This window comes from Leopardus geoffroyi, chromosome A1 (assembly GCF_018350155.1).
Source record: "Leopardus geoffroyi isolate Oge1 chromosome A1, O.geoffroyi_Oge1_pat1.0, whole genome shotgun sequence".
NCBI lineage: Eukaryota > Metazoa > Chordata > Mammalia > Carnivora > Felidae > Leopardus > Leopardus geoffroyi.
The window spans coordinates 233,464,918-233,531,778 of record NC_059326.1 but is presented as its reverse complement, the minus strand read 5'-3'; the positions used below and the strand labels follow the sequence as shown (position 1 = coordinate 233,531,778).

Sequence of the window (66,861 nt, the reverse complement as noted above, 5' to 3'; positions counted from 1 at the left end):
GCTTTATTAAGGTATAATTAACAAATAAAATTGTATGTATTGAAAATATAGGGGCCCCTGGGTGGCTCAGTTGGTTGAGCATGTGGCTCTTGATTTCAGTTTAGGATCCTCTCCCTCCCTCTCTCTCTCTCTCTCTCTCTCTCTCTCAAATAAGAGAATAAGTTGTGCAATCTGATGATCTGATATACATATATTTTGTGAAGTGATTACCGCAATCAGGTTAACACATCACCTCATATGATTACCATCTGTGTGTGTGTGTGTGTGTGTGTGTGTGTGTGTGTGAAATGAGAACACTTAAGATTTACTCTCAGCAAATTTCAAGTATACAATACTGTACTACTAACTGTAGTCACCACGCAGTACATTAGATTCCCCAGAACTGACTCATCTCATAACTGAAGACTTGACTCCTTGACCAATGTCTCCCCATTTCCTTACCCTCCAGCCCCTGGCAACCACAGGCTACTCTCCATTTTAGGACTTTGGCCTTTTGGGTTTTTTTTTTACATTCCACATTTAAGTGAGATTATATAGTATTCGTGTTTCTCTGTCAGGCTTATCTCAGCATAATGTTCTCTATGTTCATCCATGTTGTCACACATGGCAGGATTTCTTTCCTCCTCGTGGATGAATAATATTCCATTGTATACACTGGTAAAGATCAACTGAGGCATAGTGAAGATTCTAAGATTTCATTTGAACAAAAACCAATTCGAATCGGGCAGCACCAAAACAAGTTGTTAGGAGTGCTCCACAGACAGGATCTAGGAGAAAGACTTTTCTAGAAAAGAAAGGAAAGCAAAGTGAGGAAATTATTTGGTTGGCTATAGCTTAAGTGGTTGTATTTTTTGGGATAGCCTAGTTGACTGTGATTGGTTGTCCTTAGATTTTCATTTCTTTTTTTTTAAGTTTTAGGTTTTGTTTTTTTTTTTAATTTTTTTTTTCAACGTTTATTTTTTATTTTTGGGACAGAGAGAGAGACAGAGCATGAACGGGGGAGGAGCAGAGAGAGAGGGAGACACAGAATCGGAAACAGGCTCCAGGCTCCGAGCCATCAGCCCAGAGCCTGACGCGGGGCTCGAACTCACGGACCGCGAGATCGTGACCTGGCTGAAGTCGGACGCTTAACCGACTGCGCCACCCAGGCGCCCCTTAAGTTTTAGGTTTTTTAAAAATATTTTTAATGTTTAGTTTTGAGAGAGAGAGAGAGAGAGACAGTGTGAGTAGGGGAGGGGAATAGAGAGAGGGAGACACAGAATCTGAAGCAGGCTCCAGGCTCCGAGCTGTCAGCACAAAGCCCGATATGGGGCTCGAACTCACGGACCACGAGATCATGACCTAAGCCGAAGTCAGATGCTTAACCAACCGAGTTATCCAGTCGCCCATGTTTTTTTAAGTTTTATTTATTTGTTTTGAGAGAGAGAGAGAAGGAGAGAGAATCCCAAGCAGGTTCTGCACTGTCAGCACAGAGTGAGACTCAGGGCTCGATCTCATGAACCGTGAGATCACAACTTGAGCCCAAATCAAGAGTCGACGCTGAACTGCCTGAGCCCCCCAGGTGCCCTTGATTTTCATTTCTTAACTCTCACACATTACAAGCCCTGTTGCCAGAGTGCTAATTGCTTTTATTAACAAACCCTTGACAACCACTGATCTCTCTTTTTTTTTTAATTTTTCTTTTAACGTTTATTCATTTTTGAGAGACAGAGAGAGACAGAGCATGAGCAGGGAAAGGGCAGAGCAATGGGGAGACACAGAATCCGACGCGGGGCTCGAACTCACTAATGGTGAGATCATGGCCATGATCATAACTGACTAAGCCACGCAGGCACCCCCCACTGATCTCTTTTTAATACCTATAATTTTTGCCTTTTCCAGACTGTGTGATATGATTAGAATTATACAACAGGTAACTTTTTGGCTAAGTCTTCTTTAATTTGGCAAACTGTCTTTAAGATTCATCCATGTAGTTGTGTGAATTAATATCTGGTTCCTTTTTATCACTAAGTAGTATACTGCTGTATGAATATATGACTGTTTATTCATTCGCCTATTGAGGGAAATCTGTGAAAACATAAGATTTCGATTCACTTGGTTAAACACATAGGAGTGGGATTTCCGGGTCAAAGACTAAGTTTTTATTTCATTTTTCTTTTCTTAAAATTCTAAGAAACTGCCAGACTGTCTTCCGAGGTAGCTGTCTCATTTTGCATTCCCACCAGCTGTGAGTGAAAGTTCCTGCATTTATTTTGGGAGGAAATGTGTAGGAGTTCAGCATTGTTAGAGCCTGCCCTGGGTACCGGCCTCAGAATTATATAGTGCTGCATGTAAACAAGAAATTCAAAATTTCAAATGGCAGCATAGGCATTATAAACACAAGGAAACAGAACTTGAGTTACTTCATTTCTGTTGTTCCGGACGGCCACTGGAAGTTTTCCTTCTCGGTGACTTCTGTAATATCTGGAAAACAATAATTTATTCCTTTCCTTATAAATAATATAGGCGAGAAGTGCTCTAAACTAGGGGTATAACCAAGAAACATCTCCCCCTGCTGAAGATGTTCATCACAAAGCTCTGCATGGAGCCAAAACCAATGTTGAAAAGTCTACCTCAGCCTTTGAAGTGCGTTTACAATCTGAACCTCAACGCGGCCACCGGAGATGCTCCTAAGATTTTGTTTTCTGCTGTAACGTGATGTTTGTTCCTGAGCCACTTTTTTTTTCGGATGTGAGATTTTAAATCAAGTAAATCAGAGAGAAAATATTTACAAACATCCAGATTCAACCGTAAAAATCGTATAGTAAAACTCAGGCTTTAAAATTGTTCCTTGAAGATCAGCACACAGACCTTGTAGAGAACACCATTAACTATGCTAATAATATGTAAGTAAATGGAAATTCACACAGAAAGAAAATAATCAAATTTCAAGGCAGAAGGTCAGGGCAGAGGACAAAGGATGCTGGCCTTTTCTTGCCAGAAGGAACGGCAGGACTTGTTTGAATATTTTTGTTAATTTCACCGAGAACTGGACACTTCTAAAGGGGCGTCTGGGGGACTCAGACGGTTAAGCATCCAACTTCGGCTCAGGTCAGGATCTTACAGTTCGTGGATTCGAGCCCCACGTTGGGTTCTGTGCTGACAGCTCAGAGCCTGGAGCCTGCTTTGGATTCTGTGTCTCCCTCTCTCTCTCTGTCCCTCCCCCGGCTCATGCGCTCTCTCTCTCTCTCTCTCTCTCTCTCAAAAATACACATTAAAAAATATTTTTAAAAAGCCCCTAAAACCCACTCTTTTTCTCAAAAATAAGCACTAAATTTTTTTTAATTAAAAAATAATAAAACAATAGAATAAACATTCTCAATGTTCATTAATATTCAGCCATTTTCTGAGATTCCTTTGAATGTTTTCCCTTAGTAGAAATTTATGGTGAATTTTCCGGTGCAGCTATCTTAGGAACAATACTTCAACTGCAGAGACATTTGAAACAAAGTTATCAACAGTATTTCAGTTTCTGGAATTTATTGTGATGTGATTTTTATAAATCTCTGACAATGTTACCCTGGTAGGTAAGACCTTCTTAACATTCACATATCTGTTCTCTCATGTGCAAACAATTTTTCAAAATTAAAATTTAGGAAGTGCTTTTTCGATTAACTATGGGTGAAGAGACATGACAGATCTTGTTCTATGTCCATTGAACATGAAAACGCAAGAAGTTAAGTATCGAAAACAGACATTGCAATATAATTCATTAAGATGTTAGACCAATACATAGCTATAAGTTTCCCTGGTTTTTTCAAAACGTGTATTAGTGTATCTTTTATTATAATGTTTATTATACTTTGTATTTCTAACTGACGTGATTATATATACCTATATCGAGTTCAGTAAAAAAGACATTTTGGGGCTCCTGGGTGGCTCAGTCGGTTGAGCATCCGACTTTGGCTCAGGTCATGATCTCACGGTTTGTGGGTTCAAGCCCCTTGTCGGGCACTGTGCTGACAGCTCCGAGCCTGGAGCCTGCTTGGGATTCTGCGTCTCCCTCTCTCTCTGTCCCTCCCCTGCTCACGTGCTCTCTCTCTCTCAAAAATAAATAAACATTAAAAAAAAAAAAAAGATTAAAAAGACATTTTCACTGCATTTCTCCCCTGCCATTATTATTATTATGTGTTTCATTAACATGATTACTACTTCTGTTCTGTAGAGGAGGAGATGGTGTTAAACCATGATCTGCTCGAGGTGTGAAATGTATTAGGTAGGTCACTGCTGGCCCAGAAACAGGACGCAGCATGGGGTCATACTATAAATAACACAGCGTCGTGAGGGAAAACCTTTCTATCTTGTGGGAGGAAGATTTGCGATTAAAAAAAAATGCAAGAAAAGGCAAAACATACAAATTTTGCCATTTCCTGAACATGCTTTCTTTTCGTTACTATGTGAAAATGCAAAACATCTACCCCATGGCTGTTGTTTCCTTTGTTTCTGCCATTTACCAAAAGTGCCCTTTTCTCATCGTTCCACGTCTGACACTCCCGAAGAATGACAGAGGGCGAGTGTGGGGTTGCTGACGTGGTTATTTCAAGTCTGCTGTCATACAGGAGTCCGAAAATGAAGGGGAATTTGGTCAGGAAGGTTTCATTCCCTCTGACTTGCTACGCGGCCACGTAGGGGCTGCCAGGTCTGATGGAACCGTCTGCCAGCCGCAAAAACCCAGGGAGGAAATGGGACTGCTCACGGTCATGCATGTGTTTTCCTGACACCTGGCCATGGCGTGGCCAGTGTGAGGGGCGCCTGCTTGGGGGACCATAAAATATGAAGGTCGTAGGGGCGCCTGGGTGGCGCAGTCGGTTAAGCGTCCGACTTCAGCCAGGTCACGATCTCGCGGTCCGTGAGTTCGAGCCCCGCGTCAGGCTCTGGGCTGATGGCTCAGAGCCTGGAGCCTGTTTCCGATTCTGTGTCTCCCTCTCTCTCTGCCCCTCCCCCGTTCATGCTCTGTCTCTCTCTGTCCCAAAAATAAATAAACGTTAAGAAAAAAATTAAAAAAAAAAAAAAATATGAAGGTCGCTGGCGACCAGTGTGATCGCCACTCGGGTCTTCCACCCAATTATCGCGAAGCAGACAGCCCCGTATCTTTCCTTAAGTCGCCTCAAATAGAAGAGAAAATGTGTCATGTCCCTTCTGTATTAAACTGCACTCTGATTTCTGAACATTCACCTTCTGTAACTTCAATTTTCAGATAGATGTAACCAAAGCTGATTTCTGTTGTGCGTATTAGACTACAGGCCAAGAGCAAATGCAATCCTCATTTTCCAGTAGCGTATGACGAACAAGGCTTTACAAGGCCAAGCGATTTCATGTGTCTTCATGGCTTCCAGTCCCACTTACCACTCAGACCACCCACACTTTTGGTATGGGTTTTCCGAAAAAGCCAAAAACCAGCCCACACCACCCACCAGAAAAACCCAGGACGCTCGTCCACTCCGGCCGTGCAAGATGAGACTTACTTGCGTAGCGTTTCTTTGGGGGTTCCTTATAAAGTGAACGATGTATGCGAAACGACACTTGTAATTTTTATTCTCTGTAAAGAATCCTGACAGCAGTTTGAGCTGGAGCCTGTAGGGAAGCAAGACACGTGAAGCCTCGTGATACGGTCACCTCTCGGGCTGCCTTCGCACGTTCGCATGACCAGGAACTCTGACCGGCAGGCTTTGGGTGAAAGCCTGTGTCACGTTGCCTACGTCTGGGGAACATTTTTAAGTCTGTATCAATATTGGCGACTGGATGGGAGTTTTAACCTGAATGAATTGGAGTTGATGATGGTCCCATCATCCGAGTTTCCACACGTAAAGTGTCAGAGCGAAATAGGCGTTTAAAATGGTGTAAGTACGAGGGCGCCTGGGTGGCTCAGCCAGTCATCCAACTCTTGATTTCAGCTCAGGTCATGATCTCCTGGCTCATGGGTTCGAGCCCCACGTCGGACTCTGTGCGACAGTGTGGGGCCGGCTTGGGATTCTGTCTCTCCCTCTTTCTCTGCCCCTCCCCCGGGCGAGCGCCCCCACCCCCAACCCCACTCTTTCTCTCAAAATAAATAAACTTTAAAAAAATTTAAAATGGTGTTAGTATCTTTTAGCAGCACCGTTGCTACTCTTATGCGATTACTGTCACTTTTACAATCGTTCCTGGAGGAACATTTTGTGGATGGGTGTGCTCTGAATTTGAGAGGAGCATTGGTATACGGCAAGGTCGTTGCGATATGTTTTTAGTTCCCCTGGCAAGTGCCCAGCCCACCGCAGGGTTCCGGAACAGACATCTGTCTCCATGGTCCTTGATTCAATTGCAGTTAACTCAGCACCTTCCACCAGCTTTAATTCACTTTCCGAAGGTTAACAGGTAAAGGAACAGGTTCAGAAAAGGTCTAAATCATGTTTCTATATTTCCGGATGGACGATTTTAACAAAGAGCATGACTCCGTTGTGTATCAGAGAGGTTAAATTCTGCCTTTATTTCAGAACATCCCTGTAGATTGTTGGGAATTTTTTTTCTTCCGTATTTTCAAGGGGAAGTCGGGAGTAGTAGTTTCTTTGTGAAGAAGTTTCCAAGGAAAATATGTGAACTCTCTATCACAGGACCCACCACAGCTCAGGGACTTCGCCACATAGACAGATTGTTTTCTCCAGCGCACCCTTGTTTTTTTGTTTTTAATTTTTTTTTCAACGTTTATTTATTTTTTTGGGGACAGAGAGAGACAGAGCATGAATGGGGGAGGGGCAGAGAGAGAGGGAGACACAGAATCGGAAACAGGCTCCAGGCTCTGAACCATCAGCCCAGAGCCCGACGCGGGGCTCGAACTCACGGACCGCGAGATCGTGACCTGGCTGAAGTCGGACGCTTAACCGACTGCGCCACCCAGGCGCCCCCAGCGCACCCTTGTTTAATAGCAACTACAGATAAATACGCTGGGCGTGCGGCAGGGGATGCCTCGCCTACATGTGCCTAATTAATGGTCAAAGGGATGGACTGGTGAGTGTCAACTTGAAGCTGGACTAGAAAAATCCAGAGGATGACATGACTCGACCCGTGATAATAGAATACAATAACGCCACACATCCGACTGTTTGGGAACACGCTGCTATTTAAGCAGCCATGTGAGCCCCTCAGTGATGCATGGATGTACTTGAATAACTTGGGGCCCAGTATCCAGCACTTGTTATAATTCTCTGGGACAAAGTCATTGAATATGAACTCTAAAAGATCAAGGGGACAATGGAGGGAGGTGCCTCTGGCCCACTGTCTTTCTAAGAATATCAGATCTGCAGTTCTATTTGCCGGCTAAGTGAAATATTGGTAACCCAAACTCAAAATAGTCCCCCATCTAGCAGCAAATGCCCTGGCTTCTTAGAGGCACTCCAACAGCGCCTAAGTGCGGCTCGATTCCTCTTGCCGACGCACCAAAGGTGACCTGAGCTGCAGCCCCCAGGCTCTTGGGCCCATATTAGAACGCCCTGTGTCCCAGTTCTCCTTGCTGACAAACACCTGGCTTGGTGTGGGGCTGTGTATGCTTTTGGCGAAAGAGGATGAACCAGAACACAGAACGGTTAGCTACAAATCTTTTATCGGAATTCCAGAGCTCGATATCACACCCTAGAAACGCTCTGTCTTGGGAAAGAAGGGGTGACTTCTTACAGAGCCCTAATAAGTGGGTCAGCCTAAGTTTAGCTAGTTAATGGAAGAGTCAAAGACGGTTCTCAAAAGAAAAAGGAATTTCTTTTTTTTTCCTTTGGAAACCTAATCAGCCTTGGTTTGGCCAATTTGTGTTCAGCAAGAAGGGGCGGGATGTGAGAGTCATAGGGCCAAGATAGGAAGGCTAATGAATATAAAAACAGCTCGCGTGGCTGCTTAGTGGCGTATTCATGGCGTCTCAGGGATGAGCGGGGACCTTCCCACCCGAGGGCCAGAGCAGCAGCCGAGCATTTGGACGAGTCTGCTGACAGCGATGGAGGCACAGGGCCGGAGCCCAGGGAGGTGAGGTTGCTTTCAGGGATATTGACATTCCTTAGTCACCCTCCCGGCTCGGTTTATAACATGGACCCTAATCGAATGATGTCCGCCCACGGGTTCCTTTCCAGCCTCGGGGGAAGAATCCTTCCACCCTCTGTGCTGAGGCTGTGGGAAAGAACGGGCTCTGTGACCTTTCCCAGCCCCTCGGCATCACTTGCCTGGGAAAGCTGGGTGGTTGGAAGGAAGAGTCTCTTGAGGCTGGAGGCATCTGGCAGAGACAGCCGAGGAGGAGCAGATCGGCTGTAGGAGAAGGGGAATTATGGGGATCTTCAGCTACAAAGTTGGGAACTGTGTATTTTCAGTTTAACGTACATATTTATTCATCTATCCACTGGTCTGTGGATCAACCACCCGCCCACACACGCCCACACAACCCCCATCCATCCAACATCTATGCATTCATCATCCATCTATCATCCACCCATCTACCCACTCATCTATCTATCATCTATCCATCTATCACCCATCCACTCATCCATCCAACAAATACCATTGAGCAACACTTACAAACCTGCTCCTTGTGAGGTGATCCTCAAGGAATGCACAGTCTTGAGTGGGAGACAATGATATGAATCGATAAGTAATTTAATAACAACTTGATAAATACTGGATAGCTCACAGTATAGTATATTACTAAGTACTAGAAGTGTTGAAAATACGTGCCCCTGCCTATTTGCTCTGTCATTTCTACCATCGCTACTCAGATCTCATTTTGAGCACTGAGAAATTGCTTCTACCTGCTGAAAAATGTGCTATGTTCACGGGTTTCTGTTCCTTTGAAAACACCATACCTGGTGTTTGCAATGACTCTTCCTCCACCCCAGTTGGTCTATTTGGCCAACTCCTCTCTGTCCCTCAGGACCCAGTTCAGGGTCCGCCTGACTGGAGTAGCTGCCGTAATTTCAGCTCAATGGGTCCTTGGCTGATGTGGTCACGACATCTTGTCACCAACCCAACAGTCAGTGACCGTCCTGGGTTGACATTATTCCCAGGATGCCTCCTCACTGAACTCTAGGTTCCATTCTGCCTTGGACCATATCACTGTGCCCACATATTCCCTGTGAATGGTGCACAGTGGGCTATCCAGAAATGCTGACAAAATGGAAGGAAGGAAGGAAGGAAGGAAGGAAGGAAGGAAGGAAGGAAAGAAGAAGGGAAGGAAGGAAGGAAGGAAGGTCAAGTAACCACGGGCTTGTTTTCTCATCATTCCGTGAACGATCACTGACAGCTGTTTTGTGGGTGCCAGGCCTGTGCTAAGAGGTGGGGACACCACAGCAAGCGGGTCCATCACAGAAGTCCTTGCTGTCCCGGAGCCTTCGCTCGATAGAGCCAAAGACAACACGCGCAGCCTCAGACAGTGCTAAGTGGCCATGCGACATCGATGACAGACTCTGACCACGGGAGCATCAGGTGGAAGCGAGTCAGGTGCCAGAACCACATCCAGAGTTGCAGCAGTGGGGACACAGAGAGGCTGGAGCGCTGACTACGACAGACGATGCACACGGCGTCCTGTCCGGGAGGACAGAGGGTCTCTCCACTGGTGTCTGCGGCACCAGTGGGCGGCAAGGCCAGCGTCCAGATAAATTGAAATAATTGCAATAAGACGGACAGAGAAGCGAGTGAAATGAAACCCAAAGCATAGCAGCTTTGCCAGGGGAACAAGCCTAAAGCTGATGAGGCATTTGAAGCTCGACAGTTTACCTGCGTACTGGAAACAGCCATTTCCTTAGCTTTCCGGATTTAGCCCCAAGGGCCATGCAATTGAAAATGATAGCAGGGGAGCACAGCGTTTACTTTGAACCTCACATGTGGGAATGATTTAGGAACTGGATTGTGTTACAAATGTCACATGAACCTCTAGGGCTCCCTCATACGGCTCACATTTCAAAGAGCTGTGTGCTCTCCACAGCCCCGGGAAGCCGCTTTGCCTGGATTACCAAGCGGCGAGCGCAGACTGGGGAGAGGATCTATTAGGTTAGATCACTTACAAATTGGTGTAAGTATTCGTTGAGAAACGGGCTGGGATACAGGTTGTTTGAAATGCCACAGGGGCGATTGTGTGAGATCTGTCAGTGTTGCGTGATCCTAGAAAGACTGTGAACGCACACAATTTTATCTGCAGACACCGTGGGATTTAGATGCCAAGGAACCCCGGATTACGGGGCTGGTTCCGGGGTGGACTCTCCTACCGTCTCAATAAGTCAATAAATCCCTGGGAGCCCCCGGTCCTCCTCTGTACATGCAGGCAGCCAAGGTCTCGGACACCTGGGCTCTCCCTCCTGTAATAAATGCTATGGTTTTCCTGCTCCTCAGCACGTGGGTTATTCGAGTTTGAGCTAATATTATAGACAGAGGGGGAAAGCTGCCAGCAAATCTTCTACTGAGATAGAATAGCTACGTGGGATTGTCTTGGAAAATTAGAAAATTCTAGGCAGATGCTCGTATTCTAACTGCGGACATAACTTTTGTCAAATATTTGATTGGTTCCTCCTTCTTTTCTTAGGTACGTTACTAGACAATAAAAAGCCTGATAGACATTAGAAAGAGAAAATGTCGAATTCTGCAAGTTTATGCGAATTCTTGTGTTAGTCTCCTGGGGACAGTGCCACAGACCAGGGCCTTAAACAGCAGGAATGCATCATGTGACAGCTCTAGGGCCTGCAAATCGGAGATCAAGAAGCTGGCAGAGTTGATTTCTTCTCAGGCCTCTCTCCTTGGCTTAGTGGTCTGTCTTTTCCTTGTGGGTTCACATAGGAACTCTCTGTGTGTGTCTGTGTCCTAATGCCCCCTCTTAGAAGGGCACCAGTAATATCGCATTAGGGCCCACCCCAATGACCTGATTGTAACTTCATTCTCTCTTCAAAGGTCCTGTCTCCAAAAACAGTCACGTTCTGGGCCACTGTGTTAGGACTTCAGCACAGGAATATCGGGGGGACATAACTCAGCCCGTGATGGTTATTGTATCACAGATCTTTTACTTAGGAAACAAATTACCTTTTTTTTTTTTTTACAGTGTTATTGAAAGATAACAGACACCCAAAAAATGCACATACTTAATGTGCACAATTTGATGATCTTTGACGTCTTTTTGAAACTATCAAAAAAAATCAAGATAATGAACTCCAAAAGTTTTCTTGCGTCCCTTTGAAATACATGCCTCACTTCATACCAGTAGCCCCGTCTCAAAAAGCCACTGAGCTGCTTGGTGTCATTACACGTCACTTTGCATTTTCTAGAACTTTCTATGAATGGAATCATACGTTACATACTGTCTTGTTTTCTAGCTTATTTGGGTCATAATTATTTTGCAATTTATTCATATTGTTGTGTGCAATCAGTAGTTTAATGCTTTTTGTTGTTGAGTTGTGTCGCATTGAATGGCTACATCACAGTTTGTTTATCCATTTACCTGTTGGTAGCCATTTGGATCTTTCCAGCTATTTCCCATTGTTTCCAAAGTATTTCCAGTTGGCTTTCTGAATAAAGCTGCTATGACATTGGCGTACAGGAATTGTGTGGACATAGGCTTTTCTACTCTTCAGCAAATGCCCAGGTATGAAATAACTGGGTCGTGTGAGGATGTGTGTTTAACTTTTTAAGAATCTGCCAAACTGTTTTCCGACGAGGTTAGAGCGTTCCTATGCTGCACATCCTCACTGGCACTTGGTATGGTTAATCTTTATATTTTTATTAAAAAAAATTTTTTTAACTTTAATTATTTTTGAGAGAGACAGTGTGTGAGCAGGGGAGGGGCAGAGAGAGAGGGAGACACAGAATCCGAAGCGGGCTCCAGGCTCCGAGCTGTCGGCACAGAGCCCGACACGGGGCTCGAACTCACAGAGTGTGAGATCATGACCTGAGGTGAAATCAAGAGTCAGAGGCTTAACTGACCGAACCACGCAGGGGTCCCTCCCTTCCCCCCACCCCCCACCCCCCGTTCTTTGAAGTCTTTGTTTTCACAACCTCTAGGTTTACGACAAAACTGGGAAGGAGGCACAGAGATTTCCCTCACCCCGGCCCTCGGCACGCAGAGCCTCCCCCACTATCTATATCCCTCACCAGAATGGTTCCCTTTTCTTAGCCTGAGATGAACTTTCACGGGCACATCATCACCCAGCGTTTACATTAAGATTCACTCTTGGATTTGGACAAATGCGTAACGACATATACCCATTATTATAATAAGATACTGAGTATTTTCACTGCTCTACAAATCCTCAGTGCTATGCCCGTCTCCCTCCCTACACTGCCCACCGGCCCCCTACAGCCACTGATATTTGTACTGTCTCCATAGTTCTGTCTTTTCCAGAATGTCATTAGTTGGAATCATACAATACGTAGCCTTTTCAGATTGGCCTCTTTCACTTAGTAATATGCACTTAAGTTTCTTCCATGTTTTAATGGCTTGTTAGCTCATTTCTTTTTAGCGCTGAAAAATATTCTATCGTCTGGATGGACCACAGTTTACTTATCTAATCACCTACTGAAGGACATTCTGGATGCTTCAAGTTTGGGCGATAATGAATAAAGCTGCTATGGGGCGCCTGGGTGGCTCAGTTAAGCATCCGACTTCGGCTCAGGTCAGGATCTCGCGGTCTGTGAGTTCGAGCCCCTCGTCGGGCTCTGTGCCGACAGCTCAGAGCCGGGAACCTGCTTTGGATTCTGTGTCTCCCTCTCTCTCTGCCCCTCCCCTGCTCACACTCTGTCTCTGTCTCTCTCTCAGAAATAAAATAAAACATTGAAAGCAATGTTTAAACAGGAATAAAACTGCTATAAACGTGAGTACAGGTTTTTGCGTGGATGTGTTTGCAACTCCTTTGGATAAATACCAAGGAGTGTGATCGCTACATTGCATGGTAAGAGTATGTTTAGCTTTGTGAGAAACCACTAGACTGTCTTTCAAAGTAATTGTACCATTTTGTGTTTCCCAGCAACGAATGAGAGTTCCCATTGCCCCACATCCTTGCCAGCATTTGGTGTTAGCGTTCTGGATCTGGGTGATGGGAATAGGTGTGCAATGGTATTGCATTGCTGTTTTAGTTTGCATTTCCCTGACGACGCCTTGTGGCACACCTTCTCATATGCTCCTTTGCCATCTGGGTATCTTTGGTGACGTGTCCATTAAAGTCTTTGGCCTATTTGTTAATCAGGTTGTTTGTTCTCTTGTTGCGTTTTAGGAGTTCTTTGTATATTTTGGATAACAGTTCTTTATCGGATAGGTCTTTCTCCTACCCCGTGGTTTGTCTTTTAATTCTCTTGACACTGTGTTTTGCGGGGCTGGTGTTGTAGCTAAAAAGCCACCGCAAGCCCGGGTCATCTAGGCATCTATGTCATCATCTGGGAATTTTAGAGTCTTGTGTGTTACATTTACGTTTGGGATCCATTCGGAGATGGTTTTGTGAAGGGTGTAAGGTCTGTGTCTAGATTCATTTTCTCCTTGTGCTTGTCATTGGCATTTGTCTAGGGAGTAGCGATGGTCGGCTGATTTTCAGGAGCATCTCGAGACATCCTGGTTGGTTCCCCTCTGTGGGGGATGGGCAGCACTGCTTTTGATAAGACGAAAGAGGCCAAGCAGGAAGCACCGTCCAGGGCCGCCGCCCGCAGAGAGGTTTCTACCAGAAATCCAGCATGGGGGATTTGGCTGCGGCTGGTGCCTTGGTTTCGGCCTAAAAGACAGCAAAGGGCCACGTCCTCCCACCATTTCCTCAAGGCCTTCCTGACCCAAAGCAGCCATATAAACAAACATAAAACCCAAAGTAGAAAAAATATGGGCACCTACAGATTGTAATTTTTATCATACAATAAGCTTCTAGAACTTCAAGTCATGTAAAAAAAAAAACAAAACAAAACAGGAATTCTTAAAGAGAAGCATTAATGTCACCTTCCATGACTTTGTTCTTCCAGAAGGGTCTGTGGCAAGGTCCCTGGGTAGAAGAGAAGAGGCTTAGAAGTAAGTTTTTCTCTTGATTGTGTGCTTACTTTCTGATATTTTCTGACCATTTCCCCTCCATTCTTTTATAAATTGTTTCCTCTCCCGCTGGCCACGATTGACAGACTGAAGACACTCCATTCCCCCCCCAAATACCTCGTGTGTCTGTTATATACATGCCAGCTTAAGCATCTGACATCTAGCAAGCACCCAGGAGCGAGAGGGGGTTGAAGCATTTAGGGACGCTCACCCTGCAGATGCGTGGCAATCCACAAAAGTCCCCAGCCTTCCGGGTGACGATTACAACAGGACATGGCGACATTTGCCTACATCCCAGGGGCAGTCTGTCAACTTTCCACAGCCCTGGGTGTCGTAAAACTCACTCTCAGGTTCAAATCCACTCTAACTTGGGACCTTTCCGTCTGTGCCATCCATATGCCGTTACAACACTTGGTATGTCACACACGTGCTGGATAGGAGTGGTGACTGTGACCAGCGGACGTCCCCTCAGCCACCTGCCTCTGGGTTAGGATGTGGGAGTCCTGCAAGGGCCTTGATCACTAAGACTACGCGGTGCAAAGCTCACTCCTGTCCCAAAATGCCACTTGTGCATGTCCCAGCCAGCCGGGCTCGATAACTGCGCAGCCCAGAAGTAGGCCTCGTGGCGATGTTAACTGAAGTTACAAGAACCTCACAGTCCTCGGAAATGATGTGTGAACTCTTGAGGCTGCTGATGTGAACACAACAACAGAAGCAGGTAAGAGGTCAGATGCATCTCATTTTAGGACGGATTAAGTAAAAATAAGCAATGATTCAACAGCGAGGCTTTAGAATACTTAGGGAAACAAAACAGACTGCTTCTTTTCTTTGAGAAACAAATCAGACTTGGCACAGAAAATCAGTGACCTAAACCTAAGGGGGAGTGGGGGTTCCGGGCCAGCTCACTGGCCAATAACAGCGAAAAAGCATGTTGAAAGGAAACAGCCACCTTAAGCAAATTCAAACGAGTTGTAACAGGCACGATTTTTCCCAATGCAGAAAAGTGTAGACCCTGCTGAAAATTTTCAACTTAGCTATTTTTAGTTGCACGAGACACAAAGACTATATAATCCTCATAAAGATGTCAGCTGGCCCCAGCCCTCCCCAGGCACCTGCAAGCACCATTCATTGGACTGATGACAAAGCATCTGCGTATGGAGAGAATCATACACCTTTCATATGTTACAATAAACTGTTATCAGTGCAGCAGACAGTGCTTTTATCGGTAGGTGGCATTGACCCTGGGGAGTCCAATTGGCTAAAGTATAAAACAATGGCAACATATGTGAGATCCGCTCTTGCTTACCTTGAGCACCGCCTCAATGTTATAGCAGACATTTCGGGCGGTCGCTGGTGGAAAGCTCCCCGGATGCTCTGTCCACCCTTCCCAGGTTGGGGGTCTCCAGTTCTAGAGGCTCCAGACAAAATCGGGAAAGGCCAGAGGTTTATGAGTTGCTTCCATTTTGTTAAACCACTGAGCAAAGAACCAAAAGTGAAAAACAGGTGGGTGTTGGTGAGTAGATGATACTTGTAGAATATTCTAGTAACTTCCGCCTGGATCATCCAGGTCCTGGTGCTGAAGACACTGGACACCTGCATTAGGATTCAGGTAGGAGCGAGTGGGTTGTGGCTCGCAGCGAACCCAGGCTCTGTGCTCACTTGGGCAGGCGGCTCCCTCTCTCATGGGTCCCCAGAACGCAGCATCCGGAAGCAGCAAAGGGCACAGCCTAGAGGGAGACGTCAGGATGTGGGGATTGAGGGTACCCACATCCTGTGGATCCACGTGAGACTGTGATGCTCCCCGTGGGCTTCTCACCCCTCCAGGTTCAGGAGGGACTCTGCAGAGCCCCGGGGACCTTGTCTCGGGGACACGCACACACCTGCCTCATTCTGCACCTGCAGCCGGAATCGTTCAGGGAGGGGAGGGAAGGCATAAGGGAAAACAGGAACAAGACTGGGAGAGAAGCATAGAAGGAGGAAGAGGCGACTTGGCTTTGATCCTGTCGTCCATGGGATCGCTGCAGGGTTGAGTATCTCCATCGTTGGTGACACGGTGCCTACAAAGCCAGCCGCGGCCCTACCTCCCGCCTCCCTCAACACCAGCACGAGTCACGTCAGCCTCCGGACACGTGTGACTCAGTGGAGGCCACCAAGGGCAGGGATGGGCAGCCACCCCCTGCAGCCAGGTGCACAAGGAAGGCAGGTGGACCCTGGGGGCTGTTGGTAGACCCCAGTGGCACAGGTCACGGGGTGGTGGGAAAAGTAAGGGGCTCCCTCTCATGATCGATCGCCTTCTTTTAGTTTTGCTTTCCTCATGAAACAGTGACATGTCGCCTGGGTGCCTAGATTTTAAAGGGTCAAGGGAAACCCAAGAAATGAAGCCCTGCCCAGTGTCGGACAGCTGTCCGGAGCCCGGGTGCGTCTCAGCCCCAAAGTGAGAGAATTTGCGTGGGAAGTTGTGCTCTGCGCCTAGCTGGGGGCAAGAGGGAGGAAGGCGGTGTCACTTCAGAGACTGTCCTCTAGATGGCGCCCTGAGACAACGTTTGCATTCCTTTCAAATCAATCTTAAAGTGCAGCGAAGGTTCTTTGCACACTGTAAGGCGATGCTTCACATTTCTGGTGCATTTTGTTATTTTTTTCCCCCCAGCGGGCAATGAAACCACTCGTTTTTAAGTCAGACATTTGTGTCGATGGCCCGTCTCCTGGTTCCGAGGAAGAAGGGGGGAAAGGAACGTTAACTTTGGACCTGACGGACCTCCGTCACCTTGAGAGAGTTGCTCACACGCTCTGAGCATCCGTTCCCGCGTCTGTAAGTTGGAGGTGATAAGGCTTGGCTTCCAGAACTGCTGTGAGGATCAAACGAGATACTTGATATAAAAGTCCTTGATGGGTATGGCACAGAAGTGCTCACTAAGCCGGGCTCTCGGGGGAATTGAGGGGCGGTTCAGAACAAGACAGACGAGGGCCACTTCCTGTTAGCCAAGCGGTGCTGGGGAACTCACTTCCCTCTGCTGTAGCTCAGTGTCTTCATCTCTGAATGGGTATAACACTATTTAAAACAATAATTTCCATATTGCTGTAAGGTTTAAATGAGTGACTATCCATCAGGTCCGATGCCCAGCAAGGCATCATCTCTGCTGTGCCTCTTTCCGGGCACTGGGACGGCATCAAGGGCTGTCTAACCTTCTGTGCCGCATACACGAGGGAAGGGAGTTCTCTTTAAGTAAACTAAATACTGATTTTCTGGTTCATTTGACGATTAAAACAAAACATTCTTAAGCACTGCTTCGATGGCCTCTCTATCCTACCCATGTCATTTCTCTTCCAAGCAGTTTGCTCTTTCCCACTGGGCCTCTGAGGAAAGCAGGATCCAGAATCTGTCAGTTCCTCACAGGGGTCGGATGGAAGCATCCTTGGGAGTTAAAAACATGCTTCTCACGGCCCCCGGAGAACTGGACCCCTACGGTACGAGGAAGAGGAGAGAACTCATTTCACACAGAACACCCCTCCCCCTGCATACCCACACCTAAAGAATACTGTGGAGTTCTCCGGAACTTTCCAAATGAATTCCCAGAATGAAAACATGGGGCTGATCTAAACCGGATTCCAGCACGAGGGCTGTGTGGTCCTGTTACCTGGGGCATTTCAGCCATCATTTCACTGGTCCTCGGGGCTTGCTTGGGGCAGAGGAATCTTCAGAATTAATTGGAAATCTTCGTGCAATTTACATGAAATATTCATCTACGTCTTTGTGAAGCTTGGTAGCTCATTTCTTTCTATTGCTGAACAATAAATCCCCCATTGTAGGGGCGCCTGGGTAGCTCTGTCGGCTAAGCATCTGACTTCGGCTCAGGCCATGATCTCAAGGTTTGTGGGTTCAAGCCCCGTGTTGGGCTCTATGCTGACGGCTCAGAGCCTGCTTCGGATTCTGTGTCTGCCTCTCCCCTGCTCATGATCTGTCTCTCAAACATAAATAAAGGTTAAAATTTAAAAAACATTAATAAAAAATCCCCCATGGTGTGGATATACCATAGTTTGTCTACTGAAGGACACCTTGACCGCTTCCAGGTTTTGGGTTTTTTGATAATGAAAAAAGCTGCTATAAACTTCTGCGTGCCAGGTTTTGTGTGTCTGTAAGTTTTAAGATCAGTTGAGAAAAATCTAGGAGGACTTCTGCTGTTACTATGGTGAGGCTTTGTGTGGCACCATACAAAGCAGCTCACGTGTCTTCCAAGCGGCCGCAGGACATTGTTCCCACCAGCTAGGAATGGGACCTCTAGCTCCTCCGCAGTCTGGCCAGTAATCGCGATCGTGCACTTTTTGGAGTTTAGCCATCTTTAATGGGTGTGTAGGGGTCCGTCCCTTTGAACTGGTGTTTTTGCAAATTAAGTAAACACCCCGTGGTGTGATTACTGGATCCTAGAGGATGATGAGGGAAACAAAGGCAGGAAAAATGAAGTTTAGCCTGCAGCCCACTGACAGGTACCAGACTCTGCCTCGAGAAACATTCCTTCAGGCGCTTCTGGCTGTCTTAATGGCTTAATGTTTACACGTCATTAAAAACTAAAAGCAACCTTATCTTGACAATAGCTAAATCTTCAGGGTCCTGTCAGACCCCGCTTTCAGCATCCAGAAATTCATCAGAAACTAACTTTATCTTTATCCCCCATCCTTCCACAAAGTTAAAAGTATATAATCAGTCACTCCTCACATTCCCAGCACAGATTTTTCTGCCCACGGGTCCTGTCCCTGTGCTTTAATAAAATCACTTTTTGCATCAAAAAAAAAAAAAAAAAAAAAAAAAAAAAACAAAACCAAAATCTCAAGAATTCTTTCTTAGCCGTTGGCTCATAAACCCCACTTCAAATGTCATCAGGGTAGCTCTATTTTTAATGTTTTGAGGAACCCCCGGCTGTGCTCCAGAGGCTGCCTCAGTTTGCACTCCCACCAGCAGTGCAAGAGGGCTCCCCCTTCTCCGCATCCTCACCAACACTGGTCGCCATTCTTTTTACTATGAGAAGCACAATCAGAGTGGATACTTTTAAATGGAATCCTGCTAAAAGAAAAATCAAATGACATTAATATCAAATGACACTAATCCCAGTTTAATCTCTAGGATTATTTCTGGATACGGTTGAAGTTTGGCTGGTTTTCGTTAGGACACTGGCTTTTAGTCTCACATTCAAATTCTTTGGAAGGGAGTCCCAAGGGCGGTGCTGCTCAGGGTCCTTTCTCCAGAGGGGACTGTCACCAGGGGGCTGCATCCTCCCGCAGGAAGGACGCACAGCAGGGCCCTTCCCCAGGCCGTGGGGGAGCGGTGGAGGTGAGGAGCCCGGGGCCTGTGTCACCCTGAGCCACAGGACTGGGACTTCGGAGGAGTCTGGGGCCGGGTGGGCTCTGTCCCACGGAGGCCCCGCGGTCACCGGACTGGGCGCTGCCCCGCACGTTTGCCCCCCTCTCCGGGGAACCGTTTCGGTGGGGACCCCTGAGCCTCCACCTCTGGGGGCGCCCCGAGCCTGCTCACCCCCCGGCGCTGCCTCGTGTGCAGGGCAGGTGCAGGGGCGGCCGGCGGGGGCAGCAGGGTGTCCCTGCCCCCGGGGGAGCCCGGTCCCCGGGAAGGGGCCGCCCGCGCCCGCGTGCCGGGGGGGACTGGGGTCTGGCCCCACTGCCTCGAGGGCAGATGCCAAAGAGAAGAGGAGGTGGGAAAGGGCGGGAAGTAGGGGGGTGTGGAAAGATGGGGACCCGGCAGCTCCGGGCCGAGTGGGAGGGACGGTCCCGGGTGGGGAGCCCGGACCCGCCGGCTCTGTGGGTCTGAAGCCAAGACCCTAGGGGGGATCCACTGCACAGACAGCAGGGGGTTCCGCCCCGGGCGCCCTTGTGTCCTGCTCTGTCCGCACAAAGGTGAGGCCGTGGGGGCCCCCGGCCCACGAGGGTGCGCGTTTGCACCCCAGGCTGCGGTGGCACTGGCGGGGCAGAGCCTTCCAAGCTGTGACAGAGTCCCAACGGGGGATGCCGCGCGTCCCCAGGGCCACCTGCCGGGGTACACGCGGGTGAAACTGAAGATCAGAGGAGACTTTATTTGAAGTCTGTAGGAGTCTGCACTCAGCTAGTCATGCTGTCCAAATACCTGTTTGATGCACAAAGTGCAGCCTTCCTTGCTAGCGCTTGAATTCACACGTATGCTGATGTCTCTTTATAACGTTTTCCTTGCTTTCAGAATAATTGTGAACATTTCCCCAGCACTGTCAAAGCATCTGCAGGGCTTCAGACTTTGCTGAGGGCCATCGAGTTTCTTTGGCCCCAGGAGGTCTTTTACACTCCTTTGTTTTTTGGGGTTTTTTTTTCGGGGGGGGGGGGGCGGTGGTGATTTGTTTGTTTTGTTTCTTTAATGCATGCATTTTTGAAGTGTCTCCATTATATGTGAATTCAAATTTCTATCTCAAAAGACAGCTCTGGGGTACATAACAGGCAGAGAGCAGGTACCGAAAGGTTACAATGAACCCGGTTTGCAGCTGTTCTCCACGTGGGGGCCTGGTGCTCTAGTCTCATAAACTCCAATAACCAGTTTCTATGTAAGTAGAGTATTCAAATGACATCCTTAAATCAACTCATTTGCAAACTCATTGCTGTAATTTTTAAGATGATTGCATTGGTCATGACCAATATATCCATTTATTCATGGTGTGCTTGGCGATTTCTAATGACATGACATAGCCAATAGTTGGTTACTAATCAATGGATTAGCCAAGGCAGACACCCGAAAGTCATTCCGACTCCCTTGCTTCTCTGATCAGTGGTTGTGAAGTTTGAGAACAAAAAGTATTATTTATTTTGGCCTGAGAAGTGCATCAACGGTAATACCAAATATTGCACAATACATCACCATGTAGGATAAAACATTTGCAGACCGGGTACCATTTTGGAATTTATTGCTGCTGTTTTCTCCTGTTGAGGGCACTAATAATAATTGATTTATAATTGATTTAAGGATGCTTTGTAACCCAATAAATACTGGACCACGGCATTCAGGTTATTTGTTTCAAAATTACAAAAGCAAAGCAAACATACTGCTCTAATCTTTCCTCTTTTTCTCCTTTAGATGTTGAAACACAATGAATGAGATGTGTTTTCCCTGCCTGGTCGCCTTTCTGCATGCTGAAGTTCTGACAGTGATTTTTAAAATGACAGTATTCCTACTTCTTTTTAAATGAACTCATATTAAAGAGGAATTGTATATTTCTTCTTGCAGACAGAATAAGATTTTATTCCAGTTTAATACAGTCTGTGATCAGAAATTTGGTGTTAGAAAGATCAGGAACGAAGACCTGATCTCCTCTGAAAATACACACTGCAAAGTGACTTACAACATCATAAAAACCTAATCAGAGTTTGATACCAATTGTACAATTCCTAGCAAAAGTCACTTCATATAGTCTTTTCTAAAGATCATATTAGCTCTGCAACTGGCAAAAAATCAAGCCTATTACCCATGATAAAATTTGATATCAGATCTAATTCAGATAAACCTATTTTATTGTGTTGACAAGATAAAGCTAGCCCATCAAGCACACTTTCAGGCCAGAAAGGAGAAAAGTAGTGTAACATTCATTACACGTTGCTAGTGGTAGATGTCTTAACTCAAGTGTAGGTTGGCCAAGAAGCTATGTTCCTCTTCTCCTAATTTAATCAGCGATCAGAGGCCAGGAGTTCAAATGTGCTCCCTTTCTTTCTCAGCTCCTGGTAATTTAATCCTCCACAACAAGAAAAACTTGAAATGGCTGAATGTTACAGATTCATAGGCTGAGAGGGAGATCTGGATTCTGGAAAATCCAAGCCACCCTCTATCATGTTAGCATCCTACCGTTGATAGTTTAATTTCCTATAAAAAGTTGCCAGTGCCTTAAGATGATGATTAATCATTACGAGTAGATATTGGTTCCAATTAGAAGCAGATGGTTGATTGGATATACTTTAAAGGAAATTACCCTTTGGGGTGCCGGGGTGGTTCCGTCTGTTAAGGGCCCGACTGTTGGTTTCGGCTCAGGCCATGAACTCATGGTTCCTGGGTTCGAGCCCCATGTTGGGCTTCGTGCTGAAGGTGTGGAGCCTGCTTGGGATTCTCTCTCCATCTTTCTCTGCCCCTCCCTTGCTCACTCTCTCTTTCTCTCTCAAAATACATAAATAAACTTAAAAAAACAGAAAATTACTTTTTGAACTCAGGAATAGAAAACAAGCAATACAAGCCTCGTCAGGCTCCACTGGGGATGCGGGCCTAGAAGAAAGGCAATTTAGAATTCAGGTTAACCCAGCCTCAGCCTTCCAGAATCGGACCCCATTCTCATTTTTGCATCTTTCAAAACCAACCAACCAACCAACCAAACAAACAAAGAAAGAAATGAACTTCACACAAATAAGTAAACACTGCAGTGTTTGTTCTGTAACAGGAATGGGAGTGTAATGCCTAGAGGAATTAGAAACTGTTTTATTCTTCTTCTTCAGGAAAGCCCATAGACGCAGGGAGATAAGACACTGGCCGCTGATAGCTGCCACAGATGTGGTGACTGGTCACATGAGAACTACCTAGAATGTCACCTGGTTTTTTAAAAGGGAAATTTCAAACTGTTTCACAGGTTTGCAAAGGGCATCATCAGCTTTGGCTAAGAAAGTTAATGCTTTTCTGCTAAAGTTGACCACTTTTGCCTTATACCATGACTGTAAATCAACATCAGACTCGGACTTTTGCGCTTTGAAAGGAAGTACGTCCTGAACCTCCAGTTTGAGCATCTAGATTCAGCACCAAAACAGCATCGTCTGCAGGGAAAATGCATACATTTGGTCCAATGCAGGGTTTTATAAAGTGCATGACACCAAATTTGTGCTATGCCATTTGATGTGACTTCTAGACACATTATGAAATGTTAAATGCCTCATTTTGTGTTAAATTGTGTTGGGTGTTATGTGACGCAATATAAACCTATTTGGAATTGTTTTGTTTTGTCAATGGACATTCTCGAAAGTCAACTTCAAACCTTGGTAAAAGTGTAGGAAGTTCCTGAGCTCACTCCTCCCCCAAATCATTAATTACAATGGAGCTTTTATGCAATGAAATAGCATTTCCCCCTTCATTGGCATGAGACAATGTAATTTCAGTTGTCCTGCTGGAACGCTCATGTTTTACTGGGTGTTTCCTCACTGGCTCATTGGACGCACCATACATTTGCGCAGTCTTGATGATTTTAATTATTGCGGTCATTTGAAATCTTGCTGTTAGACGTGAGCGATATAAATTTCTATTTTAACTCGCTGGTGTTAAATGCGCCTTTGGGAGCTGTCCAGTTGTACCTCTAAAAATGTTGTTTAATGACACTGGTCATGAAGTGACATCATTTTCAAAGACCGTTGTGACGCCAGTGTGGCAGCCCAGGCTGGGAGATCCTCGCCTGCTGCATTAGATCCGTTCTGGAAGGTTCAGAGAAGGGTGGGGAGCTACCCCAACCGTCACCAGAAACCACCCACAGACATTCCAAGCCCCAGCTCTAAGGAAAGCATGTTGATAAAATAAAATTATTATGGCAGAAGCGATACCCCTCTTAGTGAATTCACCCCTCTTAGTGAATTGCCAATTTCTAGAACCCAAACTGATTCATCTTCAAAACAAAACAAAACAAAACAAAACAAAACAAAACATAAAGAATGATCCCGAGTATTGCTAACAATTCTCAAATTCTTCCTTTAGTAACCCTCCTGCTGTCGCTTTCTGCCAATGTGTTTCCTGGGCAAAAAAATAAGAGAATCCTAATTATGTGCATTATAAATTGTATTATATTGTTTGTACTTACGCTTTATGTAAATAGTGTATCTCATGCAGTTGTATGCAAGCATTGAAATAAATACTACCATTTAGGGAACAGTTTGGTCGAGTGTCTTTTTTGCACAGCCTCAAAGGGTGCCAAGTTTTCAGAGGTGCTAAGGCACCACTGTTTCTTGAAGAACTTTAAGAAGTGCCTTCGTCAGAGACTGGGAAAGGTTTCCCAGCCAAACCCCATGCTGCTGCTCCCGCATGACCTTCAGATCCCCGCGGCCTCTCGCTTACGGGCCTGGACAGGACCAACAAGCTTTGTGATAATTCTGTGATTGTCCTAAGCAGTTAAAAAAATGTTTTCTGTTGGCAAAAGGAAGCGTGTGACAAGGAAAGCCAATCAGGTTTTTAATTTTCATGGAGTTAGTGTCTGCTGCTTTTGTTGACTGATTTATTAAGCTATATTGTACTCACCCTCTCTCCAGCATGCTGCAGTCCATTCTTCCCCACATAAAAAAAGGGTTTTCGCTTTGTTTTTAAACAGCTTTCTTGGGTGTAATTGCTATACAAAAAACTGTACATTTTTTTAAAGTGAATTTATTTTGAGAGAGACAGGGATAGTGTGACTGGGGGAGGAGCGGAGAGAAGGAGAGAGAATCCCAAGCAGGCTCCGTGATGCCAGCACAGAGCCTGACGTGGGGCTTGAACCCACGAAACTGCAAGATCATGACCTGAGCCAAAGCCAAGTCAGATGCTTAATTGATTGAGCTACCCAGGCACCGAAAAAATCTGTACATCTTTAATGAATCCAGTTGGATGACTTTGGACATATGCACAATTTTTTTCTTTTTAAAAGTTTTATTTATTTGTTTTGAGAGGGACAGAGATAGCGTGGGTGGCGGAGGGCCAGAGAGAGAAGGAGAGAGAAAGAGAGAGAGAGAGAGAATCCCAAACAAGCTCTAAGCTGTCGCGTAGAGCCTGACGGCTGAGCTCGAACTCACAAACCGTGAGATCGTGACCTAGCAGAGACCAAGAGTTGGTCACTTAACTGACTGGGTCACCCAGGTGCCCCCAAAGAAATCTTTTCTTGAATGAAATGCTACCAGTCAACGTGAACATGTCCAGAAGATACGGGTCCAGGAAAGCCACTCTATTGAGTGAGAGTCGTATTGTATATATACATGCTAAATGCCACGTGTGTGTGTGTGTGTGTGTGTATACACACACATATATACATATATACATATGTGTATATATATACATATATACACACACACATATACATATGTGTGTGTGCATATACATGCCCCAAATCCCAAAACTCCAAGTAATGAAGTGTTGAGCTTTTGAAGCATTTCAATAATGTTTTACACTTTTTTCTGTAAGAAAGAGCTGGGTAGCAAGTAGACGGAAAAAGATGGAGGCAAAAAATAGTAAAAGAGCACACTAAGAAATGTAGAGACATATGGGCGCCTGGATGGCTCGGTCGGTTAAGCGTCCGACTTCGGCTCAGGTCATGATCTCGCGGTCCCTGAGTTTGAGCCCCGCGTCGGGCTCTGGGCTGATGGCTCAGAGCCTGGAGCCTGCTTCCGATTCTGTATCCCTCTCTCTCTGCCCTTCCCCCGTTCATGCTCTGTCTCTCTCTGTCTCAAAAATAAATAAACGTTAAAAAAAAAAATTAAAAAAAAAAAAAGAAATGTAGAGACATAAAAAGAAACAGGAAGCACGTAATTTAGCTCTAAGTATTTTATTTTAATATTATTATTTTTAAATTTTTTAGAAGGTTACTTATTTATTTATTTATTTTTGAGACAGAAAGAAAGAAAGAGAGAGCGTGTGAGCACGAGCGGTGGGGTGGGGTGGGGGGCAGAAGGAACGGGAGAGAGAGAGAATCCCAAGTGTGGGGTGTGACACAGGGTTCGATCTCCCAAACCGTGAGATCATGACCGGGGCTGAAATCCAAAGTCAGATGCTTACCTGACTGAGCCACCCAGGTGCCTGAGCTCAACATATTTTAGTCTGCATCTGATTGGTTGGTGGCAAGTTGCTTGATGTGACAATTTGGTCACAACAATGACAGGATCAAAATTGAATCCATCCAGTCAATTTTTTTTTCCTGGTAGTAATTGTTATAATTGCAACAAAATTATTTTTGGATATTAAGCATCTTGTTAATTTTTCATGACATTAACCTAAATGTACAACAAGAAGGATAATAATATATGACTCTCACAACTGAGTCCATACACTCAGATGTGCAAGAAAGAACTCACTTTTACATCCTGGGGTCAGTTAAATCATCTTCAACCTCAGTTGTTCTGGGGCTTTCGCCCACCCCATCTCTCTGTCAAAATGGTGCAGAGCTTCCACGACCCAAAGAAGACACGTCCGTAAAACTGGGGAATTAGGAAGTGCAGGACGTCACTGGTGCTTCATCGTCTAATAATGCCCATTAGAACCAAGACGCCCATAGGCTGAGAGGACACATGGTCTACTCAATGTTCCAAGCTGTGTGCGGAGTGTGGGGGTCTTTGGTAAGGCTAGGGTCCCACAAACTGAGTCACTTCTCCTTAGGAGCTTGCATAGTCATACCCTGAGGCTGGATCCTTCCCCAGGGCACCAACATAGAATGATAGGTGACTCTCTGCTTCTCCTGGGAATCTAAACATCTTTTAATAAGTACAGGAAATGAAACGTGAATAACAAATAATTCTAAATCACTGAAGGTGATCTTTTATTCCTTGCACGTAAAAATATTGCTATATAGGCAGAGGAATCATCACTTGCTTTACATATTTTTAAAAAAACAAATTAGACGTAAAAATATAAATTTTGAAAAGAGTGACAGATCTTCTATTTCTTTTCCTTTTTCATTGCAAACGTATTACATATTTATTATGGAATACCCAGAAAATTTTAAACGGTGAAAATACTACAAATTATATCTATAGTCCTACCTACCCAAAGATAATTACTCTTGGCACTGTGAGTATATCCTTCCATATTTGATTCTGTCCGTAATTATAATAGCTGATGTTAAGTGAATACTTATGTGGTCCCAGGCTACTTTACATGCTTTTACATGTGCCCGATCATTTCACCTTTATGATAATCTTATGAAGTAAGTGCTGTCATTATCCTCATTTAGCAGATGGAAAAAACCCGTGCACACAAAAATATGAGAAAAGTGTCAATTCTGGAGTAACTGAAAAGGACCTCCAAAAGTTTGTTTCTCCATCAAAGCCATTCGAACTCTGTTTTAAGAACTGTTAAAATCAACTTCTTTGTATGCTGGAAATAAACAAAAGACTCGCAGTAATCCAAAGCAAAAGAAATGAATCAGGGCAGAAACATGATTGGAGCATTTTAACTTTCTCTAGTCCCATCTCTCTCTCTCTTTCGGTAGAAGATAGCTGCAAAAACCAGTGATCTTGCAACCGTGGTAACTGTGAAAACTTGCAGTCTAGTAGTTAGCGGAAGCAGCAGAATGAGGTTAGAATTCCAAAAAAAAAAAAAAAAAAAAAAAAAAATCCATCCTTACAGAATTGTCTTTAATCTGCAAGCTCCCTGGAAAATCTCCATTCTCAGTCTTTACTCAACCTGACTCAGAGCTTGGTCAGTGTGAACATCTTTATCCCCATGCTGTTTGTTGAAAATAACCAGCAGCAATTGCTTAATAATGTGGTTTCCTGAGGCAGTATCATCAGCCAGAATAAACAAGACTGATAAAAAAAAAATAAAGAGGGACACCTAGCCGGCTTAGTCGGTGGAGCATCCAACTGTTGATTTCAGCTCAGATCATGACCTCATGGTTCATGAGATCAAGCCCTGGGTCTCAGTGTGGAGACTGCTTGGAATTTTCTCTGTCTCTCTCTGGATTTCCCCTGCTCTCTCCCTTTCAAAAATAAATAAACTTTAAAGACATTAAAGAGAAAATTTAGAAAATGAGATGTTTATGAGATCTTTGAAAAGCTCTGATTTATTTCTGAGAATCTAGAAAACCACAAGCATGTGCAGTGCTGTGCACATGCCTAGGAAAGATCTAGAAAACCCCAGTCTCTCACCTCTGGCTCATCTTCAACTTTGCACAAGCAGGAGGTAAAATCTAAGCCAGAGTTAAAAACTACTGAGCATTTTAAAGTTTGCTTACACACACTCACAGAGCACCTTTGCAAAGCATGGGAAACGTAGGATTCATGACATTTTAGGACATTTCTGTCCAATTATTAGCTGACCGCTAGGCTAACTGAGCAGAGACTTCAGTGGCCAGATGACAGGGAATACAGATTTACAGAATGAATCCAGTAAAGTCACTAAACAAATATCAGCAATAAACACGCACACAAACAGCAATTACAACAATCCAACGATCTTTGTGGGAAAGTGGATCTGGTTTCTAGAGTTGCCACATTATGTGATTGGAAATACCTAGCTTTCAACAAAAAATTCAGAGACCTTAAAAAAATATGAAACCATAGGAAAAAACCGTCAACAGAAGTTGTCCTTGAGAGGGTCCAGACGGTGTATTTACTAGACAAAGACTAAATCAGCTACTGTAAATATGTTTAAAAAAACTGAAGAAAACCATCAAACAATTGAAGGGAAGTAGGAGACAGGTGTCTCACTACATAGAGAATATAAATAGAGTGATAGGAATTATAACAAGAAATAAAATAGAAACTTACTTAGCCGTTCCACTAGTCAGGGCTGAACTGGGATATAAGCCTTACTGTTGGATATTGGAGACTATGATTTTTGTTCACTGTCTATATATCCACCCACACACTATGCATACGCAGACATATGTTTTGTTTCATTCTAAGAAAAGTTATATTCTAAGTCTGAAAACCTGATTTATTAATTAAATCTACCACTTACTAGATATTTCTTGTATCGTGTCTTTTTCCTATATTGCTGGATTTTAGGTATTCCTGTACATTTTCTCTAACACAGTATAGATCAAGAATAATTGACTGAAATTAATTTAAAAAGTAAAGGTGAAAAATTCTACGTAAGTGTTACCACTTTGAGTTCAGGAAAAGATGTCAAAATCACAATATGATTCATTATATATGTATGCAAATCAATGAATATACAGTTTATACTTTCTATCAAATTATTTTTATTGCCAATTTACACTTGACAGAAATCTTGTTCCAATAAGCTGCTTTTTGCCAAACTTTCTGGGACCCAGATCACTTTTAAACAAATAGTATCTGATAAGTGAAGGCAGAAACATCAAAGAGGGTCTCACATTCTTTGTGCCTCTTTCTTTCTTCTTTTCTTTTCTTTTGTTTCTTTTGTTTCTTTTCTTTTCTCTCATTTCTTTCTTCCTTTCTCTTTCTTTCTTTCTTCTCTTTCTTCTCTTCTTTCTTTCTTTCTTTCTTAGTGGAAAAGAGGGACAGAGGAAGAGAAGGAGAGCATCTTAAGCAGGCTCCACACTCGGCACAGAGCCTGACATGGGGCTCGATCCTGGGATCATGACCTGAGCCAAAATCAAGAATCGGATGGTCACTTGACTGAACCACCCAGGAACCCCCACCCTTCTGTTTTTTTGGGTACCCTTTTCTTTATGACATTTGCTGACTCAGAAGTTGCAAGGAATTTCTAGGCTGGGCAAAAAGCAGCAACTCAGAGCTTTTACATGTCTCATTGGGTTAGAGAATCACATTTGGAGGTAAGGAGGATCAAAAGCAAAACAAAAATAAAAACAAACACACAAAACCCAGGTGTTTGCATTCCACAATTCTTCTGACCAGGGAAATGCAAATAAGTGAGGCTCACTTTCCACATTGTTTTTCACCTTGAGGCTTTGATTATTCTGAAGTCACATGGAACGCTTTTTTTCTTTTGCTTTTAGTAGTTTTTCTAGGATGTGCCTAGGGGTGGTTGTCTTAGTATTTATGGTGCTCCGGGTTCACACGATTTCTGAAATCTGAGGCTTCTAATGTGATGGGGCAAACCCTGGAAACGAGCAAGGGGATTCTTTCCTCTAACACGGGAGAAAAGACTAAGGAGGGAAGTGTATGGAACAGCATCTCCAATGTGTAGAATTAGAAAGTGCACCAACCAAGGATGAATGAGGGGACCCTGGATCTACCCTGAAGCAGAGATGAGAGGAGCGCCAGAGTCTCGAACGGTTCTATCAGCCGCTATTGACCTGTCTCCAGCAAAACTCAGCATCCCAGGAATGTGCACGTGGCCTGACCAGGCCGCAGTGGTGAATGCACAAAGCAGGTGATGGATTCTACAGCGGGGTGATTTATAAAGTTTTCACGAGATGAAGTTGAAAAGATGAGCTGAGAACAGGTGGCTCATGGATGAAGTATGGCTCAGGGAGCATGAGCGTCTACAGAATGTAGGGAACAGTCGCAGTGAGTTGACAGTGAACTCTAGTGTATGGGGAGAGGTCAAGGAAAGGGCATGTTGTCAGAGCACAGAAGTTCAGAACTGGACCTTTCAAGGTGGAACCATCCTGGGTAATTGGCACCACCGGGGGTGGAGTCTTGCCATTTGGATACAATGAACATCTGGAGGTAGATATCATTGGAGTTGGTGTCACGCCATTGACGAAGCATAAATACGGAGGCTCCAGTGACTCTGGTCTTGGCAAAGGATGAGTTGGAGGCAGAACACTGAACGAGGGCAGAGTCCCCAAAGAAGAGAGGAGTCATGAATTGAGCAGCGACCTACGGCAACACTTGGGAAAAGAGAGGGTATCACCATGGGGCACAGTATGCCCAAGAGAAAAGGAGGAAAGACGATGAGGCAATATTGCCGGAACTGTTCTCCGGAAGCCAGAAGGCAGGAACTTTTTCTCCTTCCTCCAAGACGGAGGAATGAGGCACTTGAGAAAGCAGTCCCCAGCTCCGCTTGGGGTTTCTGTAAACGTACAGTGGCTGAGGGAACAACCTCTAGAGGACGAGGGTTTTCAAGATATTTCTATAAAATACAGTGATGGACTTAAGGAGACAGTGGATTCTCAGAGAAGGAGGTGACCTGATAAGGGAGAGAATGGGAAGGGGTGGCTGTAAGGTTCTTCACTGAAGCAGACTTCCTCGTTCTTCATCCCGAGGGAGGCAGGTAGGGAACAAACAGGAAAGGACTGAAACCGGCTCAGGGCTCATTCTTTGATCTCCTTCATTGTACAGGGACTTTCAGCTGTCCTGTTTTCTTTCTAAAAATGGCAGTACCTGCTTCTGAACTCTTCTCAAGAAACCACTGAGTTGCTTTGTTTTTCTAATTTACGGTGATGGTCCAAAATCTTCCCCAGATATGAGACAACGCATGGAGATGTGCTCCGGGGCATTGGAGATTGTACTTGTGTTCCCAAAGGAGGATTTCTGTATAGTTTGTCTTCTAAAAAGCTTAAAATATTTAGCTGGTCAACTGAAATACTAAGAAATAATTTGAGAGATTTTTGGCCTAATTTACCCAGCAGAACACGTAGAGGGTTGGGAACTTTTCCATATTTAACTCAAAGTAAAATGTTATGGAGGTCTAGGGTGACATTATGAGACATTTCCAAGGGTTTGTAGTTACTTTTGCTCTCAAATGGAGTGGTTGTATTTTAAGACTTTATCATAAATGTTTTAAACCGTAGGAGATGTTATAGAACCTGATGATGTATATAAGTACAAATCTCAATTCAGAAATGATAAGATATTGCATTCTTAGCACTATTGGTTAAATAAGTCAAATGAACCAAGCGCATGCATCAGAATTTGAATATCTCACCTTTTTTCCACTTCAGTGATTGAGTCAAGCTATGGAAAACACAGCTTCATTGTTTTCATGTAACGTTTCAAATATCATCAACTCCTGGGAGAAAACTGCTAAGCAAATTAGTCTGCCAGTTCTAGAGATATGTCAAAACAGATGTTGGCATTTTCCTATTACATAAAGAGTAATTCTAAAGCATTTACAGTCTTTCTTCTTTTGCTCTCTCCCTGATTTCTTCCTTCCTTCCTCCCTTCCTCCCTCCCTTCCTTCCTTCCTTCCTTCCTTCCTTCCTTCCTTCTTTCCTTTCTTCCTCCCTCCTTTCCTTCCTTCTATCTCCTGCCTCCCTTCCTCCCTCCTTTCCTTCCTCCTTTCCTTCCTCCCTCCCTCCTTTCCATCCTTCTTCCTTCCTTCCTTCCTCCCTCCTTTCCTTCCTCCCTCCTTTCCTCCCTCCCTCCTTCCCTTTCTTTCTTTCTTTCTTTCTTTCTTTCTTTCTTTCTCTCTTTCTTTCTCTTCCTTTTCTTTCTAACTTGAAGTCTGTCTTTTATAGAATTTAAGAGTGTTTGATGTTAAGTGATCTGCCTCTATGGTTTTGGGCAGTTGGAAGGGAAGGGCACCACGGCAATATGGTGCTGGTCCTGGTAGGTGGTGGAAAGAGTGGCCCGGGATTCTGAGCTAATGACAGGTGGGAGCTGATGAGGATAAAAAAGAGACATCCAGTGAGTTCCCAGAACCAAGGGCTTCCAGAGATCTTCAAATAGCCTTGGTTCCAGAGCTCCCCCAAGTGACCATTTAGGGACTATTTGCTCCTTAAACCTCACAGTTTTCCCCACCCTTGCCCCCATCCTTGTCCTCCTCCCTTCTGGCTTCCTCTCCTTGCCTTGCCCCCTCACCTCTCTATTCCCCGTGTTGAATGAACAAATGCATTTGTGGTAGGTAAGTTCAGTGGGGGAGCGGTCTCGTGGCCATCAGATCTGGGATGACGGTGTGGTTGCGTCACCTCCTCCAAAAGGCTGTCCTGTTGAACGCATGCAATATAGTCTCAGTGAGACCCGGTCCTCTCTAGGGTGTCCCCTCCCATAAAACTGCCAGGCAGAACAGTCTTTCTTCTATCTATTTTCTTGATTTGTTCTCCTGGTCAGCCCTAAGCTGAGATGGGCACTGAGGGCTCTCACAATGCTGATGCAGTTCCAGAAAGCCAGTGCCAGAAATCTGACTTAGGAGGAGAGGAGCAACTTGCCTGGCGGGGTATTTACCGATGCCATTCAGGACTTGTGAGACCTGTGTCCAAGTGCCATGGGGGTGTGGGCGGCCTTCTCTTGTGGGACAATCACAGCCCACTCTGATTAACACACAAACCCAAGTCTCCTCACCCTGAGGCTCCGATCACGGACAGTGGCTCCTTCTAGAACAGTCTGGCACATTACAGGTCCTGTTCTTGGTCTTCTCCAGCTGTAAGAGCTCAATGTGGAATCCGTTACGGAATCGAGACCGAGACACCGAGAGGGATGGTGTTCCTTGAGTCTCATCCCACCCCTGTCCTAAGGCAGCTGCAAATGAGAGTTACTGCCTGCCGAGCATGTCTGCATGACACAGGGTTCAGAGAGAAGGTAATTTGAAGTTTTCTTGATGGATACGATTCTAATGTAGTAGCTCCCAGGACTTAAGCTTCCGTAGTGAAACGTGAACTTCATGTCTTTGGATAAGAAATTGAATGGGGTTTCTTTAATTTCAGTCCAGGATGGATTCTCATCGCTGCGAATGCACTCAGGCTCTAAGGTAAGGGTGTGCAATGTCAGTGCTGTGTTCTGAGTGACCAGATGTCCATCAAAAGAATGGGTGTTCTTTTATGAACCAACTCTAAAGATCAACATGAACGCCCTGGTGATTTCTCTACAGACCCCGACAAAGGGCAGCCAGAGCGGTCACTGACTTGGTCGTGTACGAAAACTGAAAATTCAGTGAGGAACACAATGCTTTTAAAAAAAAGAAAAAGAGAATCTAAAATGAGTGTGAGTCCAGCGGACATGGCTACTCTTGACCTCTAATGTCAGGAGAAACAGGAACAGAGAAAGAAAACGTAAATCCTTAATCAATAGAGGTTTAATAAAAGCAGAAAAAATTGGGAATGCTGATTTTTATAGAATTAATATATCACTGAACTTCTGACGCCGACATAGCAGTGGCCGATGGAAGCTCAGGAGACAGAGCGTTTTTAGGCACGCACCATTTTCTAAATTTGAAAGGCTTTTGCTGACTCCCTCACAAGAGACTAGGGCAGAAGCAGCCCAAGAAGTGATAGACAAGAAAACGGTTTATTTTTAAAAGGTCCGTGCACGCAAAGCAGCGTCTGACTGGATGGCCAGCTCCTAGAGCACAAAGTGAACAGCGAGAAGTCATCGAGGTCAACACGACCGGTGTCAGCGCATTCTCTGAAGACCTGGGCGAGGGGACAGGTTGCAGGTGGTCAAACCCGCTGGGGGCACAAAGGTGTTGAGGCCAGAAAGGACCAACGGGAAGAAGAGAAAAGCTCCCTGAAACTCAGTAGGTCATGATCCAGGGGACCGATAGGCGATTGCAAACTAACCATGTAGGCATTAATGCTCTTGGAAGATGTCTTCTGAGCTATGTGTCAGCCTGGAGCATCTTCCATCCTTCAGCTTCCCAGAAGAAGCTGTAGGCTTCAACCTCACCGAGGCTGACATATGGTGGCACCTGGGAATGTGTGTCTGCGGTTAGAGACAGGAAGAGGACTGGGGTTGTACTGGAAAAGAATGATATAGAAAAAATGTCAAATGTTGGGAGCCAGACCACCCCCATCCGTGACGATCCATGTCTGGCTCTGCTTCTGAGTGGGTTTTTTTGACCCTGAATGAATCTGGGGGGAATTTGCCCAACAAAGCGCAGGGAGCATTGGAAATGGAGACACACATGCATGGATAATTTCCTAAGCTGTTTGGTCTTTGAAGACAATTGAAGACAAGGAGTATTTTACATGTTAAGAGTTTGGGAAGATATGATCATGTGTTTTGAAATATTTTTCCAAACTTTTGTCATGTTCAGTGTTTTTCCAAAATTATTTAACTTACAATTTACCGTATGAACATTTGAGAAGAAAGAATTTAAAGAGCTTCTGATGGTACGATGTAGAAGGGCAATATACTGTGTTTACACGTTGGCTTTTCAATCTTCCAAAGTGCATCCTTGTCTCTTGAAAAGACGGAATGTTCCAACTAATGTGGCACGTTGTGAAAGGTAACTAGGATTGCCCACGCTGGTTCAGGTAAGTAAGTGGACAGTGTAGGTACTGCCTGGACTCAGACTCCAGCTCTCCGCCTCTGTCCCTTACCAGGGCCTTGGGATGTTAATTAACCCTTCAATGCCTCAGTTTTCCATCTGCAAAATGGGGATAATCATAAGACTGATCTCATAGGGACATATTCATAACTCATGAAGTTAATACATGTGAAGCACATAGAAAAATCCCTGGCCAGACAGGAAGGTGATGTCAACAAATGTAAGTTGCTATTAATGCTATTATTAGACTGAGTTCAAATGTAAATAATATTTCAAGAAGGAATATTGCATCAATATGTCCCTGTGGTAGCTGGGAGTCTGCACAATTAACAAAGGGAAAAATGTGAAGCCTTTGAAGAGTGGGAAGGCGATCTAACACGAAGAACAAACACATGTACGTAACAGGAGACAAGCTGTAAGTTTTGGTCAAGGATATATTCCTGGGAGCCTTTAAGGGTCCAGCAAAATCATAAACAAGCTGCAATTACCCCTTGTAGAGGTGCAGATACAAAGGGAGCCCTTCCAATTGTTCATTTCTCTGTGCAATACACAGAAATCCATCAGAGCCCTTTCCTGCCCTTGGAGATGATGGAGGAATTTGCCCAAACACGGAGCATTCACATCGCTCTTGGGAAGAAAGGCTTTCTCTACAACTGAGGCAATGCTATTCTCACTAGGGAGCATTCTTCAAGAAAGAGTGTGAGACACTGTAATTCACTGAGAAATTACGGACAAGAGTGTTGTGTTCAGTTAAGTCGCTAATTGTCTTGGGCTCTCTGCACTTGAGAGAATCTGAGAAAGACAAGAGCGTCTAAGGCGAGGTAGATTTTTTATTTTATTTTATTTTATTTTATTTTATTTTATTTTATTTTATTTTTACTTACTTTTATTTTATTTCACTTTATTTTATTTTTTTCTTTTGTCCGTTTTCTTTTTGGCAAAAGAAGCAATGATGGAAATAGTTTTGCAGCTGTCAGGTAAAAAATGACCTTCATAGACATCTACTTTACAGTTTCAGATGCTTTTCTGGATTCTGAGGAGGAAGGCACATACTGTGGGAAGTCTGGGCCACGTCGTGGGTGGTGAGGCCAGCAAGGAGAAGTGACCCAGTGATGGCTCTGTTGCCATGAGCCCTGGAAATAGAAACTCCCTTACGTTATGCTGCAGGGCCAGGATCTGGAAGTTCTCCGTGAGGGCTGTGTGAGCCTCAGCGGAAATTCAGCGCAGGCTCGCTGTCGCAGTGCCGAGTGACACGAGTGGCGCAGAAAGCTGTCTCCGCTTGTATGTGGGACCCAGAGCTCTCCGTCCGCCGAGACCTGGGGCCCAGGGAACAAGCGTCAGCACCCTCGGTGACACCGCTGGGTTTCCCAGAGGGGTGTGTGCGGCGGCCCAACTCCCGGCAGGTGGAGGGGCAGAAGTTACTGGATTGAGGGAGGGAGGCGGGCCCGGGTGAGGAGAACGGGCCCTTCCTGTGATGTGGCTGCGGGTTGGCTCCGCCCGTGAACACGGCCCCCGGGGCTCCGGCTGTCCTGGGCGACACGTGGCAGCGGGGCGGGAGCGCCTGGGCAGGCCCCGTGCAGCCCTGTGGAGCACCCACGGAGCACCTGTGCACATCGGAGGAGCACCCCGGAGCACCCCGGGAGCACCCCGCGTACCTGCGGAGCACCCACGGAGTACTCACGGAGCATCCCAAGCACCTGCGAAGCACCTGTGCAGATCGGAGGAGCACCCCGGAGCACCCCGAGTACCTGCGGAGCACCCAAGGAGCCCCTTGCACATCGTAGGAGCACCCATGGAGCACGTGTGCAGCACCTGTGGAGCACCCCGGGAGCACCCGGCAGCATCTTCCGAGCGGGCGGGGTGTGAATGGTGAACCCACGGGTGGCCCTCAGCTGCACGCACACCCGCTCCCGCCCACCTGCTGCCGACCTCCCCGCGGAAGGGCCCGGGTCAGAGAACGTGCACCTGTCAGCCGCACGTGAGTGTGAACGCGCGTGAACCCCGGAGTCACGGGAGAACCGCACCTGCTCGCCAGGTGCAGTCGAGGAATCGGAGGGTCTGTCCGGAAGCGGACGACCCATCACTGCACGGGGGGGGGGGGGGGGGTCCCGAGAGCCCCTTCCTGGAAGTGACAGGTGGGTGAGGCCTGCACGACACCCCTGTCCCCGGGTTTGGCGCCGTCTGTGTGGAGATGGGGCCCCCGTGCGTCACGGAGCACCTGAGGGCAGCGCTGCTCCTTCTCCGTGTTCCGCCCCGTGTTCGCGGCTTCACACACTGGGGGCCACTCGCCGCATCGGCCACCGACCTCGTCCAGCTGCCCCCGCTCCGAGGAGCCACCTGCACCCACTTGAACCAACAGAATTTAGCGCAAACCGACGTTTTCGCAGCAGCCGGGTCTACACGCGCATCTCCTGTGTGGTGGGAGCAGTCCCCTAGGAAGACGCCTTTCTGAAAATCCGCGTCTTTCCCGAAAGGTCCGTGGAACCGAGGCTGCGAGGCCGGAGTCAGCTGCGGGTTGGGCCTTCGTTACTGGGCGGCCTCCACCTGCCGCGTGTGCTCAGGGGGGCTGAGGGGGAGCCCGGGTGAGGAGGCCTCTGTGCCGGCCCCGGGGACCGCGAGGGCGGGGGGGGGGGTCAGGGCGCAGGGGGATCCCCGAGATGGGAATGGGCCGCTGACCTGAAAAGTCGGCGATGGTGCAGATGAAGGGCGGGGGGGGGGGGGGGCTACAAACCAGTGGTTGGACTTTTCTGGCAAAGCAGGAGCAGGTGGGTGGGAGGAAGCAGGGCGCCTGGGGCCCCAGGCGGTGCAGTGAGGCTGGGGGCCGGGTGTGTGGGGGGGTCTGAGGGAGCAGCGAGTGTGTGGGGAGGGGGCGAGGAGCCAGGAGGAGTCAGATCAGGAGGAGCCCCTGGGGGGGGAGTGGGGGGGGGAGCAGGTTTGTCAAATCACAAAAACGACTCTTACACCCTGTGGACCAGCGGCTTTATCCCTTGTCAGCTGTGCAGCTCGTTTCTTTTTAAGCCAAAACAACCACGGGTGCAGGGCAGTGAAGGGGCGGGTATGGCTGAGGCGCGGGGACACCTGCTGTTGCTGGTCAGCTCTGGGAGGACCCTCCCGGTCAGCTCTGGGAGGACCCCGCACACTGGGAGGCCCTGCTGGGAAGGGTGGTGCATCGCAGACCCCGAGGCGCCCTCCGAGTTAAGAGGATTTGCAATTACAGAGAGAGAGAGAGAGAGAGAGAGAGAGAGAGAAGGAGGGGAGGTGGGGAGGGAATGAAGGGCCTGGGCAGGGCTGGGGCATTCCCTAAGAAGGGGCCCCCATCCCTGGCAGTCAGCAGCTGTCCCCCTGATAACCTGGAGAGCCGGATGTGGGGTGAGCTCAGTGCCTAGAAAATAGCCAACTGTCTTGTGTACCTCCCAACCCATCACTTTGGCCTCCCAATGCAGTCAGGCTATTTTCTGGAAGCTCTTCAGAAAACAAGTTTCAACAGTGCAGTGAAATATAAAAGGGGGCCTAGGTAACACTAATTCCTAGTGTTGGACTGGGTATGAAGTTTTGGAGCTTGTGAAGGTCACCCTTTGTGAGGTAAAGCCAGAGTCATTTGGAACCAACAATGGGTTCTTATCCAACCCAGGTAGAAACAGCATTTCACCCGCCATGTCAGGTTTAATTCCACCAACATAAAGAAAAAGATTACGTGTTTGGAAACAATGGGCAGGAAGGGATTAAGGGCAAAAATCCCGGCGTGTCTCAATCCTACATTCATCCCACCAGCATTGGATAGTGATGTTTACAAAATTCTGTCAGCCTGAGGTGGAAAGCCAAGTTAATATGTCCAACACTAAAACGGATGCATTAGAAAGAATGTTGCCGATTTTTGCCTCTCTTGGGAGGAAGATCATTGTATCTGCTAAATTACATTGGATTTTCTTCTTTGTGATAGGATGGGTTTTGAAGAGAGAAACTATTTCCTCTGGGGAAGTTGGTCTACATTGCTTTTCTATAACCTGAAAGTACTGTGACCAGCATATCCCAGAACTAAGCTTTCCATTTTCCTGCGGCTCGCTCTACTAATACGCAAAGAAGAGCTTTAAGAAAATTAAAAAAAAAAAAAAAAAATGCAGAGAAAGTTCTGATACCTAATGCCTTACGATCCAAAATGTTGGGTGAAAAAAATGCCTAAAGTCCCCTACACTATTTGTTAAAACAGAAGATTTTGCTAATTAGAATTCAGGCAGATTGTATTGGGCTGGTGCTGAGAAAAAAACGCTTTGTTTTCTGTACGCTTAAATTACCACTGTTCTGTTACATTACGGAGTTAAAATGACTTTTACCATTATATTGCACCAGGACCCACCCTAATGACTCCACTTTGACCTTAATTACCTACTTATAGATGCTGTCTTTAAATACACAGTCTGAGGTCCTGGCGGTTACAACTTCAATGCATCAATTTTGTGGGGACACAATTGAACTCCTAAAAATCATGGTAGAAAGTCTCCTGACGGTGTCGGGTTCCTCTAAGGTCACATTCATCTTCTGGACATTTTGAGACTGAGAATCTGCCTTTACCAATTTTCTTATTCTAATTTTTCTAAGTACCTCAGTCTCTTGAGGCACCAGGACAAGAATGAATAAATAAAAAGCAAACGATAACAATGAAACCAGATGCCCTCAGTTTTAACTAGAACTTCTTTTTCCATATCTTGTTTCTCGCGAAGCCCTGAGGATTATTCCTGTGAAGTGACTTTCATTTCTGTCCCCTCCTACTCTTTTCTGTCTCCCATTATGGTCAGACTATTGGCTTATGTCCCTAACTGTAGCACAAGGAAGTTTCTAGTGTAGTGCTTGACTAAACAGTGTCATAGCTTTTTCCCTTCGGGGGTGTGCTTCTGAACTCGCTGTGATTCTGGGGGGCTGTGTGGAGGTCACTAGTGCTTTTCACAGACTATTTGTTGACTCCTCCTGGGAACATGATACAGTTGCCCTTTCTGCCTCTTTGAAAGTGAGTGCTGACTTTCTGACCTGCTTTGACCAGTGAAATGTGAAAGGAAGTAATAGACATTTCTTCATGAGGGGCTGTCAGTCAAGGGCCCTCACCTACCTCACCACAGGGGTGTGCCTGGGGCCTAAGGTTGCGAATCTGATTACCCTTCTCTTCTGGAACTCATCGAGACCTGGGGCCCCAAAGGGACCAGTCTAAACCCATTCTCTTCCTTTCTGAGCTCCTAAGAGGTAAATACCGTGTGAGCTCAGAGTAACAACACCTTCTCGTGTATCACTTTGAAGAAAGTATGCCTGAGAGAGAACCAATACAGAAAAGCAGAACCGAGGGATGGAGAGAAAGGGCAGATTTCTGAGGATGTAGTTTTAGTATCTGGGCTTGACTTGGAGATCTGCATAACACAACTCTGTGTGTGTGCGTGTGTGTGTGTGTGTGTGTGTGTGTGTGTAATATACCTTCTTTTGTGTTTAAAGATCAGAACTGGGTTTCTTACTCTCATACTGGCATTCACTTCCATTTCCCTCCCGTCCCTACCAGGAAGTCTGTAAGACTATTTTCAAGTCTGTAGACCAGAAGTCGATAAGAATCTCCCAGGTGACTCTACGAATTAAACAATTTCATCCATCGCTATTATCTTATGTATTTTCAATGATTGAAAATTCTCGCAGAATGAATTGCTAAGTCTCAGCTCTAACTTACATTGCTCAACACCTGATTGCCATCCGCCTGTGCTCATCTGTCCCCACTGCCCTGCAGGGACATAGTACATTGTTTGTGAGAAATGTGAGCATCCCTTACACTTTATCCTGTCCATCCTCCAGCCCGTGCCCATTCATCTGGAATGCTCAGCACCCTCAACGCCATTAAGAGAATTCACACCTCTTCTTCCAGACTCAAATCAAAAGCCAAACTTTCCATAAGCTTCCTTCTGTTACTAGTCATGAAATAACGTTGACCAACCTTCAATTGCAGAAATACCATGGTGTATGAGAAGGAAGAAAAAGAATCTATATTTCTCAATTACTGACCTGAGTGTCCTTCCTCATTGGTTAATATTCAGAAATATCACCTGGTCTTTTCTGTTCCCCAGACTCATTGAGATGAGCGAGAGTTAATGTAGACTGAAGTGAACTTTTGCTCATATTTATCTGTCACTGGGTTGTTTTGTGACTGTGTGTGCATCATTTCTCATAGGTTGTAACTCCTCCAGGGAAAGAACGAGGTGGCATGTGTCATTAAAGTGACTAAAGAGACTTGTGTCTTAGACACAAAAGGGCTTTAATATACTCTACTGCATCAATAAACTAAATGTAGAAGAATATGATTAAGAGATAGCTATATCCAACAGCATTTATGCAATATAGATTTTAGACATTGGAATCACTAGATAGAGTTTGTCGAACTTTCACAATCTTTAGGAAAACGGTGTCTTTGGCAAAATCAACGTAAAACATTTCTATGCTTTAAAGTGATGACATCAAAACAGATTTTTGATACTGTTTCTTTGACTTCTGTCACCTCATGTTCCCCCCCCCGCACCCCCCCCCCCGATTAAAGATAGGGCGATTTGTATGAACTAAAACTACTTTTCTTCATAAAATGAAAAAAGACAAAAATTGCATTCATAACTATTCTAATAACTGCTTGGCTCTCAGATTGTGTGGCATCGGGGCATATCGCTCGCTTTTTTCTCGTTTGACAATAAAAATCAATGGCTTTTGGATTCTTTATTCTTTGGAGAAGAAACAGAAGTCTTGGGGTGTATTCTCTTGGTCACACAATCATTTATGGCCACCTATGAGCTCCTCAATCACAGGAAATTTCCGGCTATAGTTGCAAATGTCTTTTTTTCTCCTACTAGGCAGAAGCACATTCTTTACCTCTTTACCAAGAGTTATAAAACTCGGGCATCTGATAAGACTTCAGATGATCTACATTTGCCTCTAATGTTTGAACGCAATGAACAAAGTACCCCAGCTGGCATTGTCTTTTGAGCTAATCTAGATACAGCCCTCACATTCCACCCTCGGGGGAAACTAAGGCAGGAGTGGCAAAGTGACTTTCGAGGTCACAGACCTCACTGGGGCAGGGGCAGGGCTGGGACCCCCATCTTCTTACATTCACTGTCCTGGGATGGGGTCTTCCGAGGGTGTATTTGTCCCAGCACACGGAACAACCTGTGTATAAGGATCCATGGGGGCAGTCTCCTGCCAGTGGTGCCCAGGTCCCTAAGAAGGTCCCCTCTCTGTTCAGCCAGGCCAAGGGCTTGAAGTGCCCCAAACCACATGAAGCCACAGATACCGATGCCCTGTGCTCAGCCCTGTCTTTATTCTGACCCTAGTTGCCTGTAGATGAGGCTGATCTTCTGGCTGGATTATGGAGATGTAGCAATACACCTGTCTCCTGGGGCCGTCACAAGTTCATGGGGCTCTGCTGCACCTGACGTGGGTTTGCAATATCCTAGAGAAGCAGGAGTGCTGAAATAGCGTGCCACCAATACAAGCTGTAGACTGGGCAAAGCGTATTTTATCAACAGAGCAGAGAGCAGATTTATAGTACACAATTGTGTATTATGACAAGTAAAAATAGCTTTTTTTCCTCCATGTTCTGGAAAATTTTTGTTTCTTAACTACGAGGGAACTGTTCACAGGTTGCTATTGCCCTGTTGAGGGTAGGGATAGAGATTAAAAACATCCGTGAAGATCCTGGAAGTAATTATTTTACATTCAAGAAACCACCGAGGGCAGTCTTCCATAGGCAAAGCATTGTCATGGGGGTTATTTGGGATCTGAGATGATCACAGATTCTGCCCTCCAGGAGCTCATAATTCATTAGGTGTTTATGCAAGAATGCAAGAGAGACATTGACAAGTTCCAAAAGAGCCGTGAAAGTGATAACTTAATTCCGAGGAAGGGGCACTCAGCTTTCCACTGGGTGTGTTGAAGGAAAGAGGGAAGATCCTTTCTTCATGTCTTTCGATTTCAGCAAAGTAGCACGAGTAGCTTGTCAGAAGGGGCTAACTAATTACACCGTGTGCTTTCCTGCGGTGGGGAAGACAGTGTCACCTGAGCAAGTCACTGTCAGACACAGATGCTCATCAGTTCCAGAAGTCGTTGCTTCACTGAATACACGTTCCTCTTACGTGGAAGGCTGTATGTGAGCCTGTGCTTTAGAATTTTGAAGTAAATAAAAATTCCTAAAATTAGGGAGTTTGCCATCCTTTAATTGATTGAAGAGATTTTTAAACATTAGGAAAGTTTTAAAAATGATGTGTCTGCAGTTGGATGTTAAACAATACCTTTGATCTTGCCCTCTGTACCTCCAAACTACAAATCAGCCTTTCCCCAAGCTCCTATGTTGATTTTTATCCCGTTTTCATTGGGAATGCCCACGATACTAGACCTAAGTGAGATCTATTATTGCATTATTGCAATAGTGAGAAATTGCCGTAGTGAGGAAAATGAGAGACGACACAAGGCAGCCTTAGCCTGTAGAGTACCTTTTCTCTCTATTTAATATATACATACTTTCCTCTTTCAGACTCTGTTTTGGTTTGTGTTTGTTGTGAAAGGAAATGCTTTATCTTACTCATTCTCCTATCCATCAAATGTACCATGGTTTATGGCACACAGCAGTTCTCTTTCTTGAGAACTAGATTAAAAATGAACGAATGGATGGATGCACGAATAGATGGGAGAATTCCATCATTTCCACTCTTAAGAATGAACCACTCAATCATATTACAGAAAGTCCTAACCCCACAGAATTGGAACGTGCACAAAATGTAGGTTGAGGCTTTGTGACGGTTGCTCTAACTTAGCATATTGCACCAACTGGACTGAATTTACCACGATGGCACTGGTAGGGGGCCGTGCCCAGGCTTTGGTAGGTAAGGTAGAATATAGCTATGGTACTTGAAATCTAGTGATTTTTGCTTAATTGAAGGAAATGGAAATGGAAAGGAAAAGGAGATGAGCAGCAGACAGCTGATGCGAAAACGCAAGGGTGTGGAAAAACTGTGACTTGTGTGTCGAGGAAGGAAGGACTCGGTGACACTGACGCAGGTGATGGGATTGCTCGGGAATCGCCCCAGCCGAAGTCTCACGAGCCTTTACTTCTGTAAGTTGTCTGTGGGAGCCCAGCTGCTGTGTCCCCCCGGGGACGAGCCTCCTGTGTCTCATGAATCTCTGAAAATGCATCCTTGACCCGTTCAAGCGAGGCCATCGAATCTACATGGGACGTGAAGTCAGTGGATTAGAGAGAAATCTGTGTCTCATGGAAACAATAAAAGGATGTAGCCATGAAAAGCAGCTTACAAGTAGCGACATAATAGCACCGTGTGATAATCTCATTAAGTGGGAGCCTTTATTTGGTAACCCTGGTTGTAGGCAAATAAAAGCTGGTAGACTGGGCAAAGTATGTTTTATCAACAGAGCAGAGAGCAGATTTCTAGTGCACAGTTGCGTATGATGACAAGTAAAAATAATGACCTACTTGCCCAAGGGCTCCAATAACATTAATTTGTGCACAGAAAGAAGATAAACCAAAGGGCAGCTGCTAAGATTGTGGTGGGCAGAATCAAGCTCCCTTCCTCAAGGATGTTCACACTGTCATCCCTAGAGCAGGTGGACATGTGCTACCTGGCAAAGGGGAGTTGAAGTTGAAGCTGAAATTAAGCTTGCTAATCAGATGACCTTAAAATAAAGAGATCCTGGGTCACGTGGGTGGGTCCAGTGAGTCACAGGGATCCTCACCTGTGGAAGATAGAGGCAGAAGGGGGAGGTCTGGGTCAGAGAGAGATTTGGAAATGGTATTCTACCGGCTTTAAAGAGGGAGGAAGTGTCCTCAAGCCAAAGAATACAGGCAGCTTCTAGAATCTGGAAAAGGCAAGAGACACGTTCTCCCCCAGAGCCAGGCAGGTCTGCTGACCCCTCGATTTAGTCTACCGAGGCCCATTTTGGACTTCTGACCTCCAGAGCTATAAGATAACAAATTGGTATTGTTCTTGGCCACTAAGGTTGTGGAAATGTAACAGCATTAGAGAACCAATATAAAGATATTTTCAAACAATCGTAGACTATGCGTACCATCGTACCTTCAAATAAATTAAATGAGGAACAGATAAGCGTGAACCTTCCAACACCATTTCTGATTTCTACTCAACACTGAAGACCGAGGATTGGGTCTGGAAGGGACGTATTCCCTCACGTCTCATGGGGAGATTTTGTGTGGGTGGTGTTGGAAGCCTGGGACCCGTGGGGCACAGCAGCTGGGCTCCCACAGGTAACTTTAGGGAGCAGAGACTCATGAGCCTTTGGCTAGGGAAATGCGTGAATCCGCCCATGAAGAAACCTTCCTCACATCAGCAACTCTATAAACACGGCCAAGCTTAACCAAAAGAAAATCACATTAAAGAGCCCAAGAATGGAAACGACCTACAATGTATTGACATTAGCATATTCGATGGTAAAAACACATTCACAAAAGTTGCCAAAGACCCAAATCAAGTAAAAACAGTATACGTTTCCTTACATCCTCCTCTTAACATCATGGAAGGCTGGGGGAGGGGTATGTCAGGTCTTGTTCTGCCTGCTGGACACGGCATCTTGCAGTTCTAAGTTCAGAGCCAGTGGCTGTGGTGTGCCCAGTTCCTGTCAAGCAGGGGTCTCTGCTTCTTCTCTCTGGGGTAGATGAGCTCATTGTGTCTAGCTGAAACCCCAAGCATAGAGGAGCAGTTGTCAGCTTCTAGTCTTAAAAAAAAAGAACGTAGACTGAGGTCCACACTCTATATACGGAACTGGATTTGGCATCTTCCAGCAAGACGATTTTATTCAATTTCCATTTCTATTGGGTGTTTTAAATTTGCCCCCTTGACTGTTTCCACTCCTAGTGCTCTATATAGGCTAAAACTTAGTCCCCAACTCATTTCTGGTCCATAGATATTTTCCCTAATTTTTATTTAAAAAAATTCAAGGATATCTATGTGTGTGTGTATACATGTGTGCGTGTACATGTACTTGTATATATCCTCGTCTTTTCTGAGTATATGGCGTAAAGGGCTTTTGGATGCCTCTGACCAGAAGTTTAATCTTAAATGAGGACTGGCCTCTGGCATGTCAGGCAGGGGGAAGGAATAGCTTTTTGAAAAGAATATGGAGAGTACTTTTTTATGGTTCATTAAATGGGCAAGAGATATCTTTTTGTCTTATGAATATATACAGAGCTGAAAAGTCTTGAAGATTCAGCAAAGCAGTTTTAATAAGACCCATCCGCATTTAAACCGGGTAGTGAAAACAAGCAAAGCCTTGAATGGTGGCCATCCAGTGTTCCATTTTGGAAGGAGTGAGACAATGATGTCTCCTATATGGATATTGAGGCATAATAAACGAAATCAGTGTAAGACTTTTTTTTTTTATAGCATATTGTATCATGAATTATTGTACATCCATCCGTAAGAATTCTTTTGTTGGTTTCGGAAATTATTATTTTTCTCTTAAAAATGTTCCAATGGTTCCTGAGCTCGAGAAGCATGCATCCCCTAAGACTACAGGTCTTAACCAGGAAGCTTACGTGGTCATTTCATTTCTAGCTCTACCTAGCTGTGTGGTCTACACCAATACAGCGAATCCTCTGTTATTTACGTGCTCTCAGGCTACCGAAACCGCTGGTTTCTTACTGATGCCACGGGGAAGCAGTCAGTCTGTGTGCGTGTTTGCTGGAAATTATACAACACGCCGTGGGAGTCGTTAACCCTTCGTTCATAGACGCTGCCGTTCCAAATACCTTCTCTTCCGTCTCTCTTGACTGTTCGCAACATATAAAGACATAGAAAAGCGGTTATTACTTATCAAAATGTATTTCCCAAGCAAAATGCAAAATTAATACGTCCCTGCCTTTCTGCCGTGTTTCTTTTCCCCTTTACTCAGCGAAGGTTCCTTGAGCTTATGGGCTAAGCCTGCACTTTTGCACCTTGGAGCGTTTAGAGGACATTTTGAGCAGTTCCACCACTGTGAAGCTTGCTGCTCGACCCTTCCTAAGTTTTACTCTGACTGGCGGATCCACGAGGGGATTTACGAAATGTTCAGCATTTGTGTAGCACTTGCCCAGTAGAGAAGTAATCGTTTTCATACAGCAGAATTGCAAAGAAGACTTTTCCCTTTAACCTACTAAAATATGAAGGCGAAAGCTAACTTACACTAATTTTCCATTCCATGTAATTCAAATGAGCACATTTATAAGCAATATTAACGTTGGCTCTAAGTAACGATATTTGAGAGAAGAAACAGGATTTTTGGGTGACCAAGAACTTTTCAGTTCTAAGAAATAGAAAGCAAAGGGCCCCTGGGTGGCTCAGTTGGTGGAACATCAGACTCTTGATTTCTGCTCAGGTCATGATCTCATGGTTCATGAGTTCAAGCCCCACATCAGGCTCTGTGGTGACGGTGTGGAACCTGCTCGGAATTCTCTCTCCCTCTCACTCTGCCCCTCTCTCTCTCTCTCTCATGAATGAATGAATAAATAGAATTAGAAATCAACTCTGGTTAAATCAAGGACAGAGGGTTTTTTTCCAAGGCTGTGATTTAGACAAAGAAATGAAAGAGGAAACGGAATCGGCAGGTGCAGTCTCCCTGGGGTGTGCTGACCTCGAGTGTCCCTCCACTCCAGGTCACCATTCCAGGGTTAGAGGGGTGATCATTCTGGTTTGGTTCACATGCACCCGGCAAGGAGAGAGTTCCTGAAAAGGCTGTTACCAAAAGAAGGGGCAATGGATGATAGATTGCAAAAATCCAAATATTCCTTTCAGCAAATGGTCAGGTTTCAACAGAGAAGAGAAATAATCATGAAAGCAATTCAGAGTCATATGTTTTTACTTTGGAAAGTAATTTTCCATTAAATCACCATGGGTTTTAGAATCAAAAGGAGTTTAAAAAAGAAATTACGTTCAATTCAACAATGTAGTTACTTATGCTGCCCCAAAGCAATAAGAAGATGGTATGTAAGAGACGTTGCACATTTTTATGGATCTGAGATAAAGAAGATTTAAACTACTGTACCTTATAATATTTATTCAAATTGGCTTCAGCGAGACAGATGGCACATAGACCAAGAACTGCCTTAAGAATCATAAAGAAAAAGGAAGGATGCCTGGCAATAACTAAGTTATAGGAAAGCGGCGAGTGGCAGCTATTTTTTCTATTGAAATGTCTGGCTTTATTTAGACTCCTATGGATTAATCTGGGGGAGATAATAACACGTAAGGAAAATTAATAGGAAGCTATCATAATAAATGAGTATTATTCAACTTGCTTCAAAGAAAAAAATAAAGTGCATTCTCCTGTAAAAAAGATGAATATTAAAGTGGAAGGGATCTCATGAGATAAGAGTCTAATAGTCCACACTAATGCTTTCAATCAGGGAAGAGCAGCTTTGGAGGCAGAATGTGAAGAGTGGATTGAATGCCAGAATCTCATTTTCCTTGTTTATTTTAACACCCAGATCCCAGAACAGTTGTTGTCACATTGCAGGCATGCGATAAACAAATGCACTGAAAATTAATAAAATAATCAAGGGAAGATCACTGAAGCACAAAATGCTAGGGATCTAAGGGTGAAATTCTAGTCCCATTACTGAGACTAGCTTGTATGACCACTGTAAACTTGAACTTTTCCAGGACTAGTTGTTAGACAAGGAAGTTGAATTAGATCACCTCTGAGTTTTTTTCAGGGAAGTTTAAAAATAAGCAGCAGGGTTCTCCAGCAACTCTCTTAAATACCAAATGTCATCAGGCACAAGCAAGTTCAAAGCAAGCTTGAAAAAACAGGAGAACAGAAAACCTTCTCTCCCCTTCTCCATCCAGGCATGGTCCCACTTTCCTCCTTCCACTGCTCATAGCAAAGAGTAATATGTTAATGGATGGGGGTTTGAATCAAGGACACTTCAACAGTGGACTTTTGAAAATTAAAGTGGCTGATGTGGATACTCTGGGTAGAGAGCTCTGTCCAACAGTTGTGTCTCTGAAAATCCCTCACCTAGCTAAGCGTGTTTGCATCTTTTCATTTCTTCTTCCTAACTCTGCAGGACATAAAGTCTCCAGTAGCCACATTTTCCTTTGACTATGGGTCGCATTTTCCCATTTCTTTGTATGTCTAGTAATTTTGGATCGTTTCTTGGTCATTGTAACTCATGACATAGACACTATCCTGTTATGTTCCTCTGACAGTTATTGATTTTTTGTTTGTTTGTTTTTTGTTTTTATAGGCAGCTAACTTGATTGGACTCAAACTCCAAACTCTGCCTCTCTCCACAATGGGGTGCAACCCAATTCTCTGTTCCGATCCTGCAACCTTAGCTGCGTGGCTTGTGGTCAGCCTGCACACAAGTGGCTCGGGGTGAACAGAAGCTTTGTGTAGAGTTTGTGTCCCAAATCTGAAGCTCTCCCTCTGCCACCCTCCTTTTAGTGATTTTCCCCAATAACTTTTTAGCTCCTGTAGTTGCCCCATACTCCGTCCTCTGTTTCCTCAAGCCTGTAGGTTTCTACGTGAGTTTTAGCACTTGACAGGCAACTGACTGAGACCGGCTCTCGGCAAAAAGCTACCAAAAACGGGGAAACTCGAATTTCGCACAAAACCAGTCTGTTTTTTCCACATGCCCAGCCCTCCAGCATTTGCCTCCCTTTGGCAAATCTCTAGTTTCCCCAAAGTGTTGTTTTTATATTTTGTCCAGAGTTTATGTAAAAATCTTCAGGAGCGTTGGTCCCGTCTGAGGCATTTGACCAGAACGAGGTGGGAAACTGCCGAGGCAAATAAGGAATAATGATTTCAGAGTCCAGATGAAGTAAAAGTTTGGTAAGGGTGGAGGGGGAAAGCTCTCCTTCCCTCTCCAAAATGGAGATGTGCCTATGTTTTGTGTATTTGAACTTGCTCAGATCAAGCCTCCAGTTACTGGGCTTTTGTCCTGTTATCAACAGGAAGTAAGATCAAGAAGAAGACATTGCCGGGAGAACCAGGTTTCCTCAGAAATTCCATGGGGAATGCCGCCCAGGTCTGGAAGGTCTATGGATCAGAGAAAATGGAAGTGGTGTGGCTATCCCCAAACCAGAAAAAGTGGAAGAACCATCTCTTGATGTAGCATGCCTGGCATCACCCTTTGTGTCTCCCGGAACACACACCTTCAAGGGCTGTCCGAAAAGTCAGACCTTTACAGGCTTCACTGGTTGTGCTTCGAAGTGAAGCAATTGAGTTTCTAGACTCCTAATAAGCAATGATTATCTGCATTTTCTTTTTCTCTCTCAGAGGAAAAAAAAAAAAACTCACTTCATATTAGGAAGTCAATCCCCTACCTTTGCTTTTTACTTTTGCTCTGTTAGCTTTTGTTTGCTTAAAATTTTTTTTAATGTTTATTTATTTTTGAGACAGACAGAGACAGAGCATGAACGGGGGAGGGGCAGAGAGAGAGGGAGACAAAGGATCTGAAGCGGGCTCCTCAATGACAGCAGAGAGCCTGACGTGGGGCTCCAACTCACGACCTGAGCCAAAGTCGGATGCTCAACCAACTGAGCCCCCCAGGCACCCCCTCCTTCTCACTCTTAAGCAGAGGGTCACAGGCCACTACAGATGAGTTCGGTTTAGCCAGATGTAGAGAGAAGAATGAGCCCCTAGTCATTAGCCATATAACTTTTAGGCTAAACCAGGACATTTTTGGTAGGACAATTAACATACACAGAATGTTTTGAACAAATGTGACATGTGACCCCCCCCACTGATTCGGTGCATCTCTATTTCTCCTTTCCCACCCTTCACTGGAGCAGGCTGGGGTCCTCGACTCAGTATATTTAGCTCGTCTCTGCAATAGCTCTGGTTGGGGGGGCCCCATCTCCGAGTAGGTGCTGAGAGCTTTATTTTCTTATCTTTGCCGTGTCATGACCCTCTGTAGACCTCACGCCTGTACAGACCCCCTGACGCCTTCCCTATGATCTTTCTCTCTACAAGGCTAACAAGAATTTTCCCCAGAAACGCAGCTCTTACTTATTTCCAGGACCAAGGAGGCTGAAAATCTGAGTCGAATGCAATCCCACCTTTAAAAACCTCCCCCCTAATCATTTACCAGGGACAACTGGTGCACATTCATATCTTTATCGTAAGGTGGAAAACCATGAATCTAAGGCACAGACAACAGGTGTGAAATTGAATTTATTGTCTCCAATGATTCCCATGGGGGTATTGCCATCCGAGCAACCTGGGGACCATTGCATTTCCCAGTTGTGGGTCTATATTTACTCCGTAATATCCGCCAGGACTGTTAAATATAATCCTCCGTCATCTTTGATAGAGCCCAGGATATTTTATAATTTAAGCGAAGAAAAATTATTCTTTAATTTTGCTCTGTAAACACATTGCAAAGTGAAATCCAATGTCTAAGTAATTTGCATACATTCATAATTTCATTTTGGCGTTTTATCTTTTCATTTTGTGGTGGCAACATACCCACTACCACAGAAACGAACAAAATGCTTTTACGCTTGAAAATGTAAAATCCCATCATAGTAACAGTATTTTACAAATGCATCCAGTTAGAATATTCATGCTAACCAGTGTGTATTCCACTCCGGTTCCCTATTGACTTCCCAATTACACTATTTCAATCGAATTATTTTACTTTTGAATTTTTACAGGATACCAGTTTAAAACCCATTTATTCGGAAGGGGCATTGAAAAGCCTTCAAATTCTTCTTAGGCAGCCGTACTTTGGACTGAACTTTTAACTGAGTACCTTTCCCGCTGGATTTTACTGCAGACGTGAGGGTGAGGGTTACAAGCCTTGGTGATGTGAACAGAACGCCCAGGAACGCATGGAACATTCTTCTTCTGGCAGATGTGGGTCCCTCCCCCGATGCCTTATGTTCAGGGGACTCACACATTCACGTTATCTGCTCGGCTCTGTGGACCTTCTGCTTAACCCTCTCCTATCGAAGTTCATTTACTATTCTGAAGAGACAGATGGGCCGAGAGGCAGGATTTTCTAAAACGATTTGAGCAAAGTCGCGAATAGAGCTGGAGGCAGAAACCAGGCAGCCAAGCTGGTCTCGGGTTCCTTCTCGGCTTCCGAAGCTCAGGATTATCTCCAGTCTCACCAGTGGGAATTGGGAGGCAGGGCCATGTTCCTGTCCAGAGCTCAGGTTTGGAGCCAGATTCCCTGAACCTAATCACGGACTCCACCCTTGACTCCGTAGCTGGCCCCGCATGATGTGAAGAAGCCGTGGTTTCTTCCTCTATCAAACGGGACTTCTTCAAGCATCGCACTGGGCGACAATGCGCTTCAATAAGGTGATGAATATTACAGCTCAGTGCCTGCCATAGAGTAGTGAGAGGCCGCATGGAAAGTGGACCATGACCACACTGCATATTCAAACAGAACTCTGAGCCACACCTGCCCCGATCGGCTCAGGAAACCGACCACTATCTATGTCATGGGCCCAGGAAGCCGGTCTGCTCTCTGTAAGTCAGGAAGTCAGACTGTGGTGTCTGGGAGCAATCCAGGAAGCCAGACAATAACTCCTGTAAAACCCGGCTCGGAAAGGGCAGCTTCCCCACTTTCTGCCCTGCGTCTAATTTAGGACCAGCCAAAGTGAGCCAAATACGCTCCCTGGCCAATCCCCCGGGAGCCTGCACCCAGTGTCCGACAGCCTGCACCGAGGTGGCCCTGAGCTGCGTCTTTCCCCCCATAAGCCTTTCCCAGCCCTGTGCCTGCCGGTGAGCCCCTGTCTCACTCCAGGAACGCTGGCTGACTCCCTGGCTAATAGCAATCCCTGAGTAGCCTCCGCTTTCCTCATTTGGCTGCTCTTTCTGTCTTTCCACAGTATCATTCAGTGAGTAGTATGAGTCATAAAAACAATAACATAATTATTGAATTAAATATGAAATCAATGAATCATCAGGTAATGCATCTCCAGAAGACTCAGACGTAATTTCTCTTAATTTCAATGGAAGCATTATTGATCGTCTCTCCTTGCATTCATTTTATTTTGCCGAATCTTGATTTTCTTAGTAAATTATTCATGGGTGGTATGCCAGCCTTACGTCCTCTGCTTATTGGTGTGCAGGCCGGTTAACTTTAAAGTGATTTGCGGCTCTCTTTCTAAGATCGCCAGGGCCAGTAATTCTAACGCACTGTCTGAGACAGCCACACACAGGAGGGGACAGTGGCTTTTACAGCAGACTCGGTCCTGTCTCTGGCTTCTGCTGATCTTTCAGACTTGTCACAATACTCAGGAGGAAATTGCTTTGGGCTCTTGAATGTGTTCTTCAGAAAGCTCATAGATTTCTTGGCTTAGTCCCCTGCAGTTGTAGACTTGTATACAAATTGATCCTTTGATGATTCATTCCAGTATTTTTAATGGGTATTGAATTTGAGCTATTCATGTCTAGATTTCTGATTTCCTTTCAGAATTTGTTCCTCTTATGTGAAGAAAATGCACTAGTTTTCTGTGCTTTATCAATCCCTTGGATCCTATGTGCTCTTACAATAACTGCTGAAACCCAGTAATTACATCTGTGCAGTCCATTCTTAGAGGGCCGGGGTTATCCTACTCATAAATGTTCAGTTGGGCCTCACCGAGACGCCTCAGCAACACTGTGCAGCTGAAACACAGACACGCACGTTCCAGAAGATGCGTCACGTCTCACCCTTTCTATTTTGCAACTCCCCTGCCCCAGAAACGACCAGAATCTGTAGGACAAGATCTCTGACCTCTGACCAACCGTAATGTACAACCCCTTACGAAAAGATGATCAAGGAACAGGTTGGTTACCATGTAATCTGTAACACAAGCCTCTTCTGCCGCTAAACCCAGGGGAAAACAGGAGGCAAAAAAATCCTAAATCTCTGAATGCGGTTTCAATAGTGTCGATTAAATGCGACTACTTTATGGCGGGAATTTAGTTACGTTGTTCTTAACAAAGGGTGGTCTGGCACAGAGCTAGTTAGAAGTGAAAGTAATGTCGCGTGTAATTTTGCTGTGAATTTCAGCCTGGATAGAGGCTGTTTCAGTAGAGGGAGTCCTGGTCAGTGGGGAGACAGATGGCATACTTCAGGAACTGTGGGAGGCAGGGATGAACTTGAGATACTTGCAGAGAACTGTCGCTATGTATTTCTTTTTGTATGATCCAAAATATAGGAAAGTAAAGGAAGGGGGATGAGGCTCATTTCATTGGGTTTAAGCTTCTGCAACAGGAGGAAAATAATAGTGGAAAAGGAGTTATGGGAGAAAAGAACTTAGCACCAACGTCTATACGCTCAAATCACTGAGCCTTCACTTCTGCCACTAAATTACCATCCAAAGGCCTAAGATCTCCTATCATTCGTGGATGGAATACGGGCTATCCTTAGAAACCAGCAAATTGCTTGTCAACATGAAAACTGGCCTGGTCAGAGAGTTCCAGAAGTTATCAGTATTTCTAAATATTTTAAAGAGAGAATAAATTGGTTGTCTTAAGGGACCGTGTGCAAGGACATAGCAGCAAAGCTGAAAGCATGCTCACGGAGGGACCGGAGAGAGGGAGAGAGAGTGAGGGAGGTAAAAGCAAGATGTCTCAGCCCCACCCAGGAGAAAACGTGCTTGTTCTGGGGTGTCTTCTCTACAGCAGTTTGTGGGCCAGAATACGGGCACAATCTCACCTGATCGTAGCAGCAGTGCATGCGGAAGAAAGAACAGACACACCGTCAAAGTCTGAAAACAGACTTATCTCCTGATGGGCAATTACGTGATATGACCCGGAACGTTGCTTTAAAAATTCAAATTTGCCATCGAGGGGGGCACCTGTGGGGGCGAGCACTGGGTGTCGCACCTAAGTGAGGAATCACTGGGTTCCGCTCCTGAGGCCAAGACTACGCTGTATGTTAGCGAACTTGAACTGAAATAAACGGACTTCAAAAAACTGAAACATTTCTGGCATTGATAGAGAGTACAAAGCTGAAGAAATGCCACGAAGAGAGAGTGAACAGGTTTGTTTGGTATCTGCAAAGAGTACACGTTCATTCTTCTACATCAGGACTTCAAAGTCAGCCACATGCAGACTCCCGCGAGCATAGTTCTCTGACGGCTGGAAGCTGTGTGTCATTCTACTTGTGCACATTGTATTTGATTTTTTTGTTGCAGCTGCACCTGACTTATTTTTTCCCCACACCGCGGCTGGCTTGAAGGATCCATGTGTGCTGTAAGGAGGAGTCCCCAAACCAACGGTTGTCCATGTGGCCATCACGGAGGAAGAGGTACACATTTAACGTAGGTGGAAGAATTCTTCCCCAGACAGAAGTCAACTGAAACCAGCCTAAGGGAAAAGAGACTGTAATGGCTCATAGAGCAGAGGAATCTCGCTTCAGGCATGGCTGCATCCAGGAGCTTGGGCATTGCATGGCTGCATCCAGGAGCTTGGGCATTGTGGGTCCCTCTGTCTTTCCAGCTCTCATCTCTTGTGCCTTCTGAAGGGGCATTCTCCTCAGGACCTCTCTCTTCCTATCACAGCCAAGTGGCCTTTGGCCAGCCGGAGACCTCCCTGGTCTACGGTGCACGTGTGTAAAATGGGGTTAATAATTCTTGACCGAAAGGGGTTTATAAGTGTTGAGCGAGACCCTGCAGATAAAGAACCCAACACAGCACGGGCTGCAGGACCAGTGGAGAATCTAATTCGGGACCAGCACACGGTAGAGGTATTTTTGTGTTTGTAATAATTGTCATCTGACCTGCCCGGAGTCCCCGAGGTCCTGTAGAGAAATGGGACACGGTTCTGATTGCAGGGCTTCAGGAAAATGCGCTTTCTGGTGGTGAACACAGACAGCATCGAAGGAAATGGCCACACAATGGCCAAAGCCCCGTACAAAGGAGTGAGCGCTCCTCGTGGTTTTTGTCTGTCACCGCCCTCTGCCACTCTTGTGCCCCTTCTCTCCCGGCTCACCCCCCCGTCGTACTCACCACGGTGCCCAGTGAGCACAGTAATGGCAGCCCAGAGACGGGATGGAAGTTTTTCTCCCGGGGCTCATCCGACGACCCTGTGAGCTCTCTGACACGCCAGCCACCCCTCCAGATCCCCTCGTCCCCTTGGCCTTGTGAGTATTACAAGCTTCACGTATCCTTTACTCATATCCAGGGCTGATATTAACTATTTACAAATGACATGTAACTATATCCTCACCACCACTGGAGGGAATTACAGATGACTCTGAGACCGGGGTACCTGATATTCGTCACCCCCTTGCCATTCCTAAGGGAACTCTGACTTTGTGTGGATAGCCACAAGTCCGGCTACAGATCTCAATTTCCTAGGCTTCCGTCCAGCTGTTAGTGACGGTGTGGTAGTTCTGTCTCGTAAGCCATAAACAAATTGTCCTGGGTTGAACTTTTTTTTTAACGTTTACTGATTTTTTAGAGAGAAACGGAACACGAGCAAGGGAGAGAGAAAGGGAGACACAGAATCCGAAACAGGCTCCAGGCTCTGAGCCATCAGCACAGAGCCCAACGCGGGGCTCGAACTCAGGAACAGCGAGATCATGACCAGAGCTGAAGTCGGCGCCCTGTCCTGGGTGGAACTTTTAAGGAAACCACTGTTTTGTCTGAGAAAAAGGGAAAAGGCTTAGCCGGTACAGTGTTTGGCTCTCCCTCTCATTGTTGCTGCCTGGAATGCAGATGTGGTTTCTAGAGGCACAGCAACCATCATGTGAGCATGAGGAGAAGAGCCATGCACTAAGGATGGTAAGGCAGGGAGTGGGAGGAGCTTGGTGGCCTGGGGGACAGTTTGGAGATACTCTTTCCATTCAGAATACGTATACCTCTAAACTTCATTTATCTGAAGGAAAGGGGATTAGAGAATTAACTTCATCAAGCTTATGTTACTTGTAGCTGAAGAACAACCCTAAGCGATACTGAGTCGGAATTATTCCAAGGAAAAATGGAATACCAGGAGTCTTAGTAAACACCATGAAAGACGCCAACAAGAATGGGGCCATGGGCACTTCTGAAAGAACATTAGAAAAAGTAACCCATACACACACACACACACACACACACAGAGGCACATGATATCTTGTTTTATTTTGGAATTTGATCACCGGGCAATAGGACTTTATGTTGGACAACTTTTTTAAAATATCAGAATAGTATACTGTTCTCCTCATTCCATTTTTTTTTAAAGTAAAAACAGGAAAGATGATGTTAACATTTTCCCAGGAAAGTTGTGTAAGTGCCCAAATTAGAACTAACACCCTGGAGGTTTTCTTTATGGGCTTATGGCTGGATCTGATGACTTGCTATGTTGCCCTGTTATTGGAAAATTGCAAGGATCAGTGAACACTGATAATTGAAGCATGAAACGGAGGCCAATTTTACCTGATTTGTAAATTTGGGCAATTGCCGTTGGAGACGGTAGATGTCTAACCCCCAGCCCTCCCCTGCTACTGGAACCAGCCAGCAGAGTTCATGAGATATAAATGAGCTGATTTGTATAAATAGGAGACTTTGCACATGTTTAATGTTGTTATCTTTTTTTTTAAATTTTTTTTCAACGTTTATTTTTTTGGGGGACAGAGAGAGACAAAGCGTGAACGGGGGAGGGGTAGAGAGAGAGGGAGACACAGAATCGGAAACAGGCTCCAGGCTCTGAGCCATCAGCCCAGAGCCCGACGCGGGGCTCGAACTCACGGATCGCGAGATCGTGACCTGGCCGAAGTCGGACGCCTAACCGACTGCGCCACCCAGGCGCCCCTTTAATGTTGTTATCTTAAGTCATCAGTGCAATCTGACCACACAGATTGTGCCCCCACCATGGGAGCATCATGCAGGGGTTTCACTCTGATGATGGACCAGTGTGGATCTTACTGGAAACAATGTGGGACACACAGAGTGTGCCTTCTCTCTTTACTGACACTCACGCCTTCTCTAGCCTGTGGAGGCAGAACGCGCCACGTCTGAGGGAGGGGATTCTGTGTCCTGACTCTTCCCTTGCTGTCAAAGCTCACGGGAAAAGAGAAACGTGCAAAATAAGAAGCAGAAGGGCATGAAGCTGGACAATGAGTAAATGGCAAACACAAAAATGTTAAAACCCTGAAAAGACCGGAAAGAGAAGCTATTTAAACCATGTTGACTTCCGGTGGGCGGGGGTGGGATGGGGCTCTTAAATAACAGATTTATTTATTAAAAAAAATTTTTTTTGTTAATGTTTTTATTTTTGAGACAGAGAGAGACAGAGCAGGAGCAGGGGAGGGGCAGAGAGAGAGGGAGACACAGAATCCGAAGCAGGCTCCAGGCTCCGAGCTGTCAGCACAGAGCCCGATGCGGGACTCGAACCCACGAACTGTGAGATCATGACCTAAGCGGAAGTCGGACGCTCGACCGACCGAGCCACCCAGGCGCCCCAGTGACAGGTTTATTTAAAACAGCAGTTCAAGACATGAAGTAACCCTTCAGAGAGGTTAAGCCCTTCAGGAAAGCTCCTAAGAGCTGGTGTTTGAACGATTGCATCTGGCTGATGTCAACTCAGAAGGAAAAGTAAACGGGACCCCAAGGTCATCTTTATTCGTTCCTCTGAAAACAAGGATGGAAGAGTTAAAACAAATACAGGTGTTACTTTGGAACTGTTTCTTGTACAAAGTTTCTAAAAAACGGATTGCAGGCAGGGCACCTGGGTGGCTCAGTCGGTTAAGCATCTGACTTTGGCTCAGGGCTCAGGTCATGATCTTGCTGTTCCTTCACAGGTTCGAACCCTGCGTCGGGCTCCTTGCTGTCAGCACAGATCCTGCTTTGGATCCTCTGTCTCCCTCTCTCTTCCCCTCCTCTGCCTTGCACATGCTTTCTCTCGAAAATAAATAAACATTCAAAAAGTTAAACAGTGGATTGTAGGCTCCTAAATGATTGCCGTCACCTAAACGGACTTTGGTCAAACTATCTGGAAAATTTAAAGTGACAGATAACGCAACAATAATCACCTTTTAAAATAGCGACTGTCTCAACTTGGGTTTCCCGAGGCAGATGCTGAGATGATGTTCCGATGCAAGATGTTCATCCGAGTGACCATCTGTGAAGGGAAAGGGGAGGGTCCGGGATTGGACAGAGGGGAGAGTGACATGTGATGCTGCCTGACCAACACACCGCCCTGGCAGGGCTCCCAGGAGTGGGGTAACTGGCCCAGTCATGCTGCCCCGGGCTGAATGGGCCGGGTGTTCACCACCTCCCTGGATGCGGGTGCCCAGGGAAGGGCATGGCCGTGGATGAATCAGTGCCCTGATGCTGGGGTGGACCCTCAGAGGACCTAGAACCACAGCAGGTGTCCTTCGAACACACTCTCTGCCTCTGGGCAGCAACCTTCCTTGAAGGGGGATGTGGGTGCTGCATCTTTGTGCCCACGGAAGTGAAATACGCAAGGTTAAAATTTTCAACGGTGTGAATTCCCCTTGCTTTACATTAACCAACTGTTTATTTTTTTACTTTTAAAAATTGTTTGGGGCGCCTGGGTGGTGCAGTCGGTTAAGCGTCCGACTTCAGCCAGGTCACGATCTCGCGGTCCGTGAGTTCGAGCCCCGCGTCAGGCTCTGGGCTGATGGCTCAGAGCCTGGAGCCTGTTTCCGATTCTGTGTCTCCCTCTCTCTCTGCCCCTCCCCCATTCATGCTCTGTCTCTCTCTGTCCCAAAAATAAATAAACGTTGAAAAAAAAAATTAAAAAAAATTGTTTGAATGTCTATTTATTTTTGAGAGAGAGATAGAGAGACAGAGTGCAGGCAGAGGAGGGCAGAGAGAGAGAGGGAGACACAGAATGTGAAGCAGGCTTCAGGCTCTGAGCTGTCAGCACAGAGCCTGATGTGGGGCTTTGAACCCATGAACCATGAGATCATGACCTAAGCTGAAGTCGAATGCTTAACTGACTGAGCCAGCCAGGTGCCCCTAACCAACTGTTTAGAAGCCAGTGTGCCCTGGTGCCACCTGGGTGGCTCAGTCGGTTAAGTGTCTGACTTCGGCTCAGGTCATGATCTCACAGTTTGTGAGTTCGAGCCCCGCGTCAGTCTCTGTGCTGACAGTGCAGAGCCTGCTTGGGATTCTCCCTCTCTCCCACTCTCTCTGCATCCTGTCCACTCCCCCGGACCCATGCTTTCTCTCTCTCTCAAAATAAATAAATAAACTTAAAAAAAATTAAAGGCAAGTGTGCCCTAAAGATCTCTCTCTCTCTCGCTCTCTTTCTCTCTCTCTCTCTCTCTCTCTCACACACACACACACACACACACACCTGTTGGAACTAATACACAAATTCAGCAAAGTGGCAGGATACAAAATCAATATCCTCAAATCACTTACATTTCTATGTACCAACAATGAACAATCTGTAAAGGAAATAAAAAAAACAATTTCCTTTGCTGTAGCATATAAATATTCCCACACCCAATGATTCCAGTGTTGGACGACGGGGAGGGTTTTTCCATACCACCACTATGTAATTCTCCCACACCAGCTGGGTGTCCTACAGTTGAACTCAATTCTGACCCTATTGACTCTTATTTGTTAGGGCATGTAGAGTGATAGCACCAAAGTCAGGGTTTGGGAAGACTTCCCAGGTGACTTTGTAGGGGACTGGGAGGGAGTGTGGAGGCAGGGAGGCTGGAGGTCAGAGGCCTCTTCTAGACAGCAGGTGGAGGGAACTAGGGTGAGGGCAGCCCCCTGACAAGAGCTGAAAACTATCCCTTGTTTAGTGCAGATTTCTGCGTATCATTGCTTTTTAGCACTGAGATTACGTAACTGTAAAGGAAGCGTAAATGTTAGACGGTCCTGGGCACCGGGGGCTGACGAGACAGCCCTGCTGTTCATTTCTGCAGCCTGCCCCCCACCATCCAATATTGTCCCCACCTGAGACCAGCAGGAGGCACAGAGGGACACTCATCAAAGGGACAGGTCCACCCACGTGGGAGAGATTGGAAGCACCTCCCAGTTCACTGTAAAGTGAGACCACAATCTCCTTGCCTCGAAGACTGACTGAAATCAATAACCAATAACTCCGAGCTTCATTGAGAAGCAACGGAGTGTCTGTCCTAGAATGAACCAGTAAAACACTCAGTCTGAGAAAGACCATAATTCCTGGCCCTACTTCTGCCTACCCGGCCCCAAAGCTGGGTCTAAGATGATGCTGACATTACATTAGTGATGATATTGTATTTTTACTTGATTATAGTTTGAAGATATAACTCAATAGCAGGATACAGACTAAGAATAATATATGATCTGGGTACATTCCTTTTTCAACAGAACTCTTTTCACAGATTTGTTTCCATTTTAAAGACTTTACAAACGAGCAAGGAGGTGACAAAATGATAGAAAGATGGACAAAGAATGAAATGCGAATTCAGAAAGTACAAAAACACAGTCATATGTATCTACTGGGATTCACAGTGTAAAACTCCACTTTTTACTCACCATGTCGATCAAGACAAGAGGGAAAGGTAATGTCAAATGTATGGAAACAATCTCCCTTTAGTAGAAATGCAGACTAGCACATTTCGGGGGTAGTTGGGAATATCTTCGGAAAGCCCTAAAATTTTGCTTGGCATTTAATCTACATCGTCTGTCTCCATGCGAACAGCAGAATTCCATACGGAGCAGGTGGCAAACCGGAAAAGCTACTGTCTTATGGGATGCAGGCCAACACTATCCCTTGCTCAGTTTCTGGCAGGACAAATGGAGTAGAACATGATGTCACTTACTTGTTAACATTGTGAATGAAGGAGCAGGACCAACTTTGGGGGGAAGATCCAAAAACATTCACTGGATGTAGCTATAGGGGGATCACTGGGTGCTTCCAGACAGGGTTTCAACTCCATGTTTGGGGGAGAGAGATGAGTGAGTCAAGGAGTGGGTTGAGGTGGTGGTGAGGAAGTGAGAGAGCGAAAGTAGCAGAATTTTAAGGAAGTTTATGGTGGAGAAAACGAACGCTGTGAGTAAAGGAGGAACATACAGTGCCAAGGGCTTTATTTTTTAGGGTATCCTTGAGCAATTCTTTTTTTCTTCTTCTTTTTTTTAATGTTTATTTATTTTTGAGAGAGACAGAGATAGAATGTGACTGGGGGAGGGGCAGAGAGCGAGAGGGAGACACAGAACCTGAAGCAGGCTCCAGGCTCCGAGCGGTGGGCACAGAGCCCGACGTGGGGCTCGAATTCACGAGCCGTGAGATCATGACCCGAGCTGAAGTCGGTCGCTCAACCGACTGAGCCATCCAGGTGCCCCTCCTTGAGCAATTCTTAATGCTAATGAGTAGACAAAGAAGAGGAGGTTGAATATACACAAGGAAGAAGATAATTGATAGGTCAGGGTGCCTAGGAATTGAGGGGTGGTCCATACCACCTGAGCTGTATTGATCCTTGCTTCCAGTTAACAAGGCAGAAGAAAGAAATGATGAATGAAAATACAGGCAGGAATGTATAATTGCTAACACAAGTCTGAGGCCAATCAATGGCTAATTGAAGGGGAATGTTGGAATACACACACACACACACACACACACACACACTGGAATATTACTCAGCCATAAAAAGAACAAAATCTTGCCATTTGCAACAACGTGAACGGAGCTAGAGAGTATTCCGCTAAGCGACATAAGTCAGTCAGAGAAAGACAAACACTACGTGATTTCACTCGTATGTGGGAGTTAAGAAACAAATAAGCAAAGGGGAAAAAGAGAGAGAGGCAAACCCAGAAAAATACTCTTAATTATAGAGAACAAACTGATGGTGTCCAGAGGGGAGCTGGGTGGGGGATGGGTTAAATAAGTAATGGGGATAGAGGAGTGTTCTTGTCGTGATGAGCACAAGGTGATGTATGGAAGTGTTGAATCACCATATACACTATATACACCAGAGACTAATGTAACACTGTATGTTAACAAACTGGAATGCAAGTATAAACTGAAAAAAAATATATATATCCTTACATATTACTCTGTAAAAGCTTTATTGTTTCTCTGTCACTTAGATCTGGAATCTACTTGGACTTGATTTTTGTCTACGGTATGAAGTTTAAGCCAATACATTTTTTTCCATGTGAATATCCACTTGACCCATCATGATTTATTCAAAACACTGTTCGTTCTCCTACCGTGGGTGGATCTCCTTTCATGTTTTATGCTTTTGTTGCCCTGTATTTTTATTCTCTAGGTGCTTCAAGGTCAGTAGAATATCACTATTTTATGAAGCCCATATTCCTTTATATTTATCCATATATTTACCATTCTTCCTGCTTTTTATTACCCCTGTTGTCTTTATTCTTCCTTCTGGGATCATTTTTTTTAAGGGAGGGTCTTCTGGTTACAAATTCTCCCGGGTTTTATTTGCCTGAAAATATGTTCATTTTGCTTTCATTTATAAATGGAATCTTCATGGGTAGATACATCTAAAATGACATTTATTTTCTTTCAATAATTTGTACCTTGCGCCTTCAGATCTCCTGGCCTCCTTTGTTTCTGTTGAGAAGTCTCCTTCTCCTAGAAAATAGAGGCATGAGTCTTGGAGATACATCATACATGTTGAAAAGGTGTGACCTATGTTGAGTTATGGCTCCAAAATAGGAGGAAATGACAAAAGAGGACGGGCAATATTTGAGTAAAGCTTAAAACTTTAAAAAACTCATGGGAGCCAGCAAGCCATCGACTGATGTACACAATACCTCCCACACACCCTTCATATGAAGAGAAACACACCAAGGGTTAGTATCATAAACTAAAAACAGAGAAAATCAGAAAGGAGCCTTTGAGTTGAAGAAAGACACACACACACACAAAGATAGTTCTTTTTATGTTTTTCTGGTCTTTGTGGTTGTTCTTAGTGGGAGAGTTGATTCACAATCAGCTAATACACAGTGATGCAAACTAAGAAAATAACATCTATAGCTTTCCTTTTTTTTTTTTTTTTTTACAAAATGCAGCCAGCTCCATATGAAGTCAAATAATAGAGAAGAGTACTGCGATAATTTAATACACACTTTGTTTTTATCCATCCTTTATCTCTCAGCCCACAGAACCTACCCTACCCCCTGGCGTGGAAGGATGGCCGGTCTGCAGTCAGGAAGGAGCAGTCAGAAGGCTCATGCTATGGCGTAAAGGGATCAGCTCTGGGAGTCGGACTGGAATTTCCCCAATGTGAGCTTTGGAACTTCGCCCATATTTTATTTTTCTCACCTGTGAAATAGAGCCAATAACTAGTCTTCCTTCCCCATGGTATTGATGTATGGATCAAAACCAAACTGAGACACTGATAGGAACCTTACGTAAACCTTGAAGTGTTATAGAAAGGGGACTTATAGCTATGATTTTTCTCCTTACAATTGTGTTGTTCAGCCCAAAAGGAAGAGATATCAATATGAGAAAACAAAATCAAGTTTATTCCTTGGATACTTTTATATTACCTGTAGAACCAAGGCTATTTAATGACCATTTTCTCAGTGCTCAAGGTCACATGACTTTTAGAGGCCCGGAGAGAAGATAAACTAGTTTGACATCGTTGACTCTAAGCAGAGTGCCTTGAGGTTCTGTGGGCTCTGACCGGTTTGAAAACATGAAAGAGGCTGGGAGTATCTATACTCCAGGTCTGTCTTTTCTTCCTGGAGAGAGCACGTAAGGAGGGCTTAGTGTCCCGGAGAAGTCACTGTTAAAGTTCTTGAGAATTTGGAAGCATCTCCCTCTGAACCATAGGGGCTCTCATTAGGTTATTGGATTGTAGAAAATCACTCGTCTCCCTAGAGCAAGTTGACTCTTAATTACTTATTACTTTAGCCACATTTCAAGGTCTGGAGAAGAGACTTAACGCAAATACATAACATCACTGGTGTTGTCACTATCAGTCTATTTCATATGGATTTGGTATAAATAGGATCTTTAATACTAGCAACAGATAGTGACATTACTATCTCGATGTAATGGTATAAACTATAATTTATTTTTATGGGCACACGGGTGAGTGAAAGATGCATTCCAAAATGAATCCATCATTTCATAAGTTGAAAAGAAAGGAATTTATGGAAACATTTGCTGTAAGAAAATCATTTGGAGGGTGAGGAATTACAGACAGCTTACGAGCTCCTCGCGGGAGAAGAGGCAGCCTCCTTTCCTGCCAGCTCCTGAGAACAGAGTATTATGAGAGCAGATAAAACTGAGAGAGAACTATTTTAGAGGGTACTAATAATGAAGAGCGGATTACAGCTTGAAATGTGGCGATGATCGAAACCTGAAAGTATTGTAACTCGGGATTCTGATGGCTGGCATTTTATTGAAAAAGTCTATCTGGTTTTATTGGCATATCTACGGTGTAAAGTTCCTTTTATAACTTCTGTCCTTGGAAAAATGGTCAAAATGTTATTTTTATTGTGCTGACGTTAAAGTTATGAAAACCTGCCGTTTCTCATACACTAATAAGATCCGTCCCATAAAGGCAAATGAAAGAAAAAGAAAAAAAAATAGGATGTAAAATAGAAGTAGAGATAGAATTAAAATACTTACGGCGGGGGCACCTGGGTGGCTCAGTTGGTTAGGAATCCAGCTTCTTTGGCTCAGGTCGTGATCTCTCGGTTCGTGATTTCGAGCCCCGCGTCGGGCTCCGTACTATCAGTTCAGAGCCCCCTAAGGATCCTCTGTCTCCCTCCCCCTGCTCCCCACCCCGCTAGTGTGTGCCCTCTTTCTCTCTCTCTCTCAAAAATAAATAAACATTAAAAAAATAATTATGGCGACTTAAATTGAAGGAAGAAAATAGAAACACTTCCGTGAAAGGCACATATAGTGAAACTTTAGAGAAGTTTCAGAGGCAAATAACAATTTATGATATTGAGGATGAAGTAGAATCACAAAGTCTTATTATACTCAATTAATATGTGAGAAACAAAACGGTAAGGTAAACTGCTTAATATTGAGTAAAATCAGAACCAATTTTCTCTCCCAGTCCCAAGCAATACGTTGCCTTCATTTTTTTGCAGTTACATTACTCTTCCTGTAAGAAAAAGGAAGAATTTTCAACACATTTCAAATCAGACTTGTCAATAATTTTCAAAAGTTATTGGTCCAGCCAAAACTTTTATTCAAAAAGATTCGTGTTACTTCCTCCTGCTTGTACTGTTTCCTTCCCCATAAAGGGAGGCGGCCATGCTGCCTTTGTTTGCTTAGGCAAACCCACCGGGCCAGTCTACCCACAAAATGTATCCGACTCCAATATATACTTCTTTCCTGCCCTCTGAGTCCAATCCCCTTCACATCACAGTGGCCAGGATTCTGTCTTTCCCTCTGTCCTCCCAGGAGTGACATGCTGACCTTGACCCTCAGTTGAAATCAGTACCCCACCCCATCCTCTAAATACTTTTTCATGACTGCTTATTCTTTCTGTTTCTAGAACTCATCATAGCTTAAAATAATGTATGTATTGGTTTCCTTGCAGGTGTAATATCTGTCTTGCTTCCTTGATGGAGTGTTCTTTGAAGGCAGGAGCCACATTCCTCTCGTTCATCCTCTCGTAGACTTTGTGCCCGGCACAGGGCCTGGAATCATTTCTGTAGATATTGCTTAAATGAATACATAGTCCAGAGTCCTCAGTCACTGTAGTCTGAATTCCCATGTAAATCCAATGATTCTTTTCTTTTGGAACCCAGTTTCTCTTTCAACAGATTGCAATATGCTTTTGCTTATCACCTTTGAATCCCACGAACACCTGTGAGGTTAAAAGAGATAGCTATTCCCATTTCATAGATGAGGCACTTGAGGTCAGAGGTAAAGAGATCACCTAAAGTTCCACAGAAAGTGAAAGACCCTGGTCTTGAAGCCAGTTCTTTCGTGGTCAAGTCAGGGAATTTTTATAACAGTGACCTGCAGTTGAGTAAATACTGATCAAAGTTCATTTCGTCTTTTGGCCCTACCACCAAAAGAATGTTCTGAGCACCCTAAAACATAGACAAGTGAGAATTCCCATCACTGTGTTTGCTTGCTGAGAAGCTTTGACAAATTCTGGTATCCTGGAACCCTA

The 66,861-nt window shown here is 45.1% G+C and overlaps 1 long non-coding RNA gene across 1 annotated transcript; it reads left to right on the top strand.

Annotated features, from left to right (window-relative positions):
• Nucleotides 1-36,956: 36,956 nt before the first annotated feature.
• Nucleotides 36,957-54,782, top strand: LOC123578941. The gene is made up of 2 exons (XR_006702573.1): nucleotides 36,957-37,315; nucleotides 51,515-54,782. It is a non-coding gene; the product is annotated as an uncharacterized LOC123578941 (long non-coding RNA).
• Nucleotides 54,783-66,861: the final 12,079 nt, after the last annotated feature.